The sequence below is a fragment of the Bubalus bubalis genome, chromosome 7 (genome assembly GCF_019923935.1).
Source record: "Bubalus bubalis isolate 160015118507 breed Murrah chromosome 7, NDDB_SH_1, whole genome shotgun sequence".
NCBI lineage: Eukaryota > Metazoa > Chordata > Mammalia > Artiodactyla > Bovidae > Bubalus > Bubalus bubalis.
In genome coordinates this window covers 27,036,789-27,108,877 of record NC_059163.1, presented here as the reverse complement: position 1 = coordinate 27,108,877, position 72,089 = coordinate 27,036,789, and the positions used below count along the sequence as shown (strand labels likewise).

General features: G+C 40.0%; 1 protein-coding gene and 1 pseudogene across 4 annotated transcripts; one reads left to right on the top strand and one right to left on the bottom strand.

The window, feature by feature from the left end:
• Window positions 1–2,274: 2,274 nt before the first annotated feature.
• Window positions 2,275–3,865, top strand: LOC123334549 (annotated as a pseudogene).
• An 11,794-nt stretch (window positions 3,866–15,659) lies between these two features.
• Window positions 15,660–63,190, bottom strand: CDKL2 (cyclin dependent kinase like 2). 4 transcript variants are annotated; one of them, XM_044945778.2, is made up of 15 exons: window positions 62,747–63,190; window positions 59,978–60,176; window positions 48,082–48,276; window positions 46,026–46,204; window positions 44,244–44,356; window positions 37,940–38,079; window positions 35,186–35,274; window positions 32,662–32,797; window positions 31,188–31,486; window positions 28,659–28,752; window positions 25,310–25,433; window positions 24,981–25,087; window positions 18,766–18,832; window positions 17,931–18,079; window positions 15,660–17,745 (listed from the first exon to the last, which is right to left on the bottom strand). In XM_044945778.2, the coding sequence occupies exons 2-15, from the start codon at window positions 60,143–60,145 to the stop codon at window positions 17,698–17,700; spliced, it is 1,908 nt and encodes a 635-aa protein (XP_044801713.2). In that variant the 5' UTR covers window positions 60,146–60,176; window positions 62,747–63,190; the 3' UTR covers window positions 15,660–17,697. The 4 variants fall into 4 exon arrangements, with proteins under 4 accessions (XP_044801713.2, XP_044801714.2, XP_025145677.2 ...); XM_044945779.2 differs by lacking the exon at window positions 17,931–18,079 and having other exon boundaries at window positions 62,747–63,187; XM_025289892.3 differs by lacking the exon at window positions 17,931–18,079 and having other exon boundaries at window positions 18,766–18,854; window positions 62,747–63,185.
• Between the last annotated feature and the right edge of the window lie 8,899 nt (window positions 63,191–72,089).

Sequence of the window (72,089 nt, the reverse complement as noted above, 5' to 3'; positions counted from 1 at the left end):
GGCCGCGCTGCACTGAAAGTGGCCGCAGTCATCTGGGGAGGACAGCGCCCCGCAGGCCAGGCTGTCCCCGCTACCCCGCCTCCCCCCAAGAAGGGGCACTTGACTTGTGGGAGGGGCTACGCCTCCGTGGACTTTAAAAGTATCTAAGATTCTGGTGTACACTCAAGATGAGATGTAACTCATATTTTTGTTCACTGAGATATTTTGTGATTAAAAACTCTGAGCAAAGTGGAAATGCAATAATCTTAAAGGAATTTTATGTTGAGTTCTGCCAAGTGAACATATCTTCTTTTGGTTTGATTGTGTTTGTGGTCAGTATGAAGAAAACAAAATCTCTGCTTACTGTATCTTTTCATAGTCATTGTAACAAGAAGCAAACAGTCTTTTGTGGTCACTGTAAAATGACTATAATGTTTGGTAGCAAACAGCATCCATGTACTCTTACTAAGGTTAGATAATTTGTTGTATCTTCAGTCCAAGGTTTCTTTATGCTTTTTAAATAATCCAGTAGTAGAGTAGAATCTATTAGCCAAAATCAGTTTGGGAATTAAGAGCAAAACCTGGGGTGGGAGAGAAAAGGGTGGACTTTTACAAGATACAATCAGTAAAAATTCAGGGAAAGATCTGAAAACCCTGTATGATAATTCATACTTGTTCCTGAACTGTGCCCTGAGTTGGTAATGTGGGACTTCCCTGGTGGCTCAGACGGTAAAGCATCTGTCTATCAATGCGGGTTTGATCCCTGGGTCGGGAAGATTCCCTGGAGAAGGAAATGGCAACCCACTCTAGTACTCTTGCCTAGAAAATCCCATGGACTGAGGAGCCTGGTGCAGGCTACTGTCCATGGGGTCGCAAAGAGTCGGACACGACGGAGTTGGTAATACCAGTAGCTTTTTATCATATCCCTCTTGTCCTTAAATTTTATTTTAAAAAATTTATATCCCAACACTTTCTGCCCTTGGAATTTTTCTGTCTTCTGAGTTTTTGTTTTTGTTTTTGTTTTTGTTTTAATGTTTAAAAATATGTCGGCATGATAGTCCAATTTTTAACTAGTGACTTGGACAAGAGGAGAAGGGGACGACAGAGGATGAGATGGCTGGATGGCATCACTGACTCGATGGACGTGAGTCTCAGTGAACTCCGGGAGTTGGTGATGGACAGGGAGGCCTGGCGTGCTGTGATTCATGGGGTCGCAAAGAGTCGGACACGACTGAGCGATTGATCTGATCTGGGCATGATGCAATTACTAGAATTTAAAGAGTGGTAGTCACGCCCATATGGGGAAAGATGTTTGGGTGTGTTCTTTTGAAACTGAAACTGTAAAAGTAGGTGCTTAAAAGATCTTGTTTGCCGCTCTGTATGGTAAAAACTAATTCTGTTGTATCATGTACATAATTACTTATCATTTTCTCCCTCCTGAAAGCATTAATAAAGGTTTGGTTCTAAACCCCTCCAAAAAAAATTCACAGAAAATTAACCATGTATTTATTCTTGCCTTGAAGCTAAGTTAAACATAAAATTCTATTCCTACATCCCACAGTATGACCAACCTTGTAGTGATTCATATGTTGATTATAAGAGTTATGGGGCGTCTAGACTGGTTCAGCTGAAACTCATGTTCACTGGTATCTGGGGAAGACAGTTTTTAATTGGGTAAGGAGAGGTAATTCAGTTGGAGGCTGGGGTCTCAAAGGGAGAAATAAAAGATATAAGATGGCATGTCCTTCCACAACCATCACCTGGATTGAACTGGAGCTGAGTGATGAGCACCAGATGATGATCAAAATGTCTTTTTTTTTTTTTTGGTTACTCAGCGTGGCATGTGGGATCTCGGTTCCCCAACCAGGGATCAAACCTGTGCCTGGATGCCAAGGAAGGGCCCCTGCCAATGTCTTTAAAAGAAACTTTAGGGTCTTCCTTGGTGGTGCAGTGGCAGAGAATCCTCCTGCCAATGCAGGAGACGATGGGGCTCCGATCCCTGGTCCGGGAAGATCCCACATGCTGTAGAGTGACTAAGCCCCTGTGCTCCTGAGCCCAGGACACAGTTACTGAGCCCACACACTGCAACTACTGAAGTCCGTGAGCAGAGAGCCCATGCTCCCCAACAAGAGAAGCCACGGCAATGAGAAGCCCTCACACCACAGCTAGACCGCAGCCCCTGCTCGCCACAACGAGAGCAAAGTCTGTGCAGCAACAAAGACCCAGCGTAGCCAAAAGTAAATTTTTAAATATTTTTTTTAAAAAAAGAAACAGGGTCCCAGAGTCCTTGCACGTGTTCTCTGCCTTCTCTTTCCCAGCCTAGCCCAGCCTCACCACAGTGGACACCTTCGTGGGTACCTGGAAGTTAGTGGATAGCAGGAATTTCAATGACTACATGAAGTCTCTTGGTGTGGGTTTTGCTACCAAGCAGGCGGCCAATATTACTAAGCCTACCACAGTCATCGAAGTGAATGGGGACACAATCACCATAAAAACACAAAGTGTCTTCCAGAATAGGGAGGTCAGCTTCGAGCTGGGAGTGAATTTCAATGAGACAACAGCAGATGACAGGAAAGTCAAGTCCATCGTGATGCTGGATGGAGGCATTTTGTCCACGTGCAGAAGTGGAATGGACAAGAGACAACACTTGTACGGGAAATAGTTGATGAGAAACTCATCCTGCCACTCACCACAGCAGTGCGGTTTGCAATCGTACTTACATGGAAGAGGCATGACCGGTCCACTCCTTTACTGACTGCTCTTCTGCCAGTTGGCTACTCGTGGACTCGGCACCAGATTGCCTCATTTTTCTCCCCTAGCATTTTATATAAAGCTACCTTGATTGCGGAAATTTTACTGGTGTCAGGTGACATCAGCCTGAATCCAGTTCCAATCTCATTATGTATGTTTGGTTTTTTAACTGCATCCAAAGGGTGCTGCTCTGAGGTCAATAACACAGCGCCAAGGCCAAAAAAAAAAAAAAAAAGAAAGAAAGACGCCTTTAGGAGCCTCTGAAAAGAGCAGAGCTGCTTTGGGATCGATGTGACAAAGTATCACACAGTTTTAAGAAGGGGGCCCTTCTCTCCAGAACTTCTTCTCTGCACAGAACTTACTCCTTCTCTGGAAAATAAAAGCAACTACTTTTGGGAAGTCAGAAGACGGCAGCATTCTCATACGTGGTTTCATCACGGTTGGGGGGTGTGATGGGGTGCTGTCCACCTCTGCAGTGTTGAAGTGCCTTCTGGGGATTTGTGGGCAGCATGTGTCAGCAAGGGACATTCAAACCAGGAAGGAAGTTTGGGTCTGCATAGGTCTGCCCCTGAGTGATTGGGCTATGGCACATTCCAACACTGGGGTTTACTAAGTTCCTGATTAAAAATGAAAAACTAAGAGCCAACTTCTCTTGTAAGTGTTACCTTATGGCATTTCAAAAATTATTTGAGGAAGTGTACTAGCTTGCTTGGACTGCCTTTATAAAGGCTGGGTGGCTTAAATAATAAAGACTTATTTTCTCTGAGTTCTAGAGGCTGATGGTCCAGGATCAAGGCGTCAGCAGGATGGGTTCGCTCAAAGGACTCTCTCCCTGGTTTGCAGATGGTCACACGCTCGCTGCCTCCTCACGTGGCCTTTTCCCGAGCCTGTGTGCCTCTGGTGTCTCTCTTGTGTATCCACATACTCTCTCAGTAAGGACATCAATCAAATTGGATTTGGACCCACCATAATGGCCTCATTTTAACTTCCATCACCTTTTTTAAGGTACTATCTCCAAATATATCACATTCTGAAATCCAGTGGACAAGGCATGAGTTCAGCCCATAACAGGAGATATCCAATTTTGATAGCAGTAATTACAAACTTTCAGAAGAGCTGCATAATCTAGAGAAAGCTGCTTCTGACTCTAAAGAAAACAAGGGTTACAATGCTCAGGTACTTTTTTAAAAATTGAAGTATAGTTGATGTACAATATTATATAAGTTACAGATGTATAATATAGTGATTCACAATTTTAAAGGTTATCAGTTCAGTTCAGTTCAGTTCAGTCTCTCAGTCGTGTCCGACTCTTTGCGACCCCATGAATCACAGCACGCCAGGCCTCCCTGTCCATCACCAACTCCCGGAGTTCACTCAAACTCACATCCATCGAGTCAGTGATGCCATCCAGCCATCTCATTCTCTGTCGTCCCTTCTCCTCCTGCCTCCAATCCCTCCCAGCATCAGAGTCTTTTCCAATGAGTCAACTCTTCACATGAGGTGGCCAAAGTATTGGAGTTTCAGCCTTAGCATCAGTCCTTCCAGATCTCCTTTAGAATGGACTGGTTAGATCTCCTTGCAGTCCAAGGAACTCGCAAGAATCTTCTCCAACACCACAGTTCAAAAGCATCAATTCTTCAGTGCTCAGCCTTCTTCACAGTCCAACTCTCACATCCATACATGACCACTGGAAAAACCATAGCCTTGAATAGATGGACCTTTGTTGGCAAAGTAATGTCTCTGCTTTTGAATATGCTATCTAGGTTGGTCATAACTTTCCTTCCAAGGAGTAAGCGTCTTTTAATTTCATGCCTGCAATCACCATCTGCAATCATTTTGGAGCCCCAAAAAATAAAGTCTGACACTGTTTCCACTGTTTCCCCATCTAATTCCCATGAAGTGATCAGTTATACTCCAAAGTTATAAAATATTGGCTAGGACTTCCTTGGTGGTTCAGTGGTTAAGAATATGCTTGCTGGGACTTCCCTGGTGGTCCAGTGGTTAAGAATCCACCCTGCAATTCAGGGGACACAAGGTCAATCCCTGGTCAGGGAACTAAGATCCCACATGCCATGGAGCAAAGATCCTGCATGATGCAATGAAGATCCTGCGTGCCGCAACTGACGCCCTATGCAGCCATAATTAAAAAAAAAAAAAAAGAATCTACTTGGTGCTGAAGGGCACATGAGTTTGATCCCTGCTCCAGGAAGATTCCACATGCTGCAGAGCAACTAAGCCCATGAGCCACAACTACTGAGTCTGAGCACCCTAGAGCCCATGCTCTGCAACAAGCAAAGCCCCTCTCACCACAGCTAGAGAAAGTGGGCATGCAGTAACAAAGACCCAGAGCAGCCAAAAAATAAATAAATACATTTAAAAAAAAAATTGGTTCTATTCCCCATGTTGTACAATGTATCATTGTAGCTTATTTTATACCTAACAGCTTGTACCTCCTACTCCCTATGCCTATATAACCTTTCCTCCCTTCCCTCTCCCCACTGGTAACCACTAGTTTATTCTCTATATCTGTGAATCTTTTTGTTACAGTCACTGGTTTGTTGTCTTTTTAAAATTCTACATGTTAGTGAAATTCCACATGTTAGTGATATAATATTAGAGAAGGAAATGGCAATCCACTCCAGTATTCTTGCCTGGAGAATCCCAGGGATGGGGGAGCCTGGTGGGCTGCCGTCTATGGGGTCGCACAGAGTCGGACATGACTGAAGCAACTTAGTAGTAGTAGTAGTGATATAACACAATAGTTTTCTTTCTCTGTTTGACTTACTTCACTTCACATAATGCCCTCCAAGTTCAACAATGTTGCTACAAATGGTAAAATATCATTCTTTTTTGAGGGGCTGTATATATATGTACTGGGGGCTTCCCAGGTGGTGCTAGGGGTAAAGAACTCATCTGCCAATGCAGGTAGACTTAAGAGATGCAGGTTCAACCCCTGGGTCGGGAAGATTCCCTGGAGGAGGGCACAGCAATCCACTCCAGTATTCCTGCCTGGAGAATCCATGGACAGAGGAGCCTGGTGGGCTACAGTCCATAGGGTCGCAAGGAGTCAGACATGAGGGAAGCGACCTAGCACGTACATATGTACCATATCTTCTTTATTCCTCATCTGTTGATGGACACTTAGGCTGCTTTCATATTCTGGCAAGTGTAAATAATGCTGCTGTGAACATTAAGGTGCATGTATTTTTTTCATGTGTTTTTGGTTTGCCTTTTCTCCCCAGATACATACCCAAGAGTGGAATTGCCAGCGTATAGTAGTTCTATTTTTAGATTTTTGAGAAACCTCCATACTGTTTTCCATAGCGGCTGCACCAATTTACATTTCCAACAGCAGTTTACAAGGGCTCCCTTTTCTCCACATCCTTACCAGTGCCAGTGCAGACTAATTCTCCAATTTTCATTCATTGTGAGCATCAGCTTACATTTGGCTACTCGTAAATCACACTTGGAAACTGTATTTCCAATCCATTCCAAAGATGTTCAGCATCCTTTTGGGATTAGCATTCTTCGAAGTGGGCTGATCCGCCTTCCTGCCACGCTGCCTTTACCCTTCTGCTCACCTTTCATTGCTGTGAGGCAAACTTACTTTCATGATTTTCCAAATTCTTTTCTTTTACTCAGGCTTCTCAGTGAAATCCACAGCTCCTCCTCCCCACAGGAATGCTCCCACCAGCAGAGCTCTCCTCCAGCCCCTGCTTCTGCCTCGCTGACCTCTGAGTCACCAGCCACTTGCTGACATTAAGGGAGAACCTGACCCAATCAGAGACAAAGTCCACATACCTTGGGTCTCTTCGGCTCCCTCTATGCTTCCTAGAGCTCCTCGTGCTCAGCTGCTAAGTCATGTCCGACTCTTTGCGAGCCCATGGACTGAAGCATACCAGGCTTCCCTGTCCTCCACTGTCTCCTGGAGTTTGCTCCCGTTCATGTCCATTTAGTCAGTGATGCTACCTAATTGTCTCATTCTCTGCTGCCCTCTTCTCTGTTTGCCAAATCAAATAGATTAAGCAATCCTCAACACTGGGCCCTTAAAAATGGGGAAAGAAGACCATTTATGGCATGGACAAAAGGGCAGATAATATCCCTCAGGTGAAATTCATCACAGGTTTTAGCACTTTTCCCCTTAGGACGAAAGTCGCTTACAGTGAACGGGGTTTTACTGCCACCTCCTGGATCATGCTTGGCAGCACTGGGCAGCCATAGGCGGAGCCAAAGGAGTAGGGGTCACCAGAGCGAAGTGGATGTAATGTCAACTACAAAAGCTCCCGAGCTCAGAACTTTCATAACTCTCCTTAAATAACTTCCAGCCATCCAGGCAGCACTGACTTCTTCATTCCTCTACCCTAAAAGGGAAAAATGCCTCTCTCTCATTAACTTATTTTCTACCAACACTCAACAGAAGAAAGGGGATCCGAGATCTGACCACCTTACCTGGGATGACAAGTATAATTAAACATAGGCAGAACACACGATGACATAAATCAAAGCAAGATTCTCTATGACCCACCTCCTAGAGTAACAGCAATAAAAACAAAAGTAAACAAGTGGGACCTGATTAAACTTAAAAGCTTTTGCACTATAAGCAACCATAAGCAAGGAAACTATAAGCAAGGTGACAACCCTCAGAATGAGAGAAAATAAGAGCAAATGAAACAACTGACAAAGGATTAACTTCCAAAATATACAAGCAGCTCATACAACTCAATACCAGAAAAACAAACAACCCAATCAAAAAGCGGGGGAAAGACCTAAACAGACATTTCTCCAAAGAAGATGTACAGATGGCAAATAAACACATGAAAAGATGCTCAACATTGCTCATTATTAGAGAAATGCAAGTCAAAACCACAATGAGATATCACCTCACACTGGTCAGAATCGCCATCATCAAAAAGTCTACAAACAACAAATGCTGGAGAGGGTGTGGAGAGAAGGGAATGCTCTTGCACTGTTGGTGGGAATGTAAATTGATACAACCACTATGGAAGATGGTATGGAGATTCCTTAAAAACTAGGAACAAAAACACCGTATGACCCAGCAATCCCACTTCTAGGCATAGGAGGAAACCTGAAGAAACCAGGGTTGAAAAAGACACATGTGTCCCATTGTTCATTGCAACACTATGTACAATAGCTAGAACATGGAAGCAACCTAGATGCCCACTGACAGATGAATGGATAAAGAAGTTGTGGTACATATACACAATGGAGTATTACTCAGCCATAAAGATAAATGCATTTGAGTCAGTTCTGATGAAGTGGATGAACCTAGAACCTATTATACAAAGTGAAGTGAGTCAGAGAGAGAAAGATACATATCATATTCTAACACACATACAGAATCTAGAAAAATGTTTCTGAAGAATTTATTTACAGGGCAGAAATGGAGAAACAGACATAGAGAATAGACTTAGGAACATGGGAGAGGGGAGGAGAGGGTGAGATGCATGGAAAGAGTAACATGGAAACTTATATTACCATATGTAAAATATATAGCCAACAGGAATTTGCTATATGGCTCAGGAAACTCAAACAGGGGCTCTTTATCAACCTAGAGGGGTGAGATGGGGAGGGAGGTGGGAGGAAGGTTCAAAAGGGAAGGGATATATGTATACCAGTGGCTGATTCATGTTGAGGTTTGACAGAAAACAACAAAATTCTGTAAACCAATTATCCTTCAATAAAAAAAAATTAAAAAAAGAACATTCTCCAGGCTGCATTGCATTTCCCAGTTTAAAATAATTTTTGATCTACAATATACTTTGTACCAAACTATGTTATCTGAATCTGGTGTTTGCCTTTGTTTTCAGGAGGTGGGAAACACACCTACAAAGGAAAATCTCCAATAGTAGAGCTGAAATCTGCTTCAGTTTTTCTTAAGACCTTTAATATCTTTCATTAACTAAAGCATAGTAACCCCAATACTTTGGCCACGTGATGCGAAGAGCTGACTCATTTGAAAAGACCCTGATTCTGGGAAAGATTGAAGGCAGGAGGAGAAGGGGACAACAGAGTATGAGATGGTTGGATGGCATCATCGACTAAATGGTCATGAGTTTGAGTAGACCCTGGGAGCTGGTGATGGACAGGGAGGCCTGGCGTGCTGTGGTCCCTGAGGTCACGAAGAGTCGGACACGACTGAGCGACTGAACTGAACTGAACTTTCACCCAGTTTGGTCCCCATGGTAAATTTTTTTAAGATTTACTCATTTATTTTTATTTTTGTCTGTGCTGGGTATTCGTATAGAGTGAGGGCTTTCTCTAGTTGCAGCGAGTAGGGGCTACTCTTCACCGTGAAGCATGGGCTTCTCATTGCAGTGGCTTGTCTTCTTGCGGAGCACAAGCTCTGGGCACATGGGCTCTAGAGCACAGGCTCAGTAGTTGTGGTGTGCTGGGAGCCGGCATATTGCATATTGAGTGAGGATCTGTAATAGCTTAACTGGAATTCTATCACTGCCTGGAGCCAGCGTGAGGCACTCCGCCCATGACAAAGGTCATGAGGAAGGAGGCTCGGCATACGCAAAGGCGGGATCGAGCCTCAGGAGTCCCCATGGAAATTCTCGAGCATCTACCCCCAAAACCAGAGTCTGCCTACTTTCTGCTTTGTGCTTTCACCTACACCTCTGACTTTACGGGGGGCTGTCTCCCACTACCTCTCTCTGAAAAAAAAGAGTTAGCTTACAGCTCCAGTTAATAATTCCTGGGTGTGACAGTGTTTCAACCTACAAACTCCTTTGGAAATCCTCTAGCCTGCCTGAATGGGTTTTTCCGGCCACATGTGATTGTTCAGAGCCTCCCAACTGTGAGAGGCAGGAGATGTTCTAAACTGCCTAAACACAGATTCCTTTGAGTAGTTAAAAGATTGATTAGAAAATGTATTGGTGAAGGGTTTTTCACTTGTTGGGCCAATGTTTGCTGCTAAGTCTCCATACTCCTTACCTACTGTGTCTTTGGCAGTGTATTGATTGATATAATGGGTGTATAGAAATGTAAAATGCAGCTTTGTCCAGTGCTTTTTGGAAGGCTGGTGCCTGACTTTGGAATAATCACCTTTAGAGAAAAATAAGTTTCTTAAAATGTTAACAGGCCTCCGGGCCAGAAGATGATGTCAATCACCTGAACTTTTGCATATGATAAGTTTGCAGGAAGAAAGCCTGGCTTGCTGCATGACTCTACCCCTTCCCCCATTATCCTCTATGCATACCTTAAGGTATAAAAACTACTTTGGAAAATAAAGTGCGGGCCTTGTTCACTGAAACTTGGTCTCCCCATGTCATTCTTCCCTTTAACTTCCGGCTGAGCGTCCATCTGGAGCGCGGATGTCCTCTGCGACCATTTATTTGCCTGGGCTTCTAAGACCCACTCGAGAAGGTGTCTAAGGTGGGGCACCTTCCGCTATTCGAGAGGGCGCCTGCGGACTCCGTGGTCAGAGCTAACCTGGTGTCACGGGTTATATTGATTTTCCGCGTAAACCAAGCCACTCAGCTTCTTTTCTCCACTGAATTTTCCTACTGAGCTATCCTTATTCTATTACTCTTTGTATCCTTAATTAAAGTGTAATTAAGCAGTTATTCCCTGACCCTCGCCTAGCCGTCTCTCCTTCGAATACCCTGGATCAGCTGGGGCTGGTCCCCGGCAGTGGTGCATGGGCTTAGCTGCTCCAAGGCATGTGGGATCTTCCCAGTTCAGTCCAGTTCAGTCACTCAGTCATGTCCAACTCTTTGCGACCCCATGGACTGCAGCACGCCAGGCCTCCCTGTCCATCACCAATTCCCAGAGCTTACCCAAACTCATGTCCATTGACGTGGTGATGCCATCCAACCATCTCATCTTCTGTCATCCCCTTCTCCTGCCTTCAATCTTTCCCAGCATCCGGGTCTTTTCGAATGAGTCAGTTCTTCGCATGATGTGGCCAAATTATTGGAGTTTCAGCTTCAACATCAGTCCTTCCAATGAGCACTCAGGACTGATCTCCTTTAGGATGGACTGGTTGGATCTCCTTGCAGTCCAAGGGACTCTGAAAAGTCTTCTCCAACACCACAGTTCAAAAGCATCAATTTTTTGGTGCTCAGCTTTCCTTATAATCCAACTCTCACATCCATACATGACCATTGGAAAAACCATAGCTTTGACTAGACGGATCTTTGTGGGCAAAGTAATGTCTCTGCTTTTTAATACACTGTCTAGGTTGGTCATAAATTTCCTTCCAAGGAGTAAGGATCTTTTAGTTTCATGACTGCAGTCACCATCTGCGGTGATTTTGGAGCCCAAGAAAACAAAGTCAGCCACTGTTTCTACTGTTTCCCCATCTATTCGCCATGAAGTGATGCAATTGGATGCCATGATCTTAGTTTTCTGAATGTTGAGCTTTAAGCCAACTTTTTCACTCTCCTCTTTCACTTTCATCAAGAGGCTCTTCAGTTCTTCTTCAGTTTCTGCCATAAGGGTGGTGTCATCTGCATATTTGAGGTTAGTGATATTTCTCCCAGCAATCTTGATTCCAGCTTGTGCTTCATTCAGCCCAGCATTTCTCATGATGTACTTTGAATATAAGTTAAATAAGCAGGGTGACAATATACAGCCTTGACATACTCCTTTCCTGATTTGGAACTGTTGTTCCATGTCCAGTTCCAACTGCTGCTTCCTGACCTGCATACAGGTTTCTCAAGAGGCAGGTCAGGTGGTCTGGTATTCCCATCTCTTTCAGAATTTTCCACAGTTTGTTGTTATCCACACAGTCAAAGGCTTTGGCATAGTCAATAAAGCAGAAATAGATGTTTTTCTGGAACTCTCTTGCTTTTTCAATGATGCAACAGATGTTGGCAATTTGATCTCTGGTTCCTCTGCCTTTTCTAAATCCAGCTTGAACATCTGGAAGTTCACGGTTCATATATTGTTGAAGCCTGGCTTGGAGAATTTTGAGGATTATCTTACTAGAGTGTGAGATGAGTGCAGTTGTGTGGTAGTTTGAGCATTCTGCCTTTCTTTGGGATTGGAATGAAAACTGACCTTTTCTAGTCCTGTGGCCACTGCTGAGTTTTCCAAATTTGCCAGCATATTGAGTGCAGCACTTTCACAGCATCATCTTTTAGGATTTGAAATAGTTCAACAGGAATTCCATCACCTCCACTAGCTTTGTTCATAGTGATGAGTACTAAGGCCCACTTGACTTCACATTCTAGGCACTTGCATCAGCAGGCAGATTCTTAACCACTGGACCAACAGAGAAGCCCCATGGAAATTATTAGTAGTATTTTCTAATATGGTCCAGTTGTAGGGAAGTACGTTCTCATACACTGTTGCTGGGAATGTAAATTGGCATGGCATTTCTGCAGGACAATATGTCAGAATCAGTCAAAATCTAAGAGGAAGCATACCTTTTGCAGTTTCAAAATATCCCTGGTGAGCACTGCAACTGTTTCTCCAGCATCCATTCCTTGTTTGCCTCCCAGCTGGGTGGCAGCCAAGTGGTCATTAACCTAGACCAATCAGTATAATCCCGTTTCCTTTTGCTCTTTCATTAATTCAAAGAAATTTAACAGAGACCCAAGCCAAGCAGTGCACACCATTCCCCTGGCTACAATGTTTGATTCAAGATGAGCAGTATCCAAATCTGATTTAATTAATGTGAAGTTTTGTTTACAGCTGGAGAAACATGCTTCCTCCTCTGTAAATGGATGAGGTTACTTGTAGCTCCAGGAGTCTAAGCTCCAAAAGTTTATATTATCTAAACAAAAAAATATATATTTTTTTTTATTGATTCCAGATCTAAGTAATCATGTTGTTGTTCAGTCACTCAATCATGTCCGATTGTTTACAACTCCATGAACTGCAGCAAGCCAGACTTCCCTGTCCAGTATCTCCCAGAGTTTGCTCAAACTCATGTCCTCTGAGTTGGTGACGCCATCCAAGCATCTCATCCTCTGTTGCCTCCTTCTCCTCCTGCCCTCAATCTTTCCCAGCATCAGGGTCTTTTCCAATGAGTTGGTTCTTCACATCAAGTGGCCAAAGTATTGGAGCTTCAGCTTCAGCATCAGTCCTTCCAATGACTATTCAGGGTTGATTTCCTTAAGGATTGACTGGTTTGAACTCCTTGCAGTCCAAGGGACTCTCAAGAGTCTTCTCAACAAACACCCATGGTTCTATCATTTATTAACTGAGTGACATGATAAATTTCTTAAGCTTTTGAAGCCTATACTTTGCCTGTGAACCATGACTAACATTCCTACCTTCATAGGGCTTCTATTCCTATTGTCAGATAAAAATCACAGAGCTAGATGGTTTGGAACAGAAAGAGGTTATAAAAAAAGATGTGGTTCGCAATCTTTAAAGACACAGACATTTTGGCAGCGGCAGCGACACTGGGTATTGACCTTGCCCATCTGTGTGCTTTCAGAATCTGGCCCTGACTCTCCCGGAGGGTCTAGAAGTAACTCAACAAACAGCTTTTCTATTTGAAAAATATATAGCGGAGGAGACAGACAGGTAGGTATGTGTGTAAGCAAATGGACTGATGATCAAAGGAAGGAGACTAATCGTAGGTTTGACAGGGACAGAGTAAAGGGACAATGTAAGTGATTAGTTAATCCTACTAGGGGAGTGTAAGTAGGAAAAATATGGAAAATCCCTGTAAGTTAATGATAGCTCAAGAAAGCAAGTTTGCCTAACCATAAAACCAAGCAGGCTTTCTTAGCAACAAAACCATGTAACAGAAGCACGAGACATGCCCCAAAGCAATAAAACAAGGGTGGCATGAGGCCCACCACTTGCCCAGTGCACTCAGTAAGTTAATGATCCCTAGGACATGCTCTCTGCACACATAAGAAACAACAATAATTTGTGGACCTAGATGAACCATGTAGGGACAAGAAAATTCCCCTGCTCAACCTGCAGGAGGAACTGATGATGGAAGCACAATGTCTAGTCAAGAGAGACAAGGAAGTTCTTCTCCCCCTCCCCACTTTTCCTTTGACTGTAAAATTGTAGCCAGTAAGTTCTCGGTATGCAGCATTTCTTGCCCACCCACTTATAAGCATCCTATTGTAATAAATCACTTATCTACCACTTTTCTCTCACTGAATTCTTTTTTTGTGCTGAAACATAAAGGACTACAGTACCAGAGCTCGTCAGAACCCCTGAAACAACACCAAACAGTTTGGGGTTCAGGAGAGAAGTAACCAGTGGAGACATTGTTGTGGGACAGAAGGACTGTTTTCAATTCAAGCAGCAGTTGATGGAGGTCGTTTTCCAAATTTAGAGGCACATGTGTGTGTGCTCAGTCACTTCAGTCATGTCCAACTCTTTGCAGCCCTAAGGACTGTAACCCTCCAAGTTCCTTGGTCTGTGGAATTCTCCAGACAAGGATACTGGAGTGGGTTACCATTCCCTCTTCTAGGGGATCTTCTGACCTAGGGATCAAACCTGTGTCTCTTGTGTCTTTTGCATTGACAGGAGGATTCTTTACTACTGAGCCGCTGGGGAAGCTCTAGAAGCATGAAGATAGCTAAATGGAGATAAACTGATACAAAAAAACCTGTTCTCTTGACTGATTGGAGATCCTACCCTAATGTAAGGAGAAGAAAACATGCTGAATTGAAATATTTTGGTTTCACTTTCCTGACTCCTCATTTAATTCATGTTAACCAATAAACACAGTTTCCAAAATTTGGCTAGAGCCTTCCTCATTTCTACAGGAGATGATCCTACATGCCAAAGTAGAACAAGAAGGGATTAAATAAGGCTATGCAATGCAGGGAAATAAAATTTCACTGAAAGCAAAGGAAAACAACATTTTGTTGGTGAGTTTTTGTTTTGTTTTCAGTTTCTCAGTATATAATAACATCACAAATATCCATAATAATAATATCCAAAAATATCTACAAACACAAAGCTCTAAATCACAAGTTACTTACAAGTGATGACAAGTGATTTGTGGTAAGGCACTTCTCAGAAAGACATGTTAAGAAACAGATAAGCTTTATGATAATTATGAGCTTTTCTGGTGGCTCAGTGGTAAAGAATTCGCTTGCTAATGCAGGAGACTTGGGTTCTATCCCTGGGTCAAGAAGATCCCCTGGAGAAGGAAATGGCAACCCACTCCAGTATTCTTGTCTGGGAAGTCCCATGGACAGAGGAGTCTGGAAGGCTACAGCCCACCAGGAGGCAAAAGAGTCAGAGACCACTTAGTGACTAAACAACAACATGGTAATTACACTTTCAAGTTACTTCATGTCTGAAGCTACAAAGAGAGAAAATAAGACCTTTTAAAGCGTAATGTGAAAACATACTTTTTCATTCACATGGAGGAGTGTTAAGGGCCCATTTCTAATGCTAAAACACAACACAAAACAATGGGAAAAAAATCCATTTAGTCCAATTTTCTAGGACCAGCCTTAAAACCTGAAAAGCAGTGGTGCTGAGGTCTCTAATTCCTGCCAATGGTTCGGTTATAGGAAGCAGGGCTTAGAAAACAAGTCAAGTACATTTTCCCACCTAGTGTAACACATAATTCACTATAGATTCAGCCTTGTAGCAAAACTAAAGTGAAGGAACCAATGATGAGAGTCACAAGAGAAAACGCATCTTCTGTGTCCCCATTTCTATAGGATGCTAGCTATTCTAACCAAGCAAGGTATTCTCTCTTACCAAGCAAGGTATTCTCAATCAAGAGAACCAGCTTCTAAGATTGAGTTTGTCACAGTTTTTACCAGGTCATCTTTACAAGATAAGTAAAGGACAAGACAGGGCCAAGCTGCTTGTATCACTGGCTGTACAAGAAAATTAACTTGCTCTCCGTTTCCTAAATTTTGAAAAGAAAATTAATGGATTATTTCAAACTTATTTGTTAAAACTATACAGTGTTGCATGCATTATTCATGGTCGCAAATAAAAATCAAGCAAAAAACCATATATGGAGCTCAGTAAGATATAATATTTATTAATTTTAGAACATACATACACACAGCAAGCCCATTTCCCCCACCAATACATACATATATTTTCTATTAGTAAGTGGCTTAATCATATCCTTGTAGGTGAGAAAAAGTTAAAGTAACCTCAAACTGAAAAGAGGGATTATTTTGGTTCAGTATCTATGGCCCCAATTTGCAAAATCTTCTCTTTCAAGTAGTTCTGCAAGTTCTAACCAGATAAGATCCTCAAGTCTCAACCTGGACTTACAGTAAATCATTTTTAGTTCCTTAACTCTGAAGTTCACAATATGTTTTAATAAACAAAAAAATGCCCAAAAGCAAATATAGAAATGAGAAGGTTATTGATCTTAGATCCTTAGACACTGAGATGATATTTTCACACTGATCTATAAATTAAAATAACATAGAAATAAACTAGAGAAACACTTGGCTTTTTAAGTATCATCTGCTTTCCATGCTGTAGAGTCTCTTGGCAATATTTTTCAAAGTAAAAATAAAATAATATTTTAATGTGAAGCCAATTAGTACTTATACACAAATTTTCTTCAGTGTGTTAGCCATAACAATCTAGTCAAATACTTGGTCAGAGGTTAAAGATAGAACTTCAGAATCAAGACCAAATTTTAGCTGAACTACCGATAGACTCCACATTGGAGCCTCTTATTTTGCCTCCTCTGGAATGTCCTACTCTTTTGAAGCCCAAGTGTCTAAGGTCAGAATTTCAATATTAAGCTCCTTAGAGTAATAGAGAAAAGTGCTAGTTAAATTTGGGAGGCATTCTAGCCAATGCCTTTTGGAAAAAAACAATACGTTGTTAATAGGTTAAGGCAAAAAAAAAGTGTCCACACAAATTCTGGTCCCCTTAAAAACCATTCTCTAAATGCAGAGTATGACTTACAACCCAGAAACCAAAAACCTGCAGTCCAACTGGTTTAACATTACCACCTAAAAGTTTGGACCAGAGCACTAGAAAAGATGTATGCGCTGATGGTAAATGATTTTGCACCTTGATAAAAAGTTTTGGGGAAGGCCTAAGTATTTGAGGAAACAAGGAAAGAGGAACATCTCTAGGTTCTGTCTAATGTCACCTTCAAACTATCAGTGGGACAAGAGTGAAGTCCTCACAGTCGACATTCCCTCCCTAAAGCATTTCCAACTGGGGAGTTTCATAGACACTGGGCCAGAAAAGAGTAATCAGCCTGACTCGACATAACGCAGTTATGGTTACCTCTATTTTTTTTCAAATGAGAAGCACAGTACTCAGCTCCAAGGTAAACTTAATGAAATTTTTCTTCACCACTCATTTCAATCACATTCCTACACACAGGAACATTAGCACTAGAATATTACAAAACAGAGGACTATCCAATGCCAGAATCACACTAAGTTATTAGAAATAATGGTTTCTTTGCAAAATTTGCTTTAGTGTGGTTCTTAGAAGATCAGCAGAGAGGCCAAAATTCCCACAATAACACTGATCAAACATTAACAATAATCACAGAAACCAAAGATACACTTCTATCCATAGAGAGTAGTTACTTTTCTCCTTAAAGCATAGAAACAAGCAAGATTTTTAAATTTGCTTTATAATTAAGTTTGGGTAAAGGAAACAAAATCTTTTTTATCTTTTTTTTTTTTATTTTCTTCAATTGATCCTAGTTTTGATCATCTACCTCCACTGAACTCACTTCCAAATAAATGTACACATTTATACAGATAGCACACAAGATTCAATGCATAAATAACAAAACCTTTTAAATGCTTCTCTTTTTTTTTACTCACTTTAAATACACAATCTACTAATAGTAAATACACATTCATATAACAAGAACCCTATCACTATGCTTTCATTTGATACATCTTGAAATAGCATCAATGGACTTGAAATGTGAGGGGATAACAGTTATTCAATCTTCCTGTGAAACACATGGATGATGTCTTTTCTTCTGCTGTAAGGCTTTTCTCAGAAAATGCAGGCAGTTCAGAAGTCAATGCTCAAAGCCATGAATCTCTGCTCCTAGAATTCTGTTGCACAAGAATGTTCTCTCAGGTACCATAGCAGCATCTAAAAGCAAAGGGGGATATATGCCACCCAATAGTTCATATAAATTCCTGCTAGAAATTGATTTCTACCTCTCTTGCTTTCTTACCCTGTATATATTGATAGTCTTGGTAGGTATTACGTGGTCTAAGAAAATCATGAGTATCAAAAACAAGATTTTAAAGACAGTCTTCAGGATAATTACTCACCAAAACTATCATGTGTAGCACATCCACTTTTATATAAATAATGACTAATTTTGACAAAACAGATCCAAGTTTTAAGAGAGCTTGAAGTTTACACAGTATGTATAATGAATGCATTGTAATAACTTCCACTAGGGCCTTGAAAAGGACCTCTAAAAATGAGAAATTAAAATTTAAAATTTATTCATGTCACAGTAAATTCACATTTGGTGTCACAGACATTCAAAATACTTTGTGGAGGTTGAAAGATTAATTCTAACAACACAGTTATGAGAATGTGGGATTTTATTACCAATACATTTCACAGAGTTAATGAGATACTCAATTTTGAATGATGTGTGTGAGCTCACATAGAAAAGTATCACCCCCAAAAGGTCTGATTTGGAGGGGGAGAAGGTTTTAGCATTAAAAAGTTCTATTTAAAAGGAAAGCAATCACTGGGTTTAGTGCTGATACCTCTTTATTAGGAAAAGGATTATCTAGCAATCATTTGCTCTTTCTTGTTTTACAAGCCCAAAGGGCATATGACTGATAAGAGAGACAAGTCCGTATCCTCCTGGAACACTTGTCACCCTAAATTCACATTACTGTATCCAATAAAATACAGCAGATTAGTTTAAAAGCAAGAGATGTAAACTCTATGAAAAAGGATTTCACCCCAGAGACAAATGCTACTTCTATTTTTTTAAGTGGTACAATTCTTTGTCTATCAGGAGTTCCCACAGAGCCAAACATGGAAGAATATTTTGGCTGGGAATCTGTATCTTTAGCAAGCTATTAACACAAAACATTTCCCATGAAGGGTAACACAGCTCCAAGTGTGAGAAATCAGACCTACCCAGTTCAGAATCGACAGGCCACTCAGTGCTGGTGTTCCACGGGAGGCAAATCAGCCTCTGAATCATCTGACTGGGGAGATTTTGATACCTAGAAGTTAATAATCGAGCATAATAGATTCTCAGTAATTGCCAAAGTCCTACTTCCCCCAAAGGGTTAACTATTCATATGGATAGCTCAAGCTGCTTATACAGAAAAAGATGAAGTAAGGGCTTCATCTTACTCTTTGACCTAGTTGTTGACATATATGCTAAATGATACTTCTGATGTGCCAGGGCAATGTAAACCTGCTGTAACCCATGTTTACTACCTATCAACAAAATAAACAAATCAAAACCGTTTGAAAAAAATACAAAAAAAACAACTGAGGATGAAGGACAAGAGTCAAAACTTGGAGATACAACCCTTCGTGTGGGAGTAAGTTTCCAGTTTTGTTTGTTTTTCACCACTGTGACTTTGCCCAAAGGGCAAGCCCTGCTATCAGAGTAGTGAGGAAGTGCAAGATAGATCAGTAGAAATTACTCAATCTGAAAAACAGAAAAAAAGATTGAAGAAGCTGAAAAGCCTCAGGAACCTGTATAAAAAAAAAAACAACAACAACAACCTACCCAAAGGTCTACCATATAAGTCACTGGAATTTCATAAAGAGAAAAGAAAGATATGGCAGGAAAAAATATTTGAAGAAATAATGACCAAAACTTGCCAAATTTGGTAACAGAGATCAGTTTGCAGATTCAAGAAGCTCAGCAAATTTCAGAAGGATACACTCAAAGAGAACTATGCCCAAACATAAGATATTTAAGCTAATGAACACAAAAGACAAAGATTAGATAGTGAAAGCAGCTAGAGAAAAATGAAACACTTCATATAGAGGAACAATTCAAACACCTGATAATTTTCCACCAGAAACTGTAGTGACTAGAAGACAGAGAAATAATTATCTTTATAGCACTGAGAGAAAAAAATTCTTTTTTAAAAATCTACCAACTCGTGCTCTATATCCAGTGAAAATATATTTCAGGAAAGAAGGCAAAATAATAATGTGATTCCCAAATGAAAGAAAAGTAAGAGTTTGTCATTATCATACCTGCTCAGTAAAAATCATTACAGGAGGTTTTCCAGACAGAAGGAAAATAATATCAGAAATTAAAACTGTAATCTTTATGAAAGAAGGAAGAATAACATTAAAAGTCAGTAGCTAGGTAAACATAGAAAACTACTTTTTTTTGCATAAACTGCTTAAAATACTTATTATTATTATTTATAGATTATTTATAGAACAGTCTTTTGGACTCTGTGGGAGAGGGAGAGGGTGGGATGATTTGGGAGAATGGCATTGAAATATGTATAATATCACATATGAAACGAGTCACCAGTCCAGGTTCGATGCACGATACTGGATGCTTGGGGCTGGTGCAATGGGACGACCCAGAGGGATGGTATGCAGAGGGAGGACAGAGGAGGGTTCAGGATGGGGAACACATGTATACCTGTGGCAGATTTATTTCAATATATGGCAAAACCAATACAATATTGTAAAGTTAAAAAATAAAATTAAATTAAAAAAAAATACTTATGGTTATTTTAGCAAAAAGATAATATAGTGTAGTGAGGCTTTCTATGTATGTGAATAAAATACATAACTCTAACATAAAGTTCAGGTGTGCAGAAGAGAAATAGGTTTTGAAAGATTCTACATTTTATAAGTGATACAATACTTATTCTACATAGACTATGAAAAAATTAGTTGTATACACTGTAATCCTTAGAGAATTCATTAAAAAAAATAATGCAGAGATTATCACCAAAGAGCCAGTACTAAAAATACTTAAATATAAAATAAGACTGGAAAGGGAAAACAGAGGAACAAAAATAACTAATAAAAAAATAGTGCTAGATCCAAACACTTGAATAATCACATTAATGTTAATTGGCCTAAATATTCAGCGGTAGGAAGGATTCTAAAGATATTCCCCTAAGATATCTGTCCCTGGTTAGTCAATCGAACTCACTTAGCTACTTCTGTGAAAGAACTTTGAAATTAATGAACATGAAATTAAAGAACATGAAATTAATTTATCAATTCAGCTGACCCTCAGAGAGATTATCCCGGTGGGCCCAAGGAATCACATGTGCCCTTAAAAGCGGAAGAATGTCAGAGAGGTGAGGCAGATGAGTTAAGAGTGAGTCAAAGGAGTAAGAAAGTTTCAACCACAGTTGCTGGCTTTGAGGGCTGTGGAATTAGGCCATGAGCCATGTGAATGGCCTCTAGAAGCCGAGAACCCCCCAGGTGTCAGTCAGAAAGGAAATGGGACATCAGTCCCACAACCACATGGAACTAGATGCTGCCAACTACTTGAATGAGCCTGGAAACGGATTCCCCCCCTAGAGCCTCCAGAGAGAAACGCAGCCCTGCTGACATCTTAATTTCAGCCTATGAGACTCTTAAGGAGACCAGCAGCCGTACCTTGACTTCTGACCTAAGGAAATTGTGAAGCTGAACAAATGGAGATTATTTTAAATTGGTAGTAACTTGTTAGAAGAAATAGAAAATAAACAGACGTTCCAATTAAAAGAATCAGAATTGACAAAATGGATACAAAGGGAAGATCCTAATTTATCTGCTGTTGGCAAAAGAAACACTTAAAACATAAAAACCAGATAAGCTGAAAGTAAATGAAACTATTGATAGAAAGACACACTATGAAGACAAATAACTGTAAGTACACTGGAGTGAAGGCTTCCCAGGAGGCACTAGTGGTAAAGAACCCACCTGCCAGTGCAGCAGATATGAGATGTGGGTTTGATCCCTGGGTCAGGACAATTCCCTGGAGGAGGGCATAGCAGCCCACTCCAGGATTCTTGCCTGGAGAATTCCATGGACAGAAGAGCCTGGTGGGCTACGGTCCACAGGATTGCAGAGAGTCAGACATGACTGAAGTGACTTAGCACACACGCAGGCTGCAGTGACTATTTTAATCTCAAATAAAATAGACTTTGAGGCACAGAGCACCAAGAGAGATAAAGTGAGAGATTTCAAAATGATAAAAGAGACAATGTATCAGAAAGACAAAACAAGTATAAATGTGTCTGTACCTAATAAAACAGATTTTTTAAAATACATGAAGCAAAAATAAACAGAAAAATAGACAATGCCACAATCATAGTGAAAGATCTATCAAGATCTTTCAGGAACTGATGGAACTAAACAAAAAAATCATCAAGAATATACAACGCTTGAACATTATCAACCTTAATCGAATTTCACATTTATAAAACACTACATCCAACAACTAATTATATACATTATTTTTAAGAGAATAAGGTTTATTCACCAAGACAGACCATGTGCTGGGCCATAAAACACATCTCCATGCATCTAAAAAAATCGAAATCATACAGAGTATATTCTCTGACCACATGAAGTTAAAATTATAAATTAATAATAAAGTATCTAAAGAATAACCAAGTGTCTGTTAAACAACACATTCCTAAAAAATTATTGGGTTAAAGAAAAAATTACAAGGGAAATTTTTTAAATGTTTGACCAGAATGATAATGAAAATATAACATATGGAAATTTGTGGGATGAAGCAAATAGTGCTTAGAGGAAAATATTTGAAGTTATGTCTGTAAATATAAAATGTGTAAGCATTGGGTGGAGTGAGGAGTGGAGACATAGTCCATGGATTAAGCAATATTTCACTTACAAAATCTATCTTACAGATTGTTCCAGAAGGTATATAATAGACTTTTATAAATGTGAAAATGTTATGTAGTTCAGTACATTGATGAATACCAGAAAGTGAGGGTGCAAGGCAGGTCACAGCCTCAGAAGGCAGGCCCTTGGCTTTCAGTCTCCAGTTATGTCTCTTTCCACCCAGATTTTCCACACACAAATTCATGTTAGGTGTTAATCTGTGCTTTTTCAATACACCTACTTTCTCTTTCATTGTATTTTAAATACAAATGGAAACTGAACAAATAACTTGAGAGGAAAAATGCAGAACCAATTTTCAGATATAAAACGATTAGTTCAGAATGAGAAAGAAAAATATTGAAGAAGGGGGAAGGCAGCCAAAGCTTTTCTTCCATTGCATGCAACTAGATTGAGCTGCTGCTGCTGCTGCTGCTGCTAAGTCGCTTCAGTCGTGTCCGACTCTGTGCGACCCCAGAGACGGCAACCCACCAGGCTCCCCCATCCCTGGGATTCTCCAGGCAAGAACACTGGAGTGGGTTGCCATTTCCTTCTCCAACGCATGAAAGTGAAAAGTGAAAGTGAAGTCACTCAGTCGTGTACCGACTCTTCTCGACCCCATGGACTGCAGCCTACCAGGCTCCTCCGTCCATGGGATTTTCCAGGCAAGAGTACTGGAGTAGGGGTGCCATTGCCTTCTCTGAGGATTGAGCTATGTTGACCCAAAAAGTGCTTTGAACAATAATGTGCTCACAAAGAGCAAGTGGGAAATTTTGCCTTTAAAATCTGCTTTACATTTAAGTTTAGAAGTATACAAGGAATTTCCCGCAACACTGTAGTTCCTAAAAATAAAATCTGTGGCCATGCTTCATCTTCACACAATAGGAATTTGTTTAGCTTTAATGATGTTGCTCCCAAAATGGCTGGCAAGGGATAAGGCAAAAAGCAACAGCTGTCTATAAATGTTTTTCTCAGAATCACTCGGTAACTGCCTCTGTAATTTGTTATCCTCAGCAATAGCATTCCCTTTGTTTGCAGAGTTGTACAAATTATTTCAGGAGTAACAGTAGGAAAAAGTACCCACATAGAGGAAGAGGGTACGTACAGGGGCTGTCTATGAAATGGAGATACTTAAACAATCGGGATGGGGAATTCCAAAATAAAAGTTGCATCAAGCAGAAGTGGAAACTTGTTTGAGGAAGAAAAGTGGGGGGAAAAAAGAAGTAAAGGGAAAAATTCAGTGATGCATGTCTCAAGTTTGTAGTTAGTTATGGATGGCCCAAGAGATTAAAAAGTTGGCCAGTTTTCTTAGGGATATGACTGTTGTTGATATGAAAGGAGCAGAAACATAAATATTCTGGAGAGATACGAGAAATTATAGAAAAAGACTATATGGAATAGAAAATCTCTAGCATGAACCTAGAGGGGTGGGATGGGGTGGGAAGTGGTAGGGAGGTTCAAGAGGGAAAGGACATTTGTGTACCTATGGCTGATTCATGTTGATGCATGGCAGAAACCCACACAATACTGCAAAGCAATTATCCTTCAATTAAAAATAAATAAATTTAAAAAGAAAATCTCTAGCATGGATGGAGCAGATTGCCCTAGGGAAAAGTGTCAAATAAACAATACATTTTAAGAGGATAAAAACAATTCCAGAGTTTAACTCTTTGAAAGACGGGTAATAGTAATAATTTTGGTATTATTGCAGTGAAATGCCATAAGCTACAATAAAGAATAGGTATGTTAAAGCCACAACTAGGCTACACACACACACACACACACACACATACAATTTTTCAACCTATAAAAAACTGATCACTGTAAGCTGGGAAATGTTTATGTAAATATATATGTAATAAGGGTGCTTAATGCAATGAATCATAAAATATAATTTAACATGCAAATTTTATGCTGCTGCTGCTGCTAAGTCGCTTCAGTCGTGTCCAACTCTGTGCGACCCCAGAGATGGCAGCCCACCAGGCTCCCTGTCCCTGGGATTCTCCAGGCAAGAACACTGGAGTGGGTTGCCATTTCCTTCTCCAGTGCAGGAAAGTGAAAAGTGAAAGTGAAGTCGCTCAGTCGTAACCGACTCCCAGCGACCCCACGGACCGCAGCCCACCAGGCTCCTCCATCCATGGGATCCTCCAGGCAAGAGTACTGGAGTGAGGTGAGATACCACTAATAAACCTACCCAATCAATAAAAGCAAACTCTCCATATGACACTTTAAAAGGAAGTATGTGTGTGTGCTAAGTCACTTCAGTTGTGTCTGACTCTCTGCAACCCTAAGGGCTATTGCCCACCAGGCTCCTCTGTCCACGGGATTCCCCAGGCAAGAATATTGAGTGGTTGCCATTCCCTCCTCCAGGGGATCTTCCCCACCCAGGGATTAAACCCACATATCCTGCAGTTTCTGCATTGTAGGCAGATTCTTTACCACTGAGCCACCCGGGAAGCCCAAAAGAAAGTATGAGAGAAACCCAAGTTCCATGAAACCTACAGACAGTATTTCTTTACCTGCTGTAATGCGATACTGGGGGTGTGCAAGTCAATTGTGGCCAGAGATGGAATTCGAGATTCTGAAAGATTTTTGTTCTCTTTCTTTATTAGCCTGGAATTCCGAGCTAGACAAAAATAACCATAAACAGTGAGAAAATGAGACATTTTTGTTAGTTTTTCACATTCTATATCTGTCCTTCAGTCTGTAGTTATTGTACATAGTCTACATTTTCACATACTTAAACATGTAAAGTTACTAAACATTTTTAATATTGTTAGTTTACTTAACATACATTTTAAATAACGTATACAAAAGGGCTAAAATAGTAAAAGCATTATAAACATACCGATGCCTTCCAGGGCTTTTAGTTCAGGGAGATGATTATAATTTAGTTCAGGCAAACGGACATCTGTCTTTGAGTATTCCCTTCTTTTCTTATTTGCCTGAAGTAGGCTCTTTTCACTAGCAACCTAATATCATCAGAATGGTTAACACAAATGAATTAGCTTCCAGGTAAGCTTGTCCCCTTTTCATAACTATTATATTCATATCTTAAAATTTATGGAATTCAAAAGCTGGAATAATATAAAGTTTGAGGAACACTAATAACAAATGAAACAACTTCACCCAGTTATTTCAAATCTCCTCCTATTAAATTTACTAAAATTGCTAACAAGTGCGGTGCTTGGTTGCTGAGTTTCTCCTTCTCCCTCCACCAACTGGCAAGCGTCACAAGGTTAAAAGATGGACATCAGTGTCCTGTTCTTTCAGGCCAGCAAGGTCAGGCCTTATGACACTTGCTGGACTTTTATGCAAATAGTTGTTACTAACACCTGAACTGTAAATAGTTTATCTTGTTACAAGTCACATCGCCTAGCACACTTTTCACTTTCCCAATGGTAATCTTGTTACTCGTTTTTTTACATTTGTCCTTGTCTCGTTCCTCAGCATTAGCAAATGATACTATCTTCCTAGAAATACATTTTATTAAGGTATAAAGGATAAAATTATCATTCAAATTATTTTCCTAATCTTTCTTAGTACTATTACTTCATATTTTATAAAGTCTGGAAAAATAATAAAGAACAGCAGTAGCACTTCAATTCTGCACCTTTGTGAATTTGACATTTCCCAATCTGTTTCCTTTAAGAAACACAGAAACTCTACAATCTTTTCCACATTTTCAAAACAGATGATACACAGAGATATTATATGATTTACTAAAAGGAAAAAACCACATATAGATGATGAAATCATATGTATGTCCATGTATATACACATACATGTATAAACAGTGAAATATACACACAAAGACTATAATGCCAGTGTTAAGCCCCTGAGGTTCCAGATGTCTTGAGTTTAATATTCTGTGAACTACTCTGCCTCCCAGAAAGTCTTCAGAAGTCCTGTAGTGAACTTTTGTTTCTTTATTTTGGATGTTTCTATTTACTCTTTTAATAGAATTAGTGCTAAGCCTCAAGTTTCAAATCAACTATAAAATAAAATAATTAGTTTAAAAAAAAACTATCCACAAGTAAAAAACAATAAAATAATGAGTACAAACTACTAGATTTGTATACTCAAAAAGTGACAAGTTAAAATACATAAGAGATGTTTATAATAATATACTTATCTACATCTCAGAATCAGGGTACAAAGCATGGGAGAAGGGTATTGATATTCAACCTAGAAGTTGAAGAAAGTGTATGCTTAGTTCTGCCTCTGTTAATTTTCATTAAGAAAAGACCCCATGGGTCTTCTCCCTACTAATCTTTACCTCCTTTCTTGAGTCCCTGTTCCAAAAGAAGATAAACAGAAATGAGATCTAAAATCATCAGCCAGCGTTGATTATGTAATGCCTGAAAGAAGCCTGATATCAATGGCAGCAAAACGGTGTTGAGCCAGCTACTTTGAGAAGCCTTGCTGATTAAAATAGTCTTCCAAAGGAGATCAGGAATGTAAAACACACAAAAAAATCCATAAATAAATGAGCAGAGTATAGCAAAAAAAAAAGGAAAGTACTATAGATACAGAAATTATAGGCTAAGAATAGTTAAAAGAAAAATAAATGCAATGTCTCAATCATGAGAGATAGGAAAAGAAGGGTATACTTTTCATCTCTGAGGATGATGAGAGAGGTAGAGAAGGGAAAATCATGAGAAAAATACTCCTTTGGAAATATACATCCATACCTCCCTGTTCCTGGCAGAAGAATCCATTCACCACATTTCTTAAGCAGTTTAAATGCATGTGACACTATTCAAGGTGTGGGGCAGAACAGTAATGAAAACAAAGAAAGCACAAATTCCTCCTGGGAAGTTTCCATTCAGGGAAAGGGGTAGCGGGGAAAGACATTATATAAATAAGAGAATACAGAGGATGTCAGGTAAGGCAATCAGGGGTGGGGAATTAAACAAGGGGAGGGGAGAAAATAATAGGAGACAAAATGAGTTAAAATATTTGAGAAGACTTAACAGTAAGATTTCATGAAAGTCAAGAAGGAGAGAAAGCAAAGTCTTTGGATTATCTGGGGTAAGGATACTCTAAAAGGGAGGAAACAGCAAGTGCAAAAACCCAACTGTGGGAGCATGTCTAGCCATGTTCTAGGAATAGCAAGGAAATCAATGTGATTGGACTTGTTTAGTTGCTAAGTCATGGCTGACTTTTTTGCAAACCCATGAGCCCCCTGGGTTACCATTTCTTACTCCCAGGGATCTTCCCAACCCAGGGACTGAACCTGTGTCTCCTGCATTGGCAGGTAGATTCTTAACCACTGAGCCATCAAGCTGGATGGACTGCAGTGATCAAAAATGAGAGTAGCCAGGAGTGGGATGGAGGGATGGTGAGGGTAAATCACTCAGGGACCAAAAGGCCCTGAAAGCACTTTGTTTTTCCTCAGAGATAAGAAGCCAATGGAGGGTTTTGAGTGGAAGAGCAATGATGATTCAACTTAACTTTTAAAAGAAGACTTCTGGCCTGATAATACTCCTCTCAACCTTCAGAAGACCTCTGAACCTTGACATGATTCTACTACTGCAATCTAACACTATGTTTTAATTTGTTTATTCTCTACTAGACCACAAGCTCCTTGAAAAAAAAGATTAACTTTTTCTTCTCCAGTGTTTTCTGCTTAATGGATAATAAATATGTTAAGTGAATAAATAGAATATTCCTACCAGAAATCTGATCTGGGTGAGATAAGATAATTTACCTTTTCAAATCTATTCTATAAAAGTACTGATCACCAAACATTAGGTTAAGAAAATTTATGATTACTGAAAAAAATTAAAGCAGGTCATTTTAATAATAACATCTTTTTGACTGAAGTATAGTTGATTTACAATGTTGTGTTAATTTCTGCTGTACAGGAAAATGATTCAGTTATATATACATTCTTTTTTATATTCCTTTCCATTATGGTTTATCTTAGGATATTAAATATAGTTCCTGTGCTATACAGTAGGACACTGTTGCTTATCCATTCTGTATAATAAGAACATCTTACATTTAAATTTCTAGATTTATAAAACTTAAACTTGACTTTGATGGCGTGGGATGATATATACATAGTTAAGTTTCTACATTATGATGTATCTCCCAACAAAACTCTCAGTTCTTCACTACCATGTTTAATATTAATAAAATCTAGAAATGACTAATGCTTGCTCTTCTACCACTGAGAACAGTTCACTTACCAATGTGGTCACATTAATATTATAAGCTCCTGGTGGAGAATGTTTATTTGGTTTAACAAATGGAATACAATACTTCTTGGTTTTCTCATCCACTCTGTAACAAAAACAACAAAAAAATTTACGTTAGAAGCAGCAGTAATTATTTTTTTCAAGCACAAAATTAAATGACCCAACACCAAGTGACATGAACGGACATGAATTTGAGCAAACTCCAGGAGATAGTAAAGGACAGGGAAGCCTGGTGTGCTGCAGTCCTGGGGTCGCAGAGAGTTGGACACGACTTAGTGACCGAACAAAAACTTACCACCAAGTGACATGCAGTTTAATTAGAATTTATTGTCTATTCTTTTCATTCCAATCCCTGGGAAAGGCAATGCCAAAGAATGTTCAAACTACTGCACAACTGCACTCATCTCATACACTAGTAAAGTAATACGCCAAGCCAGGTTTCAACAATACGTGAATCGTGAACTGCTAGATGTTCAAGATGGATTTAGAAAAGGCAGAGGAACCAGAGATCAAACTGCTAACATCCGCTGGATCATCGAAAAAGCAAGAGAGTTCCAGAAAAACATCTACTTTTGCTTTATTGACTATGTCAAAGCCTTTGACTGTATGGATCACAAAAAACTGGAAAATTCTGAAACAGATGGGAATACCAGACCACCTGACCTGCCTCTTGAGAAATCTGTATGCAGGTCAGGAAACAACAGTTAGAACTGGACATGGAACAACAGGCTGGTTCCAAATTGGAAAAGGAGTACGTCAAGGCCGTATTTTGTCACTCTGCTTATTTAACTTATATGTAGAACAGGCACCCCACTCCAGTTCTCTTGCCTGGAAAATCCCACGGACGGAGGATCCTGGCAGGCTGCAGTCCAGGGGGTCACTAAGAGTCGGACACGACTGAGCGACTTCACTTTCACTTTTCACTCTCCTGCATTGGAGAAGGAAATGGCAACCCACTCTGGTGTTCTTGCCTGGAGAATCCCAGGGAAGGGGGAGCCTGGTGGGCTGCCGTCTATGGGATCACAAAGAGTCGGACACGACTGAAGTGACTTAGCAGAGCACATCATCAGAAATGCTGGGCTGGATGAAGCACAAGCTGGAATCAAGATTGCAAGGAGAAATATCAATAACCTCAGATATGCAGATGACACCACCCTTATGGCAGAAAGTGAAGAAGAACTGAAGAGCCTCTTGATGAAAGTGTAAGAGGAGACTGAAAAAGTTGGCTTAAAGCTCAACATTCAGAAAACTAAGATCATGGCATCCATTCCCATCACTTCATGGCAAATAGATGGGGAAACAGTGGAAACAGTAGCTGACTTTATTTGGGGGGGCTCCCAAATCCCTGCATATGGTGACTGCAGCCATGAAATTGAAAGACGCTTACTCCTTGGAAGGAAAGTTATGACCAACCTAGACAGCATATTCAAAAGCAGAGACATTACTTTGCCAACAAAGGTCCATCTAGTCAAGGCTATGGTTTTTCCAGTAGTCATGTATGGATGTGAGAGTTGGAGTATAAAGAAAGCTGAGCACCGAAGAATTGATGCTTTTGAACTGTGGTGTTGGAGAAGACTCTTGAGAGTCCCTTGGACTGCAAGGAGATCCAACCAGTCCATCCTAAAGGAGATCAGTCCTGAGTGTTCACTGGAAGGACTGATGTTGAAGCTGACACTCCAATACTTTGGCCACCTGATGCAAAGAACTGACTCATTTGAAAAGACCCTGATGCTGGGAAAGATTGAAGGTGAGAAGAGAAGAGGCCGACAGAGGATGAGATGGCTGGATGGCATCACCGACTCAATGGACATGAGTTTGAATAAATTCTGGGAGTTGGTGATGGACAGGGAGGCCTGGCATGCTGTAGTCCATGGGGTCGCAAAGAGTCAGACATGACTGACGGACTGAACTGAACTGAACTGAACTGACTACTAAATGCCCACAGCCACACCATGCAACAGCAGACATGCAAAACCAATTATTTCTTTTATTATGACAACCTCTTTTTGTGTTATTAAACTAAATAGCTATAGTCTCTTTACCTTAAATAATACAACTCTATTTTCTTAGGACTCAGTAAATTTTTTGATCAAACGCTAATAATTTTCATCACACTGGCCAAGAAGTCTTTTGAAACAGCAACCTGACAAGAAGCAATAGCAGGGACTTCCCTGGTGGTCTACTGGTTAAGAATGTGCCTTGCATTTCAGGGGACGTGGGTTCAATTCCTAGTCAGGGAACTAAGATCCCACATACCACAGAGCAACTAAGCCTGTGCACCTGCACTGCTGAGCTGTGCCCTCTAAAGCTGGGGTGACACAGCTAGAGAGTCTGTGCACTGCACGAAAGATCCTGTGTTTTGCAAGTAAGACCTGACACAGCCAAATAAATAAATAATTTAAAAACAAGAATGAAGAGTATCCAGAAGTCTGAAAGTAATAATGCAGGTGGTTGGACTAATAAATATTTGCAGCTTGTAAATATGTAAGAACATTTTGTTCTTATTTTCCTAATTCATACCTGTAACTCTGAATTCCTGAGATAGTTCCCATTCCAGAAGTAATAGTGGGAGCTGTTGCAGAAAGATTGTGTGTGAGTGGGGGAATTGTCATGCCTGGATTTCTTGTTTGGTCCACGCTGCCATTGGTGCAATCTCGGAGGCTTGTTGAAGGCACTATTTTGACGGGGCTCATCCCATTGTCATTGAGACAGCTGGCATTTGAAGCTCGACTCGCTTTTTCCACTTTTTCTCCATCTGTTTTTGATCCTTTTATTTTAAATACTTTAGAATCCTTAGTTTGGGGATCAGCATTGGTATTCTGTTATAAAATATTAACAACATTAATGATCTGAGGAGAAGGAAAAATCACCTTTTCCTATGAAGTACTTGTCAACAAAAGCAGAATTCCAGAGACAACACCTTCTTGGGCTCCAGTTTTTTCTTATTCTACCTATGGAATTAAAACTAAACCTGGGATTCTCAGTCAGACACATATTTCAAATGAAAATGCAACTCACACTAGCTCTGACATATATATATCAGATTTAATGATGTATACACAGAATTTCCCTCATGGTCCAGTGGTTAAGAATCTGCCTGCCAATGCAGGAGACACAGGTTCAGTCCCTGATTCAGGAAGATTCTACTTGCCAAGGGGTAATTAAGGCTGTGAGCCACAATTGCTGAAGCCTGAGTACTGCAACTGCTGAGCTCGTGCCCTAGAGTCCATGCTCCACAGTAAGAGAAGCCGCTGCAGTGAGAAGCCCACACACTGCAACTAGAGGGTAGCCCCGACTCACTGCAACTAGAGACAGCCCACACGCAGCAAAGAAGACCAGCACAGTCAAAAATAAATTACTTAAAAAAAAATTATATATACACATAAGCAGGTATACACATATCAAATTATAGTTCAGTGGAAAACAATGAAAGAGGACTCCAGCATGCCGACTTTTGTTTTCATGTTCTCAGGGCACACAAAATTGAGTCCTCTTTCTTCTTTGGGTTCATTTGAGAAAATGTGAGTGAGTTGATGGTAGGTTTGAATTATCTTACTGAGAACAGATTCTGGATAATTTACCAAGAAAAGTAAATTTCAAATAAACTGAGTACCCAAATCTCAATTTTTAAATGCTCTACTTTATATAAAATTCTAAAAATTATATTTTTCTCTCCTATTATCTAAGGGGGGGAAATGGTGTATATATTTGCATATGAGTGTACACAAGCATGTCTAAATGTTCTTGAATGAGTATGATTTCCTGACAAGCCCTATTGTACAGACTTGCGTACAGTAGGCACGCAGTACATGATATCCTAAGATTTTTTTAAAAACAGGTAATGTCTACAGAAAATACATTTTTATAACTAAGCTAAAAGTGAACTTGTTAACCACCCAGGAAACTTTTAAGATCTTCAATATCCCATACCCCTGTCAAATTTAAGGATATATTAAACTTAAAATTTAATATGCATTAAAACATGGAAATTTACCTGTACCACAAGTGTTTTTCTCTCTTCACCCAAGGACTCATCCTTTTCCTTTTCCTTCTTTCTGATTTGAGATTTTTTAGATAAAGAAATGTTTCTGGCATCTTTCTGTACTTTTAACTGCAGTTCCTGAGGAAACCTACATAAAAATACATTTGTCAGTAAGACTGTATAAAACAGATATATCTAGGAAAAATTGGTGTTCAAGATACTTATCTTTAAGAATTGAGTATTAAATAGACTGTGTTATTCAAAATGAGAAATGAGGTTTCTGCAGACCACTCGGGATCTCTGAAAATCTTTCAGGAGGTTCATAAGATCAATGCTCTTATCTTATTATGAAGGTGACTTCTTTTTCACCATCTGACATTTGATGAAATAAAAAGCAATGGGGGGTAAACTGCAGGCACCTTACCAAGATTGAAGTAGAGGCACCAAACTTTACAGAGGTACAAAACTTTACAAACCTTACACAGACTTTACTATATTCTTCTAGTCACAAGTTCTCAAGTTTAAGTTGGGGAGGGAGCAGTTTTGTTTAAGAATGTCCCTGATGGAACAGTAAATACACACACACACACACACACACACACACATATATATATATATATATATATATACATACACATTATTAAATCTATACCCCTGAAAAGGTACCTCTGCTTCAAATCAAAATGCAATGGTTGTCTTAAGAAAAGCACTTGTGTAGCTGGTTGAGTTACAAGCTAAACTAGCCACTTTCTTCATGGAACATTATTATTTGAAAAACTGACAGAAAAATTATTACTACTCAGACTTGGGGGTATTCAGCAGATATTTTCTTTTATTTATTTTTTTTTTAATTAATTTTATTTTATTTTTAAACTTTACAAAATTGTATTAGTTTTGCCAAATATCAAAATGAATCTGCCACAGGTATACATGTGTTCCCCATCCTGAACCCTTCTCCTTCCTCCCTCCCCATACCAGATATTTTCTTTTGAAAAATGAACAAAGGAGTGTGTTACTTCAAGGAAAAATCCAATAATATTTGTATTAATGATAAAATTCACATTTTTATAAAAAATTAGAATTTCATTCAACTTGTATCCACTACCATGAACTTAGCAGATTCCTAATACTAAATGTTTTTCTGATGAGAATGTGACTTTTTTATATAGTCCAATGAAATGTCAACATTACTAAATAAAGCTCTACATAAGTTAGCAAAAGAGTATTTTCCAAATGACTAAAATGATGCTTTTGAATTGTGGTGTTGGAGAAGACTCTTGAGAGTCCCTTGGACTGCAAGGAGATCCAACCAGTCCATTCTGAAGGAGATCAGCCCTGGGATTTCTTTGGAAGGAATGATGCTAAAGCTGAAACTCCAGTACTTTGGCCACCTCATGCGAAGAGTTGACTCATTGGAAAAGACTCTGATGCTGGGAGGGATTGGGGGCAGGAGGAGAAGGGGACGACAGAGGATGAGATGGCTGGATGGCATCACTGACTCGATGGACATGAGTCTGAGTGAACTCTGGGAGTTGGTGATGGACAGGGAGGCCTGGCGTGCTGCGATTCATGGGGTCTCAAAGAGTCAGACACGACTGAGTGACTGACCTGAACTGAATGAATGATTCTACAAAAGCATGCATGAGTAAAAGATCTACTCAAAGTGTAAGACAGACAAGTGGATTTTCATGTAATGGGAAAAGAAGTTCATTGATATGGTTTCAGATTCCACAATACACGCAACCTTTAAGAAACCACCACTGTCAAGTTTTGGTACAGGATCAAAGTTTTTTGGTATGGAGTCAAAGAAAAATACCCACGGTGATCTAAAACAACTATCAAAATTCTCTTCCATTTTCCAACTACATATTTATGTGAGGCCACAGTTTCTCTGTATATTTCAACCAAAACAACATATCATAAGAAATTGAATGTGGAACCAAATACAAGGATCCAGTTATCTTTTACTAAGTTAATAATAAATAGATTGGCAAAAACATAAAGCAATGTCATTGCCACTTATCTCACTAATTTTTGTTTTGTCAGCTGCACTGATGCCAGCAGCTGGAGCAGCACAGGAGACTCTGCCAGCTACTCTGGCACACACAGGTTTGGCACATCAACGTCTCCATGTGCATCCACAGAGTCAGCAGTGTCATAGGACTGGGTGTGGTGTAAGTTCAGCAGCAACAGGAGATGACACCTCTGCAAATACATCAGGACCCAAGATGATAGCATCGCACAGCTGGTAGCAAGACCAGAAATCAGTGACCTGAGTGACAGAGGTCATCACAGGGAGAGAAAGAATGGCATGAAGGGACTGTTTCGTGAAAACCAAGACCCCTAACTTAGAGAATGCAGGGGACCACTCCTAGGAATGTGTTGTTGCTAAGGGTGAATGGAGGTAGGGTGGTAAATATTTGAGATCCTATTAGAACAGGTGGGTAAAGAAACACTGTTTGTTACTGTTATGTACTGCTATGGGGGCCTTACTTTAACTCTAGGTTGATGTGACATAGGACACATGGTACCATACCTCTCAGCAAATCCATCCATATGGAAGAAATCATGGTGCAGGAGCTCAGCACAGAAGGGCCTTTTGTCTGGGTCAATATGTAAGCATTTCTGGGAAACCAAGGAATATATATAGTTCATATCAAAGAAAAACTGCCTACACTTACATGTCTAAACATAGAAAATTCTTCTTCAGAGTCAATGAATTTTGAACATCTATAATAAGTGATAAGGAATAAAGCACAAATCTAGACAGTGACCACCAATGACTGCTAATATCACAGAAAGAAAGACCACCGGACATTCAGTGTCTGAATATACAAAGCTCTTATGAAGTATCCTTGCCAAAAACTCAACCTAATTCCGATCAAGCTCTAGCTCTACTATGAGTTTATACAAAATATGGGACATGAAGGAACATATTAAACTATACTATGTGAAAAATTCTATGGGACAAACAACCTATTTTCTTTAACAGATAAATGGCAAGGTTTAAAGAAAAAACAAAGAGGTGAAGAGGAGCTTGTAAATTAAGCGTCTTAAGAGACATATCAACCGATTGTGATCTCTAGACTTCATGTGGATCCTAATTCAAACTATAAAAAGGAATTATGAGAAAATTAATGAAACTTTGAGCACTGATTAGACATTTTGCATTAAGAAATTTTTGAGAATTTTTAAAATTTACAGTATTTGCAGAATGGAAGGGAAGGGAACTACTCTGTGCTTATTATTGTGCTAGATACTTGACATAGATGATTTCATTTTATCTTGTTCTTTCATTTTCATATGGATTTTATTATATCTTGTTCTGTCCCTGTGGAACCACTCACAGCTAGTAAAATTAGAAGGGACTCAATAAGTAGCTTTACAAGAACAAGAAAATTATACAAATAATTAAGGTATTTGTAAGTGAAATACCATAATATCTGCAATTTGCTTCAAAATACTCCAAAAAAATGTTGCTGAGGGAATTCCCTAGTGGTCCAGTGCTTAAGGCTCTGTGGTTCCACTAAGGGGGCACAGGTTCAACTCCTAGTCAAGGAAATAAGATCCCACAGGCCACACAGTAAAAAACTGATGAGGAAAAAAAGATTCCTAAGTGTGTGGATAGGATAGATGAAATATTTCCCAAAGATTTTTAACCATTGTAGCTAATGACCAACTTATGGGGGTTCATGACACCACTATTTTTTCTACTTCCTTTTCTATGTTTAAGATTTCCTATAATAAAATGTTCAAAAAGTCATATGATTCTACCATAAGGGACATAAGCTGGACAATCATTTTACCTTTATTTCTTTTAAATTTCTTTATAGACAGATCATAAAGCTAGTCTAAATAAAGAATATTTGGATCTGTTACATTAGGTAGAAAAATAACAATGTATTTTTCTAAGAACTTGTTACAACTATTCATAAGCTTACTAAGCTTTTTTTAAATGAGTTATTTAAAGAAGTAAAAAAGCAAAAAATATCTTAGCTAAATGTTATGTGACCCTGCTCTTTTAGAGATATTTATTTTATCGACACTTTAGGACAGGGACCTCCCTGGTCGTCCAATGGGTTAAGACTTCGTGCTTTCACAGCAGAGGGCACGAGTTTGGGTTTGGTCCCTGGTCAGGGAACCAAGATCCAATATCTCACATGCCACATGGTGTGGGACACCCCCCCAAAAAACAACACTTTAGGACAGTCCTTGGAGAAGGCAATGGCACCCCACTCCAGTACTCTTGCCTGGAAAATCCCATGGGCGGAGGAGCCTGGTAGGCTGCAGTCCATGGGGTCGCCGCTAAGAGTCGGACATGACTTGAGCGACTTCACTTTCACTTTCCACTTTCATGCATGGAAGGAAATAGCAACCCACTCCAGTGTTCTTGCCTGGAGAATGCCAGGGACAGAGGAGCCTGATGGGCTGCCGCCCATGGGGTCGCACAGAGTCGGACACGACTGAAGCGACTTAGCAGCAGCAGCAGCAGCAGGACAGTCCTAACTAATGAGGGTTTTTTGAGCTAATAATTCCAAAAGGTCCACTTTTAGAAACAACTTGATCCAGTGAGAATGTCCCTAATATCTTCCTCAATTAAATACAAGGCAAAGGGGATGGTCATCTAAAAATTAGCTTCAGTGAATCTAGTGGTTGAACAAAACCGCTTTTTCACAATATACTACAGGATCATGATCTGTAGACTTTAATACTTTAAATTGAAGCCCTAGACTTTAATACTTCTCTACTTGTCTTTTCATTTTCTTATCCTATTTTCTTCTTTTTTCCATTTATACAAGGCCTGCATTTTAAATGTTAAACATTAAAAACACATCATTATGGGACTGTTTTCACACTTAAAACATGCTAGATAATACAAAATGATTTTTTTAAAAAAACAAGCAAAATTTTCAGGACTTTATCTCTGACATTCCTCCATCTCTGTTCCCACCAAATCAAACTCTTTCTTAATGTTGTTGTTGTTGTTCAGCAGCTAAGTTGTATCCAATTCTTTGTGACCCCGCGGACTGCAGCACACCAGGCTCCCCTGTCCTCCACTGTCTCCCCATGTTAGCTCAAATTCCTGTCCTTTGAGTCAGTAATGCTGTCTAACCATCTCATCCTCTGCCGCCCCCTTTCTCCTTTCTTAATGTACAAAAATATAAGTTGTCAGAGGAAACTGTTGACCAAAAAGATCAAGTAGACCAGGAAAAAAAAAGAGAAAATCAAATCCACATAATGTAAATTCTCTGTCAGAAAGAGTAAAAAAAAAAAAAAAAGTATTGATTACCTTTGCTAAATCAATCACAACTTCAGAGAGTTTGGGATAGCGTCTTTCCAGAGGTACAGTTTCTTTGATTTCAGGCAACCTGACTCCAGCAAACACAGGATTTTTATAAAACAGCTCCTGATGTCTTGGAATTAGATTCCCTGGCAGTGAGAATGGCACACATCTCTGTCATTATGCATTATAGGACAGGTGGTGTAGAGTAGAGATGAGAGGAACTCAGTATGTAAAGTGGGGACTCTCTCAGCATGCAAAAGCAACCAAAGGCAGTGCTCTTATTGTGGTGGTGCCTGGCAGTCATTATGGTGGTTTTGACACAAAGTCAACTCAAAGGAAATTGACATTCATATCTCAACATACTCATTCAGAAAAGTTCCCATGCCACTGTGTAGAAACTTGAAGACATGAGGGTGGAGCTTAGGAAAAGGACAGGTAAAGAACACTGTATAATTTCTTATAATTGTATAAAAAATACTTTATTTCCAACAACAAAGCACAAAACTGCTGACCCAAACTGAAAATACTAATAGTTGTATGGTCAGAAACTAATCTAAATAAATTAGTTCCACTCTTTAAGAATGTGATTTTTACCCAAGTGATTTTGGCCTGATTTAATCACTTTTGTCTTTACTCTCAATTTTAACACCTAACCTAATATAAAATACCCAGATAACCACAATGGTGTGATCAATCACCTAGAGCCAGACGTCCTGGAATGCAAAATCAAGTGGGCCTTAGGAAGCATCATTATGAACAAAGCTAGTGGAGGTGATGGAATTCCAGTTGAGCTATTTCAAATCCTAAAAGATGATGCTGTGAATATGCCAGCAAATTTGGAAAACTCAGCAGTGGCCACAGGACTGGAAGGGGTCAGTTTTCATTCCAACCCCAAAGAAAGTCAATGCCAAAGAATGCTCAAACTACCCACAATTGCACTCATCTCACACCCTAGCAAAGTAATGCTCAAAATTCTCCAAGCCAGACTTCAACAGTACGTGAACTTCCAGATGTTCAAGCTGGATTTAGAAAAGGCAGAGGAACCAGAGATCAAATTGCCAACAATTATTGGATCATTGAAAAGGCAAGAGAGTTCCAGAAACACATCTACTTCTGCAGTATTAACTAAGCCTAAGCCTTTGACTGTGTGGATCACAACAAACTATGGAAAATTCTGAAAGAGACGGGAATACCAGACCACCTGACCTGCCTCCTGAGAAATCTGTATGCAGGTCGAGAAGCAACAGTTAGAACTGGACATGGAACAACAGACTGGTTCCAAATCAGGAAAGGAGTACGTCACGGCTATTTATTGTCACCTGCTTATTTAACTTCTATACAGAGTACATCATGCAAAATACCAGGCAGGATGATGCACAAGCTGGAATCAAGATTTCTGGGAGAAATATCAGTAACCTCAGATACACAGAAGACACCACCTTTACAGCAGAAACTGAAGAAGAACTAAAGAGCCTCTTGAAAGAGGAGAGTGAAAAAGTTGCCTTAAAACTCAACATTCAGAAAACTAAGATCATGGCATCTGGTCCCATCACATCGTGGCAAACAGATGCGGAAACCAGGGAAACAGTGAGAGATGAGAGACTTTATTTTGGGGGGCTCCAAAATCCCTGCAAATGGCGACTGCAGTCATGAAATTAAAAGGCACTTACTCCTTGGAAGAAAAGCTATGACCAACCTAGACAGCATATTAAAAAGCAGAGACATTACTTTGCCAACAAAGGTCCGTCTAGTCAAAGCTATGGTTTTTCCAGTAGTCATGTATGGATATGAGAGTCAAACTATAAAGAAAGCTGAGCACTGAAGAATTGACAATTTTGAACTGTAGTGTTGGAGAAGACTCTTGAGAGTCCCTTGGACTGCAAGGAGATCCAATCAACCTATCTTAAAGGAAATCAGTCCTGAATATTCACTGGAAGGACTGATACTGAACCTGAAACTCCAATACTTTGGCCACCTGATGAGAAGAACTGATTCACTAGAAAAGACCCTGATGTTGGGAAAGATTGAAGGTGGGAGGAGAAGGGGATGACAGAGGATGAAATGGTTGGATGGTATGACTGACTCAATGGACATGAGTTTGAGTAAGCTCTGGGAGTTGGCAATGGATAGGAAAGTCGGCCTGCTGCAGTCCATGGGGTGACAAAGAGTTGGACACGACTGAGTGACTGAACTGACTGACTGACTGGTTATAAAATACACATATGAAAATTCTGCTGTAAGAAACCACTGTGTTGTTTATGGAATTTCTAACCTAAACACTTAATCCTCAAGATATTTCCCCTCATTTCCATTTTCCAAAATCCTTCACCCAACAGAAAGCTAACATTTCTACAAATATGAGAAGACTTTGATAATGTCGCTTTGAAATTCTGTCCAAATAGCAAAAGTCCTAACAGAAGCAAGATTAAATTACCTTGGAAGTCCCTATGCCACTCAATGTAAAGATGAGAATGAGGTAATAGTCATATTATACCAAATGCTTGCTGACCCAAAGATAATATGTTCCTTTGTATTCTCTCTACGTATGACTTACTGAATGCAAAAGTGCAGAAAAATGTCCAATGTCTGCTCTTTTCTTTAGAGGGGAGCTGGGCAGGAGGACAGGTAAAAGCACTATTAGGATCATATGTCAGATAGACAAAAGCCAGGCAGAGGATGAATGAATGAATATATATATATATATATATATATATATGACAGAAATGGTATGGACCTAACAGAAGCAGAAGATATTAAGAAGAGGTGGCAAGAATATACAGAAGAACTATACAAAAAAGATCTTCATGACCCAGATAATCACGATGATGTGATCACTGACCTAGAGCCAGACATCCTAGAATGTGAAGTCAAGTGGGCCTTAGAAAGCATCACTACGAACAAAGCTAGTGGAGGTGATGGAATTCCAGTTGAGCTCTTTCAAATCCTGAAAGATGATGCTGTGAAAGTGCAGTACTCAGTATGCCAGCAAATTTGGAAAACTCAGCAGTGGCCACAGGACTGGAAAAGGTCAGTTTTCATTCCAGTCCCAAAGAAAGGCAATGCCAAGGAATGTTCAAACTACTGCACAATTGCACTCATCTCACACGCTAGTAAAGTAATGCTCAAAATTCTCCAGGCCAGGCTTCAGCAATACATGAACCGTGAACTTCCTGATGTTCAAGCTGGTTTTAGAAAGGCAGAGGAACCAGAGATCAAACTGCCAACATCCACTGGATCATGGAAAAAGCAAGAGAGTTCCAGAAAAATATCTATTTCTGCTTTATTGACTATGCCAAAGCCTTTGACTGTGTGGATCACAATAAACTGTGGAAAATTCTGAAAGAGATGGGAATACCAGACCACCTGACCTGCCTCTTGAGAAATCTGTATGTAGGTCAGGAAGCAACAGTTAGAACTGGACATGGAACAACAGATCATATCAGATCAGTCGCTCAGTCGTGTCTGACTCTTTGCGAACCCGTGAATTGCAGCACGCCAGGCCTCCCTGTCCATCACCAACTCCCGGAGTTCACTCAGACTCACGTCTATCAAGTCAGTGATGCCATCCAGCCATCTCATCCTCTGTCGTCCCCTTCTCCTCCTGCCCCCAATCCCTCCCAGCATCAGTCTTTTCCAATGAGTCAACTCTTCGCATGAGGTGGCCAAAGTACTGGAGTTTCAGCTTCAGCATCAGTCCTCCCAAAGAAATCCCAAGGCTGATGTCCTTCAGAATGGACTGGTTGGATCTCCTTGCAGTCCAAGGGACTCTCAAGAGTCTTCTCCAACACCACAGTTCAAAAGCATCAATTCTTCGGCGCTCAGCCTTCTTCACAGTCCAACTCTCACATTCATACATGACCACAGGAAAAACCACAGCCTTAGCTAGACAGACCTTTGTTAGCAAAGTAATGTCTCTGCTTTTGAATATGCTATCTAGGTTGGTCATAACTTTCCTGCCAAGGAGTAAGCGTCTTTTAATTTCATGGCTGCAGTCACCATCTGTAGTGATTTTGGAGCCCCAAAAAATAAAGTCTGACACTGTTTCCACTGTTTCCCCATATATTTCCCATGAAGTGGTGGAACCAGATGCCATGATCTTCGTTTTCTGAATGTTGAGCTTTAAGCCAACTTTTTCACTCTCCACTTTCACTTTCATCAGGAGGCTTTTTAGTTCCTCTTCACTTTCTGCCATAAGGGTGGTGTCCTCTGCATATCTGAGGTTATTGATATTTCTCCTGGCAATCTTGATTCCAGATTGTGTTTCTTCCAGTCCAGCGTTTCTCATGATGTACTCTGCATATAAGTTAAATAAACAGGGTGACAATATACAGCCTTGACGAACTCCTTTTCCTATTTGGAACCAGTCTGTTGTTCCACGTCCAGTTCTAACTGTTGCTTCCTGACCTACATACAGATTTCTAAAGAGGCAGATCAGGTGGTCTGGTATTCCCATCTCTTTCAGAATTTTCCACAGTTTCTTGTGATCCACACAGTCAAAGGCTTTGGCATAGTCAATAAAGCAGAAATAGATGTTTTTCTGGAACTCTCTTGCTTTTTCGATGATCCAGCGGATGTTGGCAATTTGATCTCTGGTTCCTCTGCCTTTTCTAAAACCAGCTTGAACATCAGGAAGTTCACGGTTCACATATTGTTGAAGCCTGGCCTGGAGAATTTTGAGCATTACTTTACTAGCGTGTGAGATGAGTGCAATTGTGCGGTAGTTTGAGCATTCTTTGGCATTGCCTTTCTTTGGGACTGGAATGAAAACTGACCTTTTCCAGTCCTGTGGCCACTGCTGAGTTTTCCAAATTTGCTGGCATATTGAGTGCAGCACTTTCACAGCATCATCTTTCAGGATTTGAAAGAGCTCAACTGGAATTCCATCACCTCCACTAGCTTTGTTCGTAGTGATGCTTTCTAAGGCTCACTTGACTTCACATTCCAGGATGTCTGGCTCTAGGTCAGTGATCACACCATCGTGATTATCTGGGTCGTGAAGATCTTTTCCGTATAGTTCTTCTGTGTATTCTTGCCACCTCTTCTTGATATCTTCTGCTTCTGTTAGGTCCATACCATTTCTGTCCTTTATAGAGCTCATTTTTGCATGAAATTTTCCTTTGGTATCTCTGATTTTCTTGAAGAGATCCCTAGTCTTGCCCATTCTGTTGTTTTCCTCTATTTCTTTGCATTGATCGCTGAACAGACTGGTTCCAAATAGGAAAAGGAGTACGTCAAGGCTGTATATTGCCACCCTGCTTATTTAACTTATATGCAGAGTACATCATGAGAAACACTGGACTGGAAGAAGCACAAGCTGGAATCAAGATTGCCAGGAGAAATATCAATAACCTCAGATATGCAGAGGACACCACCCTTATGGCAGAAAGTGAAGAGGAACTAAAAAGCCTCCTGATGAAAGTGAAAGTGGAGAGTGAAAAAGTTGGCTTAAAGCTCAACATTCAGAAAACGAAGATCATGGCATCTGGTTCCACCACTTCATGGGAAATAGATGGGGAAACAGTGGAAACAGTGTCAGACTTTATTTTTTGGGGCTCCAAAATCACTACAGATGGTGACTGCAGCCATGAAATTAAAAGACGCTTACTCCTTGGCAGGAAAGTTATGACCAACCTAGATAGCATATTCAAAAGCAGAGACATTACTTTGCTAACAAAGGTCTGTCTAGCTAAGGCTGTGGTTTTTCCTGTGGTCATGTATGAATGTGAGAGTTGGACTGTGAAGAAGGCTGAGCGCCGAAGAATTGATGCTTTTGAACTGTGGTGTTGGAGAAGACTCTTGAGAGTCCCTTGAACTGCAAGGAGATCCAATCAGTCCATTCTGAAGGAGATCAGCCCTGGGATTTCTTTGGAAGGAATGATGCTAAAGCTGAAACTCCAGTACTTTGGCCACCTCATGCAGAGAGTTGACTCACTGGAAAAGACTCTGATGCTGGGAGGGATTGGGGGCAGGAGGAGAAGGGGACGACAGAGGATGAGATGGCTGGATGGCATCACTGACTCAATGGACATGAGTCTGAGTGAACTCCGGGAGTTGGTGATGGACAGGGAGGCCTGGCATGTTGCTATGCATGGGGTCGCAAAGAGTCGGACACGACTGAGTGACTGAACTGAACTGAACTGATATATATATATAGAGAGAGAGAGAGGGAGAGATGTTTTCCTATTTGCTCCCTATATTCATTCAAAACACACACATCATCTTTAGTGTACCAACAACTTGCAATTCTATACACAAAAAAAACACATAGGAAAAAATTACTGAAATTTAAAATACAGATGCATAATCTTACCTAAACACACCATAATATGATATAACTGATCAATATCAGAATCTCCAGGAAAGAGGGGCTCCCCCATGAGCATTTCAGTTACCAGACAGCCGATGGCCCACACATCAACAGCCCTGAAAGAAAAGCAATGTGATGTAAAATCCGGGATCCTGATATGTTTCAGTTCAGTTCAGTCGCTCAGTCATGTTGGACTCTTTGCGGTCCCATAGACTGCAGCACTCCAGGCTTCCCTGTCCATCGCCAACACCTAAAATGTTTACTATGACTGAATCTGTTCTGCATATTGTTGCTGTTGTTGTTCAATCACTAAGTCATGTCTAACTCTTTGCCACCTCATGGACTGCAGTGCATCAGGCTTTCCTGTTCTTCACTATCTCCCAGAGTTTACTCAAACTCATGTTCATTGAGTTGGTGATGCCATCTAACCATCTCATCCTCTATCGTTTGTGTATTACTATTTTTGTATTCTTGGTATCAAGAAAAGTAATAGTAAGCCTTAAATTATGCTCCCCCCAATTTTTTTCTTTTATAAACTTAAAGTATTAACTTCCAATATTACATAAATCAGATTTCAGGAAACTTCAAGCATGTGACACAAGGCTTCCAAAGAGTCAAAATGCTTGTTAAGTATACTTTACTCTGGAAATAAGCCTTCTGGGTTTGTTTTCAGAGGCTACTCATTTTTGTTTACACATAATTTGAACAACGTTCATCAGTCTATCCAACTAGACACTGAAAACAGCATACCAGAACAAGATGGTTACTGGGGACACAAACAACAAGGAGAACAGAAAGCTAATATGGAGAAAACAGAAAAACTCTCTTAAAGAGTGGTCACAAGAACTTAGACTATTCTGGCATCATTACCATAGGAACAACTACCTTGAAACTGTTTAAGGCCATAGCTGGTACAGAAATTACAGCATGGCAGTAAAATGAGAGCTCAGAGTAATCAAGAAAATATTAAATGATATATGCTCTAAAAACAGAGAAATTATAGAAAATATTTTAGAACAATTTCTATTGAAACTGGTAAAACCTGCAATACCTTCTTCTTTGAAGAATTCATTTATGAAGATGATTTGTATTTTTAAAATGGTTCACTTAATTCCATTTCTATACCCACCCTTGCCCACTCTACTCAGCCTCAATGCAAGTGTCAGACTTACCTAATCAATGTTACCTCTCTTTACAAGTGATAAATATATCTATTTCTAACTTACTGTTAAAAACAGACCATTTACTCACCTTGATTTCTCTACCTCTAAAATAATCATACTCATACCAACCCATTTCACAAGAATGTTTAAAAGGGAAACACAAAAATGATTACATATCACTTTCTAATGTTTTCCAAACTGAAAACTTCCTTTCAGTATTAGAGGGATTTTTTTTTTTTCTTAACGTAAGAAGTGGGATTTATTTAGAGAGAAACACACTCCACAGACAAGGGTGCGGGCCATTGCAAAGGGCGAGTGTTGAGTCACTAAGTCGTGTCTCACTCTTTGAAACCCCAAGGACTGTAGCCACCAGGTTCCTCTGTCCATGGGATTTCCCAGGCAAGAGTATTGGAGTGGGGTGCCGTTTCCTTCTCCAGAGGATCTTCCCAAACCAAGGTATTGAACTCGTGGCTCCTATATTGACAGGCAGATTCTTTACTGCTGAGCTACCAAGGAAGCCCAATTAGAGGGATTGTCATTATATTGAAAACATATTCCACTTTATTAAAAAAAGAGAGTCAAGTCTGCCCTCTGCACCCCCATCTTGCTGACAACATCTTACTTGCCATACTTGACATCACCAACCAACAGCTCTGGAGCTCTATACCATCGCGTTGCCACGTAATCAGTATACACCTCCCCAGGAGCTGCCAGTGTCCGTGCAAATCCAAAATCACATAGCTTGACAACGCCAGACTGGGAGACTAATATGTTCTCTGGCTTAATATCTCTGTGTATAATCTATGAGATAAAAAGCAGAGTATGACATATATTGATTGGCGCATCAAGTTAAGCAAGTTAACTTTTTTTTAGCACTTGTTATGTGCAGGGCACTGGTTTTGTCCCTATAATGAAGACAGATAAAAGCAGATAAAGTTGTTCCTGCGTTTACAGAATCTGAGACCTAGCTGGGGAAAAAAGAACATTTATGCTTGAAATTTTATTTAAACAATTAAATTTTATTTAAACGATTAATGATATTGGATGAAATATATGTTGCTGTTTTCAGTCACTAAGGCATGTCCAAGTGTTTGTGACCCCAAAGACTGTGGCATTCCAGGTTCCTCTGTCCTCCACTATCTCCTGGAGTTTGCTCAAATTCATGTCCATTGAATTGGTGATGCTATCTAACTAGCTCATCCTCTGCCAGCCCCTTCTTCTTTGCCTTCAATGAATTTTCAATCAATTGCTCTGATAATGAGGGCTCTCAAGACTAAGAGAGTAAAGCTATCACTGAAGACTGCGGTGGTCAGGGAAAATTTTTGAGGAAAAAGGTGGGCTCTAAGACAGGTCTTTAACAGTAGTGTGACCTAGATAAATGTAGAAATGAAAGGGCAATCCAAATGAAGGGGACAAAAAGAGCAAAAGAGTGAGAATGGGAGTAGACCAGTAGCTACTAGGGAAATGTTTTTCCTGGAGTAGAGGTTACTTACTAGCTTATGCCTCAACTGCCAGCCTGGGAAGTCTGAGCTCATGTCTAGGTGATGGGTACCCATGGGAACCCATGACATGACCCATATGGTATTTAAAGAAGATATTGAACATTTAAAGAAGGCCATGAACAAGATAAATCAAAGAGGGCAACTAGAAGTGGGGAGAAGGGCAGTGGGACAAATAGAAGGTGATAGATTGAGGGTGTGAGGAGAAGGGGACAACAGAGGATGACATGGTTGGATGACATCACCAACTCAATGGACATGAGTCTGAGCAAATTCCAAGAGATAGTGAAGGACAGGGAAGCCTGGCATGCTGCAGTCTGTGGGGTTTCAAAGACTTGGACGTGACTTAGCAACTGAACAGCAAAAACAAAAGGCCTATGCTACTCTGGTGCTCAAAGGAATGGAAAGGAAGAGGTGGAGTGTGGAAATATTCTAAATCAACAGAATTTAGGAAGTAATCTCAGACACTTTCCTTAAACTTGGGAATCTAAAAGAATGGTGGGTCCATTAACAAAAATAGAAAAGTCTAGAGAAGGTTAATTTTGGTTAAGAATAATTAGCAGTTTAGTTTCAGCAATATGTGTTTTTAGGTGGATTTCTGAGCACCCAAGTGGAGGCATACATCAAGCAATTATAAATGTAAAGAGGCAAAAAATATAAATTTTTACATTTGTAAAAATTATAAATGTAAAAAAGGTGAGTTGGTTATAAAAGAGAGACTATCGAAAGAGAAAAGAGGACACTGGGAAACAATAGTAGAAATTCTAGACCTAGGCAAAACAAATTATTAGGTCTAATTCTCTAATACAAGTAAATTTTATTTTGAAAATTTTGAAAATATATTTATTGTAAACTCTCGGAGGACCAGAAACTGGCACTGCTGAGCATTTTGCATAGGCTATCCTAGATATCCACAGTAAAGGCTAGTTAATAACATGCATAGCTCAAGTATATAGAATTGAAGTAAACTGATGTCCGTAACTTACTTTCAAATAATGCATAAATAAATCAGGCAGATTAATAAGTAGACAAATGGAAGAAAAGATGAATCAATATTTCATAAAACAAATATAACAAAATGTTAGCAAGTATAGAATCCAGCGATAGGTATATGGGTGTTCACTGTATATTCTCCCAACTTTTCAACTTTATAAATTATTATTTAAACTGAATACTTACATTGTGACTGTGACAAAATCCAATCCCACTGATAACCTGAAACAAATACTTTTGAACTAGTTGGTAGTCTAGTCCATTTGGAGAGAGCTCCAGGTCATCAAGAACCGTATGGTCAACAAATTCAAAGACTAGGTACCATCGCTTTTTTTTCTTACACACTTCCAACAAATTCACCAGATTTTCATGCCTTAGTTGCTATTAAAAAAAAAAGTGAAAAATAATTTTTTAGAGGACCAAATTATTAGTAATAGTCACAGTCTAAAATAGATCTCAGCACAAGAAAAACATCTAAATAAAATGCATAAACAGTATAAATTGTGAAACTATAACCTGGCTTTTACAATGTTAAGACCTTACTGCTCCATTCTCCTCTCAGAGAACACAATAAAGCCAATGAGAAAAAGAAGGGTAGCTTCATCTTTGATGAAATTAAGAACGATCTAGGACCCCAACCCCCAAAAAATGAGGTGGCACCATCAAGGTCAAACAGGAGTCTAGGGAGATACCATAAGATTATCTGTGGTTACAAAGCAGGCAGAGCAGAGTTTTCCAAAGCTGATGACATACCCTGAAAAGAAAAACAAAACCAAAAAAATACCCTTCTTTGATATAATGAGAACAGGGTTCACAGACTGTCAGTGAAAGCGTCCTAAGAACTGAATGGCACCAGGAAACAAGAGGGGAGGGGTGAACAGTCCCATAGAAACTCATCTGCTGGAAGCAGTCTGTCAGTGAAACCAAATGGAAGGCAAAACAATTCATTATGAACAAACCTGCAATTACAAGTTTCAGAGAAATTAAGGAGAATGTAAATAAATCCCACACTAGGGGGACTGTTGTTAGGAATGTCACTGTGAACCAGGGTGGATTCCTGCTAGCCTGGAACAAGACCACAGCTACTCCTGAAAATGAACCTCCTTCAGAGAGCTGGTCCAGAAGGGTCTCACTTTGTTGCAAGATAAGAAACAATCAAAAAGGAACAAATTCAGAATCTATTTGAGATACTCTGTAATGTAATATGGGAAAATAATATTTTTTAAATGATTGTATGTATATGTATAACTGATTCACTTTGCTGTACACCAGAAACTAACAGAACATTTTAAATCAACTATTTGTTGTTGTTTAGTCACTGAGTTGTATCCGACTCTTTGCAATCCCACAGACTGTAGCACATCAGGCTCCTCTGTCCTCAACTATTTCCCAGATTTTGCTCAAACTAATGTCCATTGAGCCAGTGATGCCATTCAACCATCTCAACCTCTGTTGCCCCCTACTCCTCCTGCCCTCAGTCTTTCCCACCATCAGGGTCTTCTCCAATGAGTCAGTTCTCATCGTGTGGCCAAAGTATTGGAGCTTCAGCTTTAGCATGAGTCCTTCCAATGAATATTTAGGGTTGATTTCCTTTATAATTGATTGGTTTGATATCCTTGTAGTCAAAGGGTGCTGGGAGCCGGCGAGAGACATTCCACTCGTGACAAAGGTCATGAGGAAGGGGACTCGGCATACGCAAAGGCGGGATCGAGCCTCGGGAGTGCCCCCGGATATTCTCGAGCATCTACCCCCCAAAAACCAGAGTCTGCCTACTTTATTGCTTTGTGCTCTCACCTCTGACTTTACTGGGGGCTGTCCCCCACCACCATCTCGCTCTCTCTGTCAAAGAGTTAACTTACAGCTCCAATTAATAAAGTTCCTGGGCAATTAGGAGTGTTTAAATCCAAACCCCTCAGATGGCTCTCTAACTCGCCTGACAAGTTTACCCGGACACCTACAGCTATGCATACGATTGTTTACAGTCTCCCAGCCTCCAGAGGCACGGGAAGCTTAAGATATTCAAATAGCTTAGAGCCTCTCAGAGAATTAGAAACTGTCAGAATAAAACTAGTAAAAGATTTCATTGATGAGCCAATGTTTGTTGCCAAGTTTTCACATCCCCTGAATTGTATCCTTGAATGTGCATTAATTAATATACTTGGTATGTAGAAAAAATAAGTAGTGGCCTGGTGTTAGTAACTTTAGACCCTTAAGGTAGTAAATTCTTTCCTTTGTAAACCCATTACACATCCACCCTATAGGAACGTAATCTTATCTTCGGAAGATAGCGCCAAACCTTAAAATAATTACTCTTAGAGAAAATAAGTCTTTGTTGATAAGTCCTTGTCAAGAGTCATAAAATGTTAATAGGCCTCTGGCCAGAAGATGATGTAAATCACCTAAACCATTTGTATACGATAAATCTGCAGGAAAGAAACCCTGGTTTTTGATAAGCATCAAAGACTGCTGATTTTGCATCCCCTATTATCCTCTATGTGTAACTTAGGGTATAAAAGCCCCTGTTGAAAATAAAGCTATGGGCCTTGCTCACCAACGCTTGGTCTCCCCATGTCATTCTTCCCTTTAACTTCCAGCTGAGTGTCCATCTGGAGCGTGGATATCCTCTGCGACCATTTATTTGCCTGGGCTTCTAAGACCCACTCGAGAAGGTGTCTAAGGTGGGGCACCTTCCGCTATTCGAGAGGGCGCCTGCGGCCTCCATGGTCAGAGCTAACCTGGTGTCACGGGTTATATTGATTTTCCGCGTAAACCAAGCCACTCAGCTTCTTTTCTCCACTGAATTTTCCTACTGAGCTATCCTCATTCTATTACTCTTTATTATCTCTAATTAACATTTGAATAGGTCGCCTAGCCGTCTCTCCTTCGAATACCCTGGATCAGCCGGGGCTGGACCCCGGCAAAAGGGACTCTCAAGAGTCTTCTCCAGGACCACAGTTAGAAAGCATAAATTCATCAGCACTCAGCATTCTGTATGATCCAGCTCTCACATTCATGCATTACTAATGGAAAAAACATCAGTTCAGATCAGTCACTCAGTCGTGTCTGACTCTTTGTGACCCCATGGACTGCAGCACGCCAGGCCTCCCTGTCCATCACCACTCCCAGAGTTTACTCACACTCACGTCCATTGAGTCAGTGATGCCATCCAACAATCTCACCCTCTGTCATCCCCTTCTCCTCCCACCTTCAATCTTTCCCAGCATTATGGTCTTTCTTCAGCTTCAGCATCAGTCCTTCCAATGAATATTCAGGACTGATTTCTTTTAGGATGGACTGGGTGGATCTCCCTGCAGTCCAAAGGACTCTCAAGAGTCTTCTCCAACACCACAATTCAAAAGCATCAATTTTTCAGCACTCAGCTTTCTTCACAGTCCAACTCTCACATCCATACATGACCACTGGAAAAACCATAGCTTTGACTAGATGGGCCTTGTAGGCAAAGTAATGTCTCTGCTTTTTAATATGCTAAATTGGTCATAACTTTTCTTCCAACGAGCAAGCGTCTTTTAATTTCATGGCTGCAGTCACCATCTGTAGTGATTTTGGAGCCCAAGAAAATAAAGTCTCTCACTGGTTCCATTGTTTCCCCATCTATTTGCCATGAAGTGATGGGACCAGATGCCATAATCTTAGTTTTCTGAATGTTGAATTTTAAGCCAACTTTTTCACTCTCCTCTTTCAAGAGGCTCTTTAGTTCTTCTTCACTTTCTGCCACAGGGTGGTGTCATCTGCATATCTGAGGTTACTGATATTTCTCCCAGCAATCTTGATTCCAGCTTGTGCTTCATCCAGCCTGGTATTTCTCATGATGTACTCTGCATAGAAGTTAAATAAGCAGGGTGACAATATACAGCCTTGATGTACTCTTTTCCTGATTTGGAACCAGTCGGTTGTTCCATATCCAGTTCTAACTGTTGCTTCTTGACCTACATACAGATTTCTCAGGAGGCAGGTCAGGTGGTCTGGTAGTCCCATCTCTTTCAGAATTTCCACAGTTTGTTGTGGTCCACACAGTCAAAAGCTTTGGCATAATCAATAAAGCAGAAGTAGATGTTTTTCTGGAACTCTCTTGCTTTTTCAATGATCCAGCAGATGTTGGCAATTTGATCTCTGGTTTCTTTGCCTTTTCTAATTCCAGCTTGAACACCTGGAAGTTCACAGTTTAAATACTGTTGAAGCCTGGCTTCGAGAATTTTGAGCATTACTTTACTAGCATGTGAGATGAGTGCAATTGTGTGGTAGTTTGACCATTCTTTGGCATTGCCTTTCTTTGGGATTGGAATGAAAACTGACCTCTTCTAGTCCTGTGGCCACTGCTGAGTTTTCCAAATTTGCTGGCATTTTGAGTGTAGCACTTTCACAGCATCATCTTTTAGGATTTGAAATAGCTCCACTGGAATTCCATCATCTCCACTAGCTTTGTTTGTAGTGATGCTTCCTAAGGCCCACTTGACTTCACATTCCAGGATGTCTGGCTCTAGGTCAGTGATCACATCATCGTGATTATCTGGGTCGTGAAGATCTTTTCTGTATAGTTCTTTTGTGTATTCTTGCCACCTCTTCTTAATATCTTCTGCTTCTGTTAGATCCATACCATTTCTGTCCTTTATTGTGCCCATCTTTGCATGAAATGTTCTCTTGGTATCTTTAAGTTTTCTTGAAGAGATCTCTAGTCTTTCCCATTCTATTGTTTTCCTCTATTTCTTTGCATTGATCGCTGACAAAGGCTTTCTTATCTCTCCTTGCTATTCTTTTGAACTCTTCATTCAAATGGGTATATCTTTCCTTTTCTCCTTTGCCTTTTGTTTCTCTTCTTTTCACAGCTATTTGGAAGGCCTCCTCAGACTGCCATTTTGCCTTTTTGCATTTCTTTTTTTTGGGGATGGTCTTGATCACTGCCTCCTGTACAATGTCACGAACCTCCATGCATAGTTCTTTAGGCACTCTGTCTATCAGATCTAATTCCTTGAATCTATTTGTCACTTCTACTGTATAATCGTAAGAGATTTGATTTAGGTCATACTTGAATGTTCTAGTGGTCTTCCCTACTTTCTTCAATTTAAGTCTGAATTTGGCAATAAGAAGTTTATAATCTGAACCACAGTTGGCTCCCAGTCTTGTCTTTGCTGACTGTATAGAGCTTCTCCATCTTTGGCTGCAAAGAATATAATCGATCTGATTTCGGTATTGACCATCTGGTGATGTCCATGTGTAAAGTCTTCTCTTGTGTTGTTGGAAGAAGGTGTTTGTTATGACCAGTGCATTCTCTTGGCCAAACTCTATTAGCCTTTGCCCTGCTTCATTCTGTACTCCAAGGCCAAATTTGCCTGTTACTCCAGGTGTTTCCTGACTTCCTACTTTTGCATTCCAGTCCCCTATAATGAAAAGGACATCTTTTGGGGGTGTTAGTTCTAGAAAGTCTTGTAGGTCGTCACAAAACCATTCAAATTCAGCTTCTTCAGCATTACTGGGTGGGGCATAGACTTGGATTACTGTGATATTGAATGGTTTGCCTTGGAAATGAACAGAGATCATTCTGTCATTTTTGAGACTGCATCCAAGTACTGCATTTTGGACTGTTTTGTTGACTATGACGGCTACTCCATTTCTTCTAAGGGATTCTTGCCCATAATAGTAGATATAGTGGTCATCTGAGTTAAATTCACCCATTCCAGTCCATTTTAGTTTGCTGATTTCTAAAATGTCAATGTTCAATCTTGCCATCTCCTGTTTGACCACTTCCAATTTGCCTTGATTCATGGACCTAACATTCCAGGTTCCTATGCAATATTGCTCTTTACAGCATCGAACTTTACTTCCATCACCAGTCATATCCACAACTGGGTGTTGTTTTTGCTTTGCCTCTGTCTCTTCATTCTTTCTGGAGTTATTTCTCCACTGATCTCCAGTAGCATATTGGGCACCTACTGACCTGGGGAGTTCATCTTTCAGTGTCCTATCTTTTTGCCTTTTCATACTGTTCATGGGGTTCTCAAGCCAAGAATACTGAAGTGGTTTGCCATTCCCTTCTCTAGTGGACCACGTTTTGTCAGAACTCTCCACCATGACCTGTCTGTCTTGGGTGGCCCTAGACAACATGGCTTAGTTTCATTGAGTTAGACAAGGCTGTGGTCCTTTGACTATACTGACATTTGTTAGAAAAATGATGTCTCTGCTTTTTAATATGCTGTCTAGGTTTGTCTCAGATGGTAAAGAGTCTTCCTGTAAACACAGGAGACCCAGGTTCGATCCCTGGGTGGCGAAGATCCCCTGGAGAAAGGAATGGCAACCCACTCTAGTATTGTTGCCTGGAGTATTCCATGGACAGAGGAGCCTGGTGGGTGACAGTCCATGGAGTAGCAAAAAGTCATACACGACTGAGCAATTATCATTTTCATACTTTCCTTCCAAGAATCAACGTCCTTGAATTTCATGGCTGTAGTCACCGTCCATAGTGATTTTGGAGCTCAGGAAAACAAAATCTGTCACTGTTTCCACTTTTCCCCCTTCTATTTGCCATGAAGTGATGGGACCAGATGCCATGATCTTATTTTTTTTAATGCTGTGTTTCAAAACAGCTTTTTCAATCTCCTCTTCCACCCTCAACAGGCTTTTTAGTTCCTCTTCACTTTCTGCCATTAGAATGGTATTCCTTGCATATCTGAGGTTGTTGATATTTCTCCCAGCAATCTTTATTTCAGCCTGGCATTTCACAGGATATACTCTGCATATAAGTTAAACAGGCAGGGTGACAATAGATAGCCTTGTGTGCTCCTTTCCCAATTTTGAAACAGTCAGTTGTTCTGTGTTTGGTTCTAACTGTTGCTTCTTGACCCACTTACAGGTTTCTCCGGAGACAGGTAAGGTGGTCTGGTACTACCATCTCTGTAAGAATTTGTCACTGTTCGTTGTAATCCACAGAGTCAAATGCTTTAGCATAGTCAATGAAACAGAAGTAGATGTTTTTCTGGAATTCCCTTGCTTTCTCCATGATCCAACAAATGCTGGCAATATGATCTCTGGTTCCTCTGCCTCTTTGAAACCATCTTGTAAACTGTAAGTTCTCAGGTCATGTACTGCTAAAGTCTAGCTTGAAGGATTTTGAACACAACCTTGCTAGCATGTGAAATAAGCAAAATTGTACAGTAGTTTGTACATTCTTTGGCATTGCCCTTCTTTGGGATTAGAATGAAAACTGAACTTTTCCAGTTCTGTGGCCACTGCTGAGTGTTCCAATTTTGCTTACATAATGAGTTCAGGACTTTGACAGCATCATCATTTAGGGTCAAGAAGCAACAGTTAAAACCAGACACAGAATATCTGTCACCCTACTTATTTAACTTATATGCAGAGACATCACGTAAAATGCCAGGCTGAATGAATCACAAGCTGGAATCAAGATTTCTGGGAAAAATATCAATAACCTCAGATATGCAGATGACAGCACTCTAAAGGCAGAAAGTGACGACAAACTAAAAAGCCTGTTGAGGACAGTGAAAGAAGAGACTGAAAAAGCTGGTTGAAATTCAACATTCAAAAAACTAAGATCATGGCATCCAGTCCCATCACTTCATGGCAAATAGAAGGGGAAAAAGTGGAAACAGTGACAGATTTTATTTTCCTGGGCTCTAAAATCACTGCAGATGATGACCACAGCCATGAAACTCAAGGACACTTACTCTTTGGAAGAAAAGCTATGACAAACCTAGACAGCACATTAAAAAGCAGAGACATCGTTTTTCCAACAAAGGTCCATCTAGTCAAAGCTATGGTTTTTCCAATAGTCACATATGGATGTGAGAGTTAGACCATAAAGAAGTCTGAGTGCCAAGGAATTGATGCTTTTGAACTGAGGTGGTGAAGACTCTTGAGAGTCCTTTGGATAGCAGGAGATCAAACCAGTCAATCCTAAAGGAAATCAACCCTGAATATTCATTGTAAGGACTAAAGCTGAAGCTGAAACTCCAATACTTTGGCTACCTGATGTGAAGAACTAATTTTCTTGGAAAAGACCCTGATGCTGGGAAAGATGGAAGGCAAAGGAGAAGAGGGCAGCAGAGGATGAGATGGTTAGATAGCATCATCAACTCAATGGATGTGAATTTGAGCAAACTCTGGGAGACAGTGGAGGACAGAGGATCCTGGCATGCTACAGTACATATCTACAAAGCATTGGACACAACTTAGTGTCTGAGCAACAACAACAAAATGCACCTAACAAGAAAGAATCAAACTATATGATGCAAAAATTGAGAAGTGCAGGGAGAAATACATGAATCTACTATCATAGTTGGAAATGTCAACATTTTCAGAAATAGATCCAAGCAGGCAGGTAATCAGTAAGGCTTGAATTGAACTCAAGAACACAATCCAACAACTGGGTAGAACTGCCATCCATAGACTACTTCATCCAACAACAGAAGCAGTAACTTTTTTCTCAACCTCATGTGGAATATGCACCAAGATATACCAGTCTGTGGGCCACAGAACACACTAACAAATTGAAACAAAGAAATCATGCAATGCCTTCTGTCAGATCAAATGGAATTAAACTATAAATCAATAACACAGAGATAACTGGAAAATCTCAAAATAGGTGGAGATTGAACAATACACTTCTGAATTAAATTAAAACACAGGCTATCTGTTTCATATTATCCCCCATCCCCCTCTCTCTTCCTCTATTGCTCTGCTTTTCTTACTAACGGACCAAAGCTGAGATTCAGACTTCATTAGAGAAGGCATGGCTGCCATAGAAATGTACAGACTGCCAGTGGTGAAGACATTTGCCACAGGACGTCAGCCAGCCAAGTGGAGAAAGTGCAGGTGCACCAGAGGTGTTCCAGGAATGATGCTGATACAAGCTATCAAGTCCACCATATGATCTGCTCCCTTCATGCCAAAAAAAAGGACCCACCAGGAAGGGAAGCCTCTACTGACAATGCCTAAAATCATACAAGCTGGCAAAAGGAGAACTGTTTGCAGAGGCCCCCTCCAGTTTCACAAAGCAGAGCAAAAAGGAGTGATTCAAAGCTGAAAGTTGATATCTGGCACAGTAGCCCATGAACATAGAAGAAAAAAAATCTTGGGAAGAAAACGTCTTCACTCTAGCCTCAAATTATTCCTAAAAAAAAATAATGTTTCAAATGTAATGTCCAGAGGAAAAAATAAAGATAACCAGGGCGTGCAAAGAAATGTTACTATAAGTAAAAAAAAAAAAAAATCAGAGGATAAAGTTAATCAAAACAGATGCAATATGAGTTCAGATATTGGAATTATCAGATATAAGTGACTATGCATAAAAAGTCAATGTCAAAAAACTGAGGGAACCTGAAACCATAAAAAGTGATACAATAGATTTGAACCCAAAGAAAAATTCTAGAACAGAAAAGTTCTAGAAAATTTCTGAATGTTAGTGCCACCAAGCACCCTTAAGGGTACCCTCAAGAGCCTCATTTAAGCAAACATAACTTCTCTCAGAGGGTAAGATAACATCATCCAAAAACTCTATAGAACTTTTAGAAATTAATACTGGCATATCAAGAGATAAGACTCAATCAAAAACCAAGAGAAAAAACAGACAATGGAAATAAACATGTGGGAGATCTATTTACTGGACACAGACTTTAGAAAAGCCTGTGATTTAAATAGAAAGCAAAATAGAGGGTCTGGCAGCAAAATGGAAATTATAGGGAAAAAAATCGAATAAAAAATTAGAACATTAAAATATGTCTTTAAGAAATCAGTGGGTGAGCTTAACATAGATTAGATATAGCTGAAACAGAACTACTGAACTGGGGCTTCCCTGGTGGCTCATTGGTAAAGGATTCGCCTACCAATGCAGGAGACGGGAGTTCGATCCCTGATCGAGGAAGATCCCACATGCCTCGCAGCATCTAAGCCTGTGTACCACAACTGCTGAGCCTGTGCCCTAGAGCCTGGGAGCTGCAACTCTTTGAGTCCATATGCCATAAGTACTGAGTGCCCTAGAGCCCATGCCTCACTAGAGAAAAGCCCACACAGCAATGAAGACCCAATACAGTCAGAAACAAATAAAATTTTGAAAAAGAACTACTGAACTGGAGGATAGGTCAGAATAAAATCTATAGAATGAAGCAAGGGAAAACAAAAGGATGAAAAACACAAAAGAATATAAGACACATATGAGGAAGGTCTCATATATGAAACTGAAATCTTATATGGAGAAGAGAAAGAATGGGACCGTAGCAATACATGAAACAATAATAGCTGAGCATCTTCTAGAAGTGACAAATGACATTATTTTATAGATGCAAGGGCCATAAAATCCAAGCAAGATAAATATAAAGAAACCCACACTTAGGCATATTATTGTAAAAGTGTTGAAAGCCAAAGTCAAAGAGAAAGCTTCAATGCACCCACAAAGGAATGTCTGACCTTTCATAGAAGCAACGCAAATGAAAGCCAGCAGAACAGTGTAATGTTATCTTGAACATATCAAATGTAACTAACTGCCAACATAGAGTTCTATATCCTGTGAAAACACTCTCTTAAACAGAAAGCGAAGACTTTTTTTGAAAGACAAACACAAACGGACAACATTCCTTACTAGCAGATCTGCTTCAAAGAAAATAAAAGGACGTGATTTAAGCACAAGAAAAATGATCCAAGATGGAAGCTCAGAAATGTAGGAATAATTGATAAATAACGGAAAAGACAAATATTAGGTATTTATTAAAGGAATAAGAATCTTACATAGTACATACTCAGATCAAAGGGCAATTGTGTTAAAACTAAATAACCAAGGGAGAAAACCCTAGAAATTTTCCACATGTTTGGAAATGAAGGAAAATGAGAAAACATTTTGCACTGCTAATCAAAGTTTCTAGGACACATACAAGCTATTCTTAGAAGGAAAATAACAGCCTTAAATGCATATATGAGAAAAAAAAAAAAACCTAGAAATAAAAGAAGTTAAGCATATAACTCAAAAGATTGGAGAAAAGAACTATAAAATAACCCACCCAAAATAAGTAGAAAGTATAAAATACTAAAGAACAAAAATTAATGAAATAGAAAAGAAATACACAACAAGAAAGACCAACAAAGCCAAACACTGGTTCTTTCTAAAGATAAAATGGATAAACTTCCAGTTAGATTGATGTGGGTGGGGTGGAAGAGGGAGTTAACATAGCAGGTCTGAGATTTTTATCCTTAGAAAGTTGGCTCGTAAAGTGAGCCCTTGGCTTGTACCTAGGTACTTGGATTTCAGAAGTGTTCCTTCATTTCTAGAACTGATAAAGCGACTCATGGTGCAAACAATATGGTGTATGCTGAATACCTGCAGTTCTACTAAGAGTCTGGAATTTTGGTGCAAGCAAAGCCGGGAGTACCTCTATGACAAGCCCCATAAAAAAAACTCTGGGCACTGAGTCGCTAATGAATTTCCTCACTAGACAATCACACATAGTGTCATTAACTCATTGCTGGAGGAAATTAGCGCATCCTGTGTTAAGCCACTGGGAGAAAAGTGACAGATCTCCTCTGAAATTCACCCCATGTGCCTTTTCCCTTTGCTGATTTTACTGTATATCTTTTTACTTTAACAAGTCATAGCCAAGAGTACAACTATTTGCTGAGTGCGGTGAGTCCTCCTAATCACCCAACACAGCTGTTGGTAAATAGATAGGCAGATAGAAAGAGGGGCAACAAATACTTTTAAAATTATGTTCTGGGACTTCTCTGGTGGTCCAGTGACTAAGACTCTGGGCTCCCAATGTGTTGGAGACCTGGGTTCAATCCCTGGTCAGGGAACTAGATCCCACATGCCACAACTAAAGATCCTGCCTGCTTGCAGTAACTAAGACCTGGAGCATCCAAATAAATAAATAATAAAAAATTATGTTATGGATAAATGAATACTCAGATGTATTCCTTCTGTTTATTACCAAAAGAGAAAACAAAAATCTATACTTTAAACTTACTTATGGAAATAAAACAAATATTTAAAAAGCACTTTCTAAAACTGTTGACCAAGAAACAACTCTTTTTTTTTTTCAATTCAATATATGTGTTTACTCACCTTTAGTAACTTGATTTCTCGCATGGCAATTTTTTTAACCATTTTATCATCGTCACTTTCTAAGAACTTCTTGATGGCCACAATTCTTCCACTATCTTTATTCCTACACTTCATCACCATTCCATAGCTCCCTTCTCCAACCAATCCTAGGTTCTCATATTTTTCCATTTTAATTCAAAACCACCAGGAATTTTTCTCTCTGTGGGAACCGAAATATGGCATTAATTATGTTGAACACATTAATTTTCCTACCCTCCCAAATTAATTCTTCCCCACCTGTTTTCCATATTAGAGCAGACACTGCATTAATAGCTGTCCTCTGTATTTATTCCCATCTAAGCTATGTTTTCAAAATATTCACATACATTTCATAATAGACAAGGCAAGTGGAACTGAAGCCATTAACTTCAAATTTAAATAACTGAATGTCACGTTAATGAAATCTCAATATATTTTTAATGCAGATAAAGCAATGCTTGAACTATTATACAAAACAATTACAGTCTACCTTAGAAAAATACAATTCCAGCTTGTAAAAAAAAAAAAAGAAAAGAAAAATACAATTTCTTTTCACTCAAGTGTGAAAACGAAGTGAGTCTGGTTTTAGTGAAGATAAAACTTATTTTTTTACATCAGGTTTAAAAGATCAAAATTGAGGGTCTTTATAGTCTTTCTACTCAGTCGGGGGAAATATTACCAAGTTAACACTAACAACTTCTGATAAACTATTTTTTTTTAACTTTTCTTACCATAGTAATTAAATTCTTACATTGAACATACTAAATAACAGTCACACAGTATGTAAGCAGATTTTTAAAAATTAAATGTTAATGTTCCAAATACTGTATTTCAAAAATCCTTTTAATGATTAATCACTAGAAGTATGATTATTTGAATTTTGTGTTTAGAATTATTTTACATCACATTATATGACATTTTCTGAAAAAAGGCAACCCTAACAAAATCTGTCTTACTTTACCAATGATGGGTGAAGGACTAGCAACCATTCCACTTGATATTTTGGAATAGAAAGAAACTTTTAAGTCCAGATACAGTTATGTTTTAATTCATAAGTTTTGATTGTCAAGAAATATAAAAACTAATAAACTACAACCTCAAAGTTAAATTTATTTTTACATCTGTTTTTGAAATTAAATTCCAGAAGCAGAAAATAAAAAATATCGCTTTTAATTCCAATGTGATTCTAAAAGTTTTGGGAGGAAAAAAAGTCTTTGGTACTATATTCCGGCTTCCCTGGTGGCTGAGAAATAATCACCTGCCAGTGCAGGAGACACAAGTTCAATCCCTGGGTTGGGAAGATCTCCTGGAGAAGGAAATGGCAACCCACTCCAGATTCTTGCCTGAAAAAGAAAATCCCATGGACAGAAGAACCTGGTGGGCTACAGAGCATGGGGTCACAAAAGAGTCAGACACGACTTAGCTACTAAACAACAACAAAATATATATTCAAATGATGATTCATAATTGAAATTTTTTAACCTGACAATATAGAAACACTCATTCATAAAACTCGGAAAGAAACAAATTCTTACCTATAACATTAGTTGTGTACTTACGGCAATCTAAAATTAATTTACCCACCCAGACTGTGAAGTGTGATGTTTTCCTTTCTTCCCTATTGGTACACTAATGACTAAGACAAATATTCTCTTTGTTCTAGCAAACTGTGAAAACCCAATGTATACATTTTCATCAGTTTACATTTGACAATTTAGGACATATATATATATATACACACCAGCTATTTTTGTCCTTGGTATGATAAGCCTAAAGTCTAGTCCTTAGTAACATATGCTGTCTTACTGGTAGGAAAAAAATTAAGGAAAGAAGAAAGAGAAAATTACACTGATAATTTTTTCCAAACACTGACATTTTATTTGAAAATAGTTAATAGAGATTAAATGAAATATATATATATATGTTGATAAACATGGAAAATTAGAAGATTGATCTTCAAAAGGAGAAAAAATAAATCCCAGTCAACACCAACCCAATTATGTCATTATTTTACTACCAGTTCTGATAGGAGGTTCTCCCATAAACTGTCCCTGACACTAACTTGCCATACATTTGACATTTTAACTTCCATTTAACTTCTATTAACTATTTTTTAAGTAAAATGTCAGTGTTTGAAAAAACATCAGTGTAATTCTCTCTCTCCTTTCCTTAATTTTTTTTCCTTCCACTAAGACAGCATATTTTATTAAGGGCTAGACTTTAGGCTTATTATACCAAGGACAAAAATAGCTGGAATCTATAACTTGAACCATTAAAAAAAAAAATTTGTAATTGGGGTCCTCAATATTTGGAAATGCAAAGTGAACAAAATTAAAATTACCTTAAGCATGTCACAAGCTAACATTCTGCAAGTTAACTAATCCACATGTATTCTCCAACCAGCTGAACATTGGGTCACGGTACACTGAACACACTTGCTTTTTCAAGTGGCACTGCCCACAAATACCTTAAAAGTATCAAGGCTGAAAAAGCTTCTTGTTTCGTGAAACGGTTACTCATAAACCATAACTTCTCATGCCTTCTACTTGTAAATGTAAAGGGTGATACAAACTAAAAGGAAATCTGACCAATTGGCAATGCGGTAGCTCTGGACATATGCCAAGGAAGCATAGGGTTCTTCTACCAATAATTTAAATAATAAAAATAACGCTGTTTTATTGTGTTAAAGACACAAATCTATTATAGGTGAAAGAATGAGATAATAGAAGCTTTAAAAAGTATTGTACTTACTGTTTGTTTTAAATCTTTCCGCGTGGAAAGTCCCAAAGGTTTTCAACTTGGAGACAAAATTGAGGTGAAGAGCATCTTCTTCGCAGGTCTAAAAGATGCTGGCTAGCAAACTAGCAATTCCACAGCTGTCTTTATTTCTTCTGCGGACGCAGTCACGGGTCCCAGGTGAAGCAGGCAGGTAGGCAGATTGGCCTCAACCCGCCGCAAGCTTACACTGAGGAGAACCGCGGGCCGCATGCTGTCGTCGTCAAGGCAACGACCTCACTCTGTCCCCAACCATAGGCACAAAGTCTCCAGAGAGAGATACGGCCGGGGTCGAAATGCGTCCACGGCAGGCACCAACACCTGTTAAGGCCAAGGCCTGTACGGAAATTAGCGAAGGTGAGAGGGCACCGCCCCGCAGCTCTTAAGATGCTTGGTCCTTGTAGTCAGTGAAACGGCTCAGCTCTGGCAAGCCCTAAGCGAAGGCGTTGGCCACCAAGCTGCAAGGGGGCGGATCCTCACCCGCCCAGGCCCTCCCCCGAGTGCGCCAAGCCGCCCGTGTTCTGATTGGTTGAGCTCTGTCGTCAAGATCTCTGATTGGCTTAGCATCACCCATCCAGCCAGTTCACCTGGGGCTCGGCTCTCGATCTAATTTCTGATGCGCAGACGCTAGTATCAGCATACACCTACGTCCTCAAGTAAGGGAGCACCTTTCCTTCTTTCCTTCGGTGGGAGATCTCTCCTCTAGACTGGGAGCAACAAGCGATTCTGGTGCTCACTGAGAGGCTAAAAGTGGTGGTGGTTTTGTAGGATTGGGTGAAAATGGAAGGGGGAAACCGTGAAAATAGTGCGATGAAGCGTTCTTCAAACTCCTCCACTGAGCCGGGAAATGGGCTCTGCAGCCCTCGCCGGGGAATGTTCGGGCTTGGGAGCGATTCGAAGCTTCCTTTCCGGTCTGGGCAAGTGGGGCCAGTGTGGGACAGGTAGACGAGAGTGACAGTATAGGAGGTGATAAGTAAACGAGGCGAGGTGAAGGTAGGTAAGTGACGACAGAACTGACGTTAGAAGGGACCTTGGGGAGGACAGCCTGGGCACTGAAAGTGAGGGAAATATTTTGGAGATAACGAAAGGGGAAGGGAGGACAGAGATGAAATAACAGTAAAGTGGCTAAGACGGTTGGGGAACTAAAAGACATGAGCAATACTGGCATATGACAGACAGCCAAGCAGGGTGCAGTTAGGAATGCTCTGTTTAAGGCACCGACGAACTCAAACCATGATTAGGCAGAACTGGTAGGTCAGAATCATGCAGATGCTTAAGTCACACACACACACACACACACACAACAGGGTTTTTCCTCATTCCATACCTCTGCAAGGTAAGGTATGAGGATGCTTAAACTCTGTTATTTTCACATTAAATCATAAAAACCATTTAAAATGGAATTTGGTCTCTGTAATTCCTTGATCCAGTTAGGAGTGTGTCCTGGATAGCAGAACTACTAAAAACAACTGAATTGTACACTTTAAAGGGGTGAATTTTATGTATGTGAATGATATTGCAATAAAACAATAGACATACAGGAAGATAAGAAATTCATAGCTGACCCAGAAATCTTTTTCAGTAAATTTATATATTTTAGCTTTGAGCAGCCCAATTCTTTCTCACCTTAGCAGTCATCTGTTAAATAACTCGGCAACAATCATTCTCTATGTATCTGGATATCCCAAAACAATGTGCTTCAGTCAGTTTCTTGCAAGAAAACTTTAAAAAACCTCTCACTTAGGTCTCATGAGATACTGAATGATCATGGGATTTTGGGATCACTTCAGATGAGTTACCAAGTGAACGGAAGGGCTATAAAATCTTCAGACTAAAAAAGTAAGGTTATCTTCAGTATATTATGGCTCATGCAGCTATGAATGCATTCTATCATTCTATTAAAATAGACTGACTCATTTGCAGTTCTTGTTCTTTGATGGAAGGATGGACATTTGTCATAGAAAAGATAATTCTGTTCCCAATGTAGTAGTTGATTCAGTGACTCATTGCCACATTTAAAAGTGATTAAGACAAATAGATTTGGAAACCTAAAGTACAATACTTGGTCAAGTTCAATATACACCATATTTGATCTGTCAGTCACCAACACTGTTGTATCATAATAGTATAAACCTGGAATCCATTCCTCAAATGTTAAAAATAGCATATTCTGTTTGCACTGATAATAAGACTCTTACAAACTCTCCCTTGATGTTCCCTCTCTCCCTCCAGCCACTATCCCCTTCCTCTGTTCATATTCATAGCACGCATGCATGCTAAGTCGCTTCAGTTGTGTCTGACTCTGTGCGACCCCATAAACGGCAGCCCACCAAGCTCCCCAGACCACAGGATTCTCTAGGCAGGAATACTGGAGTGGGTTGCCATTTCCTTCTCTAAGATACTCACAGCAAACCTACATAAAAAATTGTTAATTTCCTGTTCTCTCTTGGGCTTTCATCCTTCTCACTTCATTGGAATAGTTCTTCCCAAAAGTCACTATGACCTATATAAAGCCAACTGTGTGTGGCAGACTACTGGACACTCACAATAAGCTGGCTCCTTTTTTCTCTATGTGTGGCTTGCTTATTTTCTGAAATTTCCATTGCAGTTAGGGGTGGTCATGTGACTGAAGTCAATGGAATATGAGATGTGTACCATTCCCAGACCTTGCCCATGAAAATCTCCATTCAAGATCCTCCATGTTACTTTTCCCTTCCATCTAGCAGTAATGGAGATGACTATAATGTGATCTTCAAACCACACTGTGAAGCTGGTAGAGCCTTCATTCATCTAGGTCCCTAAATGATTGAGTGAGGGAGCGACTACTGACCACTCCTTTTTTATATGAGGGGGGAAAACTATTGTGTTTGAACTATTACACATTTCAGGGTCTGTTTATTTTAGCAGTTGTGTATTATTCACTTAGCCATGTCTGACTCTTTGCAACCCTATGGATTGTGGCCCACCAGCCTCCTCTGTCCATGGAATTCTCCAGGCAAGAATACAGGAGTGGGTAGCCATTCTCTTCTCCAGGGGATCTTCCCGAATCAGGGACTGAACCCGGGTCTCCACATTGCAGGCAGATTCTTTACCATCTGAGTGTCCATCTAATTATTTGACCTCTCAGCAGCATTTAAACAACTTACTATACTTTGCAAGACAAATTCCCAAAACTTAGCTTCCCTTGACACCAATATTTGCTACATTTTATCTGTTTTCTCTGCATGTTCTCCTATTGTAGAACCCTAAACGCGGGGATTATCTGAGCGCTGTCCTCAGCCTCTTCTGTGCTCTCTTCCTAGATGATCTCATCTAACCCAATAGCTGCAAAGACCTATACTGACCAATCACAGCATAGCACTCTCAGAATTCCAATATCATACTGCCTTACATTTTTTCTTGGATATTCAATTGGCATACAAAACATGGATATAACAGAACTGGTATTTTGTTTGGGCCACACCATGTGGCTCTTAGTTCCACAGGGATTTTAGTTCCCTGTGGCAGTGACAGCCCAAAATCCTAATCACTAGGCCACCAGGGAAATCCCTAAGAGAAATGTTGATATTCCCTCCACATTTAATTCATGCTCCTTCTTTATCTCCTTCTCTATCAGTAAGAGTACTGCCTTCCACCCAAGTTGCTTCAAAATCCTAGGAGTTATCCTTGAATATTATCTTTCCCTCACATTCAAAATTCAATCCATAATGGAATTTTCCCAGTAGTCCAGTGGTGAAGACTCCACACTTCCAGTGCAGGGGCAAGGGTTCACTCCCAGTGGAGGAACTAAGATCCCACATGCCATATGGTGCAGCCAAAACAAGAAAAAAAAAAAAAATCCAATCCATTATAGTCTTATAGGTTGTATCCCAGTTATTAACTGACATTTATCACCATCTTCACTATAGCCAAGAGACCACTGCCATAACACAGCATCCCTTCCTGACAGGCTCCTCACATCATTTCCTTGCCCAGATGCCTACAATCCCAGTTCAAGTAAAATCCAACTACAGGGTCACGCTCTTGACTGGAGAAGGGAACAGCTACCCACTCCAGTATTCTGGCCTGGAGAATCCCATTGGCTGTACAGTCCATGGGGTCGCAAAGTCAGACAAGACTGAGCGACTTTCACTTCACTACCTCTTGATATCATCTGCTTACTATCATGGCCACACTGGTCTTAATGTCCTTAAACACACCAAGTTCCTTGCAAGCACAGCACTGGTTCTATCTGGAATGCTCTTCTTCCTTAAAGCTGCCATCTCTTCATTTCAGATCTCAAATGTACCTCCTGAAGCCTTTCATACCACCCCTGAGAGTGATGAAGGAACAGCCCATCTCCAGTCACTATTACATCCTCTACTAGCTCTATCTACTATTAACCATGTGCTATTGGAAAAGCAGTCAACCCCACTGTGCCTGAGTTTATTCATCTGTAAAATAAATAGGACTCCTCACAGGATTCAGTGGAAACAGTGGAAACGTGTCAGACTTTATTTTGGGGGGCTCCAAAATCACTGCAGATGGTGACTGCAGCCATTAAATTAAAAGACGCTTACTCCTTGGAAGAAAAGTTATGACCAACCTAGATAGCATATTCAAAAGCAGACATTACTTTGCCAACAAAGGTCTGTCTAGTCAAGGCTGATTTTTCCAGTAGTCATGTATGGATGTGAGAGTTGGACTGTGAAGAAGGCTGAGCGCCGAAGAATTGATGCTTTTGAACTGTGGTGTTGGAGAAGACTCTTGAGAGTCCCTTGGACTGCAAGGAGATCCAACCAGTCCATTCTGAAGGAGATCCGCCCTGGGATTTCTTTGGAAGGAATGATGCTAAATCTGAAACTCCAGTACTTTGGCCACCTCATGCGAAGAGGTGACTCATTAGAAAAGACTCTGATGCTGGGAGGGATTGGGGGCAGGAGAAGGGGACCTCAGAGGATGAGATGTGTGGATGGCATCACCGACTCTATGGACCTGAGTCTGAGTGAACTCCAGGAGTTGGTGATGGACAGGGAGGCCTGGCGTGCTGCAAATCATGAGGTCGCAAAGAGTCAGACACGACTGAGCAACTGAACTGAACTACCTCACAGGATTACTGTTGGAACTAAATGAGTTGTATTATGCCCAGGACTAATGAGAATTGAAATGGCTTGTCTGTTACCTCCCTCAAAAACTACACGTTTTCTGAGGGTAGGCTGCATCAGCTGTATTGCCAGCCAGCACCCAGAGAGCAGAGTTTCTGGCACATGTTAGTCATTCAGCCATGTCACTTTGTGACCCGCATGGACTGTAGCCCGCCAGGCTCCCGTCCATGGAATTCTCCAGGCAATACTAGAATGGGTTGCCTCCCCTTCTCCAAGGGATGTTCCTGACTCAGGGATGGAACATGGGTCTCCTGCATCACCATTGCAAGCAAATTCTTAACCGTCTGTGCCACCAAATAAGATGCTAATATTCAGTGACTGCTGTACAAATCTTTCTCACTGCCTTCACACATATTGGTAATTTCATTGCTTGCTTTGAAACATCACTAATCCTTCCTGGTAAGCCACATTCCAACTGAAATGTCTCACTTGTTTTCTATTCCAGGTCACTATCCTCATTGCTACATGTCAAGTAGAGCTTTGTTTTCACCTCTCCAAGCTTTAGTTCACCTCTTTAAAAATAAAGGAAAATCAGATTATCAGAGTAAGTTGTAGTAACCTAAGTAAAATAACAGGTCCTCAAAAATTATTCTTTTCTCACAGTATTTAACAGGTATTTAGTTTCTGTTCCAAGTCTACACCCTGCCTCATTACTTTAATTAATGCTGAACTTCCTGAATGTTGTAGTTCCTGATTAAAGGATCCTTAATTTTAGACCTACTCGTGCTGGAAACTGATATTTTTCAATTTTCTAGAACAAAGCCAGAATAAAATTCACTGCACTCACAGTTTAAACTCTGCTTAAAACTCATCTGTTTTCTAAAATTACTTTTTGAAGCAGAGCAACACTTTTAGCTAATCCAGTATTTCAAATTACTTCATGCTTGTGTAACTATATAAACTTTATGAGCCTCAGTCTCGTTGTCCATAAAAGATAACTACACCTGGGTTTGCCTAAATATTAGGTCAGATATTGGAGAAAACTCAATTTTGGAGATGAAAATGGGTGTAAAGATACCTATTTTACTGGTTACAGTTTTTGTCCATTTGTATATTTATGCTATTTAGAACTTACATCATCAATTCCTTTCAGACACCTAATGTCAGCTGCCAAAAAATAACCTAAATCTATTTCCCTCCCCCTCAGATATCACAACAGCCTCCAGTTTCCATTCTTAACCTCCTACCACCTAACCTGTACACAGCATATCACTCACATGATTAACTGTCTTCATAATTAATGGTTTCATGTTCAGTTGAAGGAAATGGCGACCCCCTCCAGTACTCTTGACTGGGGAATTCCATGGACAGAGGCTGGCAGGCTATGTAGTCCATGGGGTCACAGAGTTGGACATGACTGAGTGACTAATGCTTACTTACTAAACAAGTTTTAGGATTTTTTTTTTTTAATCTATTTTGTGGAAAATGCCATTGGAATCTTGAAACAGATTGCACTGAATCTGTAGATTGCTTTAGGTTAGTATAGTATATATGTAGCAATTAGTTTCTCCAAATAAACTCAGTATGTGGGCTGCTTACGATCCAGTCTAGTTCACCTCTTACCACTTTGCCACCCCTTGATCCCCAATTCCACCTATCCCAGCTTCTCATCAGAGAAGGCAATGGCACCCCACTCCAGTACTCTTGCCTGGAAAATCCATGGATAGAGGAGCCTGGTAGGCTGCAGTCCATGGGGTCGCTAAGAGTTGGACACGACTGAGCAACTTCACTTTCACGTTTCACTTTCATGCACTGGAGAAGGAAATGGCAACCCACTCCAGTGTTCTTGCCTGGAGAATCCCAGGGACAGGGGAGCCTGGTGGGCTGCTGTCTATGGGGTCGCACAGAGTCAGACACGACAAGCAACTTAGCAGCAGCAACCTCATTACCCTCTTCACTTTTCTAATTTCGTAGGCTTTACATTAGCTAGTCCCTCTGACTGGAGTGCTCCTATGTCCCATGTCAACTCTAGGTGATTGGGGAACAGTCTCTAAAGTTGCCACTCAGTTGCTTTGTATTATCTTCTTTTACATCACATTTACTAAGGAACTTCTTGCTCATGTATCCTCAAGAACAGGGCCTGGGGCACATAGGTGCTCAATAAACACTTGACAAACAGTGTTAAGTGGTCTGTCTTCATTAAAACAATTATGAAGGAAAACACACCCCCACACCCACCAAGCTATTTATAGAAATCATCCATGGGTTACATTGTCAAGTTCATTCTTTGGGATTATCTGTACTTTCTACAATGGGCACAGCATGCTTTTCTGTGTTAAAACACAGTACATAAATCATTCTATATACTCTTTTGGAAATTAAAAGACACAAGTCTGAATTACACTCTCCTATACAGCTTCTTTGGCCACAGTACTTTGGCCACCTCATGCGAAAAGTTGACAAATTGGAAAAGACTCTGATGCTGGGAGGGATTGGGGGCAGGAGGAGAAGGGGACGACAGAGGATGAGATGTGTGGATGGCATCACCGACTCTATGGACCTGAGTCTGAGTGAACTCCGGGAGTCAGTGATGGACAGGGAGGCCTGACGTGCTGCGATTCACGGGGTCGCAGAGTTGGACACGACTGAGCGACTGATCTGATCTGATACAGCTTCTTTTTAGGTCCACTTCATATCAAAATCCAAGAGGGTTCCACTAGCACTCCTGCCTCCCCATCATGAAAGCATGGTTTTTTAAAGCATATACTTTTTTAGAACACTCCTGCCTCCCCATCATGAAAGGCTGGTTTTAAAACATTCCACATAACACTTTGCTTTTGTAGTTATGCAAGGGAACAACTTTGGATTCTTTGATACTACCTTTTTCCTCACCAAGACCTGGCTGTTTTACCCACAAAGTCTTTCAAATTGTTTAGGTTTCTAACATCACTCTAGTCCAAGCTAGTACAACCACTCTACTATCATGGCTTACTGAAATACAGCATCCTTTCACCCAACTTACTCATTAACTCCTTCACTTTGTTTACTCTGTAGCCAGGTATTTCAAAATAGAATTACCATCCTGCCAAATAAACCTTCAACTTCCTATTGTTTTTGTCATGAAGACCAACCTCCTCATAGTCGGCTTCCTAGTTTTTCCTTAAAAAAAAAAAAAAAAAAGATGGAACCTGAGCTCCCCCGGAGGTGGAAGCACAGAATCTTAACCACTGGACTGTAAGGGAAGTCCCCTTAGCTACCTTAAATATGCAACCATTGTTTCAGACCTTTTAACCTGAGAGCAGGGAACCTTGTTTTATTTCATCATTTATCAACAGTACCTAAAACACACCTGGCACGCAGAAGCTCAATCGTTAATGAATTAAATAAGCCAGTGAAAGTTAATCAGAATAGCATGAACATATCTTCCTCATCCTGAAAAATGGACAGAAGGGAGACAAAGAGAAAATATTAAGCAGAACAGATGAGACTTCAAACATTTTTAGGCTAATAGAGATGTTCACTATCACAGAATTAGGTATGCACACCACTTAGAGAAGCATGGTAGTTAGAAAACACATGGCTTTGGACTTCTGAATTTTGAATTACCTAGGACTTCAAAGGGCTTGCCTCATAGCTCAGTTGGTAAAGAATCTTCCTACAATGCAGGAGCCCTGGTCGGGAAGATCCCCTGGAGAAGGAAATGGCAACCCACTCCGGTATTCTTGCCTGGAGAATCCCATGGACAGAGGAGCCTGGCAGGCTACAGTCCATAGGTCACAAGAGTCAGACATGACTTAGCAACTAAACCACCACCAGGACTTTAAAAGGGGACAAGGCAAAATAGGATTAAAAAAAGAAATGTTTGTAACATAATTATCGGTAGACAGTAGAAATTCAACTGTGTAAAAAAAAGTAACAGGCAACACTTAACTGAACGCCCCATACACTGTTTCAGGAGCTTCACGTATTAACTCACTCAATCCTCACACTCCTGTCCTTAGTCTACAAATGAGTTAAACAGGAGCACAGAAAATGGCTAACCCACTGAATGGTGGAGTTCCCATTCAAGGCCAGGCTGTCTTCAAAGCCCACCTCTTATCATCACACTACATGAAATTTACTGAATGGACAATATACTGAAGCTAAGGTAATTCCTGGCCTAAAAGAAACCATTCAGAGAAAACTTGTGGGGAAAGAGGCTGAGGGCAGAAAGGATAGGTATGTGTGTAGGGGGC

Excerpts from the sequence above, each read along its gene's own strand:
- CDKL2 (XM_044945778.2), bottom strand. The coding sequence starts at position 60,145 with ATGGAAAAATATGAGAACCTAGGATTGGTTGGAGAAGGGAGCTATGGA. Across the intron at positions 28,753-31,187 it reads TCAGGAATTCAGAGTTACAG|AGTGGATGAGAAAACCAAGA; the intron begins GTATGAATTAGG and ends TTTTTGTTACAG. Across the intron at positions 25,088-25,309 it reads AAAAGCCCTGGAAGGCATCG|CTCGGAATTCCAGGCTAATA; the intron begins GTATGTTTATAA and ends ATTTTTGTCTAG.